At 47.2% G+C, this 71,703-nt stretch overlaps 1 protein-coding gene across 2 annotated transcripts; it reads left to right on the top strand.

Moving 5' to 3' along the window:
• The first annotated feature begins 28,860 nt into the window (after positions 1-28,860).
• Positions 28,861-67,250, top strand: VIPR2 (vasoactive intestinal peptide receptor 2). 2 transcript variants are annotated; one of them, XM_066236651.1, is made up of 13 exons: positions 28,861-29,002; positions 31,829-31,928; positions 41,410-41,526; positions 42,330-42,427; positions 55,829-55,926; positions 59,808-59,949; positions 60,621-60,771; positions 61,441-61,501; positions 61,943-62,012; positions 62,572-62,618; positions 63,557-63,686; positions 63,774-63,815; positions 65,102-67,250. In XM_066236651.1, exons 1-13 carry the CDS (start codon positions 28,940-28,942, stop codon positions 65,273-65,275), a joined length of 1,293 nt encoding a protein of 430 aa, XP_066092748.1. In that variant the 5' UTR covers positions 28,861-28,939; the 3' UTR covers positions 65,276-67,250. The 2 variants fall into 2 exon arrangements, with proteins under 2 accessions (XP_066092748.1, XP_066092747.1); XM_066236650.1 differs by having other exon boundaries at positions 62,527-62,618.
• The last annotated feature ends 4,453 nt before the right edge of the window (positions 67,251-71,703 follow it).

Below are 71,703 nucleotides of genomic sequence, written 5' to 3'. Positions count from 1 at the left end.
CTTTTCTGGGCCTGGAGCTGAACTGCAGCTGAAGCCTAGACATCATCCCCAGGGAGGTGACCTTCAGTATTTAGCTATAAACTGACTGATACTTTGTTCAGCTCTGTCTCAGCTTCCCCATTTTACTTGCCAAGGAATTTCCTTGCTTCCTACTACCCTGCCTTATGGTACCCGAGGGATGTGGCACTTGAATAGGAAGGGCCATGGCACATTTTAAGTAGAAATTCACCCTAAAAAAGAACAAATTCATGCCTCACCAATGGTGGTGCAGTAGATAGAATGTCAGCCTGGGTCACTTAGAACCAAGGTTAGGAACCCAAGGTTGCTGGCTTGAACAAGGGGTTACTCATTCTGCTGTTGCCCCCCCCCCATCAAGGCACATATGAGAAACAATCAATGAACAACTAAAGTACCCAGCTACGAGTTGATGCTTCTCATCTCTCTCCTTTTCTGTCTTACTCTCTTACTCTCTCGCAAGTAAAAAATAAATTAAAATTTAAAAATTGTGTATCTCTTAAACATATGGCCTAGTGTTTCTAAAACATGTATGCAGGGGCAGAAGAAGCCCATGGCCAGCCTCGAGAGTATAGAGAACTTTGAAATCAGTTTGGAGCTTTGAAATAGCCTCTTGATAAAAAGAAATAACCTAGTTGCTGGTATGAGATAGTGGAGGTTTTGCAAATGTTAAATATCAGGAGTTGATTATTTGAACATAATATAAAGATTTTTGTTTCTTTTTACATGAGACATGGAATATCTGCTTCTTTAGAGCAATTCACAATATTTTAGAGTCAGAGTGACCTAGGGCCATCTGGTATCTGACCTTTCTCTATCTAGCTGCAAATTTGCAGGGAGGTCAAGATCCTCTTCATGTTTCAATCACAGGAGAATGAAAGCACTTTGGTAAGCCAGGAGAAAAAGCAAAGTGACAAGGGTCTCTGATCATAGATGATTTTCATTTTCTTTGGTCCGCAGTGTGAGGTCATTAAGTTTTGAAGACAGACAGACTTAGGTCCCAGTTCCTTCACTATCAATTAATTTTATACAAGTCTCTCCTCTTTAAACCTCATTTTTTTAGCTGTAAACTAGAAAACTAATAATGCCATCGACTTCATAAAGTTGTGAGGATTAAAGTAAATGAATTAATTAATATGCATAAAGTGACCAGAATGTTGAGCACCTAATAAATTCTTTATAAATATTTCCTGTGGTTGCTGCCACCATCACCACCATCACCATCATCACAACCACCATTACCATCATCACCACCACCATCACCATCATCACCACCACCATCATTACCATCATCACCACCATCATCACCATCACCACCATCACCACCACCATCATCACCACTATCACCACTATCACCACCATCATCACCATCACCACCCGACCATCACCACCACCATCACCATCACCACCATCATCATCACCACCATCACCATCACCACCACCACCACCATCACCATCACCATCACCACCATCACCATCATCACAACCACCATTACCATCATCACCACCACCATCACCATCACCACCATCATCATCACCACCATCACCACCATCACCACCATCACCACCATCACCACCATCACCATCTCCACTATCACCACTATCACCACCATCATCACCACCAGCGCCATCACCAGCACCCTCACAGCAGGTAGATGTGGAGTGTTCAGACACCAGCAGAGGAAACAATACTTTCTTCTACAATATCATTTTTATAGGTGTGTAGAATTACTTAAACTAAATTTACTCAATTGTTTCTTTAGGATACATGTCTAGATATCATAATTCTGGGTCAAAGACTCTGCAATTTCTTTCCAGAGTTTTTGCTCTGTCCTAATTGCTTGTTTTACAGGAAGATTTGCACCTACATGTTACAGTGCTCACTCAAACTCTGGCCAATGCAGAATATTACCTTATTTCCCCATGTATAAGATGCACCTTAATTTTGGGACTCAATATTTGAAAAAAAAAATGTATTACATAAAGTTATTGAACTCAAGTTTTATTCTTCATAAAATTCATACAACTCCTCATCACTGTCAAAATTCCCATTCATTAGCTTGTCCTCATCTGTGTCTGATGACGAATCACTGTCTTCATATATTGCCTCGTCCTCAGCTCCATCTATGGCATTTGAAATGCTACACTTCTTAAATAACTTGACAACGATCTCAATCTTGATATTATCCCAGGATCTTTTTTTTTTTTTTTTTTTTTTTTTGATGCTTCTTTTCTATAGATATATATTTTTTTATTTTATTTATTCATTCTTAGAGAGGAGAGAGAGAGGGAGAGAAACAGAGAGAGAGAAGGGGGGAGGAGCTGGAAGCATCAACTCCCATATGTGCCTTGACCAGGCAAGCCCAGGGTTTCGAACCGGCGACCTCAGCATTTCCAGGTCGACGCTTTATCCACTGCACCACCACAGGTCAGGCCTATCCCAGGATCTTTTTACTCAGGTACAAACTTCTCCTAGAGTTGGTTTCTTCACTCTTCCTGCTGGTGTCAAATTGTCTACAACAATGAGCTAAAAAATAAGTGCGAAAAAATGGCAAATGCAAGTAAAAAAATCTACAACCACTGACTGTATAAGATGCACCCAGGTTGTTTTTTCTTTTTGTTTGTTTGTTTTTGTTTGTTTGTTTTTTTACAGAGACTGAGAGTAAGCCAGAGAGAGGGATAGACAGGGACAGACAGACAGGAATGGGAGAGATGAGAAGCATCAAACATTAGTTTTTCATTGCATGTTGCAACACCTTAGTTGTTCATTGATTGCTTTCTCATATGTGTCTTGACTGCGGGCCTACAGCAGACCAAGTGACTCCTTGCTGGAGTCAGTAACCTTGGGTTTAAGCTGGTGGGCTTTTGCTCAAACCAGATGAGCCTGCGCTCAAGCTGGCGACCTCCGGGTCTCAAACCTGGGTCCTCTGCATCCCAGTCCGATGCTCTATCCACTGTGCCACCACCTGGTCAGGCAAGATGCACCCAGTTTTTAGACCTCAAAATTTTTGGAAAAGTGTGCGTCTTATATATGGGGAAATACGGTACTTTATTCCCAAATATTTTCTACTTTCATTGCCAAAAACACAGAACCATTACTTCTAACACTTCCAATAGCTTTACTTTAAACTATGAAGGAGAAAGAACATATAAGTAAGTAAAAACAACTTAAGGTAAACAGCAAGAATTCAGACATTTGGAAATGGGTTTTAAGACTAGTCTCTAGCTCATCACTACAATGACAAGGAAAAATGATTCGTGTTAATTTAAGAACTTTCAATGCATTATCACTATTTTTATTTAGATAAACATTTCAAATACCAAGCTGGGCTCAATGCTTTTAAGTCTTAAAAATGTTTTTCTGACTCAAGGAGGTAGCAATTTTACCCACTTTATCTGGTCCCATTTCAAAACATTGCACATTACTGCTCTCCTACTTTATAAGCAATACTGACTATGTCTTTTTCAATTTTTACTCTGAGTGCCTTTCAGGGCTTTGTTTTTAATCATTTAATTTAGCTAAGGAAGACATACACATATAAAGTGGTTCTAAAAGCATTTCTGTCTTAAGAAATGCAATGGTTATCTGTGATTTGGAAGTATAATTACTGGATGCCTGAGCAGAAATCAAGGTAACTCTTAGAACCTATAAACTCCAAACAACTGGAGGTGAACGTATGAATATATGTGTTCACAACCATTTAAAAACCTTTACAATATATTTTATATACCCTTTTCCCTCTCATCATTTAATTGGTTCAAACCCAAAGCACAGAATTACTCTTTTAGAATTCTCATTCCTGAGCTTTCAAGAAACTTGGGAACAATCTTGCCTTGACAAATTTAAAATATGGTTTCCCATCCTGCAACATTTTCTCAGCCCAGACCCCAACAGTGACCTGCGTTGTCCTTTTCTCCTGGGCCTTTCAAGTGCTTATGAAACAGACATCTGCCTGACCTGTGGTGGTGCAGTGGATAAAGTGTCAACCTGGAAATGCTGAGGTCGCCAGTTTGAAACCCTGGGCTTGCCTGGTCAAGGCACATATGGGAGTTGATGCTTCCAGCTCCCCCCCCCTTCTCTCTCTGTCTCTCCTCTCTCTCTGTCTCTCCCTCTCCTCTCTAAAAAAATGAATAAATAAAAAATAATTTAGAAACAGACATCACGTGCCCACCTGGGTGTTCACTTGAGGAAGACGCCAGAGAGATCTGGGACACAGCTCATTCCTCGGGGAATACACTGATGAGGAGGCCCAGGGGCCTCGATGAGGTGATAGCCATCAGGGTTGGCATGCTGAGGCCACAGCCAGAGTCCGTCCGGACACCTGACCTGAATGAGGACTGAGTGGGATGGTTACCCCACCATGCATTGTCATCTGTGCTGCTTCACCCTGTGGCAGCAAAGATGGAGGTGGCAGAGGCCATCTGCCGTCCGATGTCCAAAATGTTACCATCTGGCCAATCCCAGAAAAGCACACTGAGCATGCATGGTCTCGGTCATTGACCCCCTACCTGTTGAAGACAAGCAGAGAAGCAGGACTGATTGACATATTTGGTATCTGTCATGCATATGATATATCCAAGCTTGACGGCTTCAGAATGTATATGATGGTGAAGTTCCCTGAAAACATGGAAATCAAGAGAAGTGACTGGGCACTGGAGCCTCTCGTCTCCTGGGACAGCTTCAGGATTGGCCTGAGCAATGGGCAGCCTCCCGGGCTGGGGTTGTTGGGTCTGGGGCCATGCAGGGGCCGCTGAGAAACCTTTTTTCAGGAAAAGGCCAATATTGTTTTTCTATAGTTCATTTTCATATTTGAAAGACTTTGTTTGAATCAAGTGAAAACACATTTACACAATCCTTGCTTGTACCTCCTCCACCCATGGGCACTGAGCCGTTAGCACAGATGCATGTGGTCTGGGTGTGCGCTGAAACAGAACATCAGACACTATTAGCTTTGAACATGGCAGGTTACATTTTGAGTAATCACACAACGATGCAAACATTTTCTGGTGTCCCGAGGAGGGGTGTTCATATACTTTCTCAGCATCTATTTCTGAGGGTCAGACGGCTCGAGAATTTGTATCATAGTCCCTCTCTTGTTGCAGACAAGATTTTTCTCACATTATTTCAAACAGGCAGCTATAATATTATGGAAAAACTTTTAAAAAGTGCTTTTGGTGGACATGAAAACTATTTATATCAGAAATGCCATAAAAAATTGACAAAGGAATAAATCATAATCACTTGATGTAGATGAGCATGTCACAAGGTCTGTCAGTGAATACTGGCATGCTGTATTTATTTCTCCCGAAATTCCCACATCGTGTATTCAATAGACCAATCATCCATCAAATCACAGAATGAAAACGAACTCTGGAAGTGGGTCTGTATGCTAACTACCCAGAACCACCTAGGGAGGTTTGCAAACTACGGCTTCTTGGACTGGAGCCAGGACCCCCTGGTCCCGACTTTCTGTGGCACAGACATAGGGACTTTCAGAATTCCCAACATCATTCTGTTCTGAGGACAGGTTTATGAACCAGGAATCTAGTCTAATTTTCACAATTTGAGGTGGAGGAACTGAGGTAGGGTCAAGAGATTTCAGTCTGTTGTTCTCTCCGCTGTTGGGGAACTGCCTTTGCCCACATCTGATGTACCAGGCAGACCTCACGCCCCTCAGCCCCACCTTGGAGGCAGCAGTCCTCACTGGAGCTGCCGTCTCCTTGTTGATGAGTGTGCCTTACCTGCAGGGGCTGCAGTCTCTGCTCTGACTCACATGCCTGCATAGAATTCTGGGAGCTTGTTCTCAGGAGGATTCCGTCAACAGAGGGTGGGGAGAGACTGGGAGCCAAGGCTTCTGAAAAGCATCTGTAAGCTCTGCAAATGGTCCCACTGATCAAAGGGCAGTGGCTTCTGTGTCAACTTCCATGTCTTCCTGTTTTACTTCCCCAGGTCTTTCGTTTTCATTCTGGAATGTCTTCCAAGGCAAATGATGTGCATGTAAGCCCCTGCCTTGGGTTCTGCTCTTGCAAGAGTCCAGGCTGAAACAAGCCCCTAGAATGGTATTTTGGATCCAGATTGGGTGGCAATGAGCATCCACTGCTGGGGGAGCCATGCACAAGCGTGAAGTGACCACGGCTCTTCCCTGGAATCTGCAGTGGCCACAGCATGAACGCAGGCTTGTGTGAGCTCCATCAGTGAATGATTAGGGATAATGTAAGTATACTGTATACATGAAGCAGTTGCAATGATCATGAGGTTAGGTGGGTTTTATTAACAGTCTGGGAACCTGGAAAAAAAAGGAACTGGTCAGTTTAGGATTTAGCACCCAGACAAGAACACCTGAGGCTGGTCCTCACACCTGGCTGGGGTTGCTTCCAGGACACAGCGATGTCCCCGCAAATGAGACAGAGATTGCAGAACCAGCGATAGAGTGCTGCAGAAAGGCTGGAAACTCCAGAAGGGTGGGGATGGTGACGCAGATGTATCACGCAATACCAATATTCTCTGTCACGAGAGCTTGGGGAACATTCTCTTCAGTGATCTGTCAACAAGTCTCCTGACGAGGACACTATTATCACTGAAGATGGGGGTAGCCGACCCCTAAAATCTGTGGTTGACAGTATGAGATGGGCTGTGATTATCAGTGGCAGGATGGTGGTTCCAAACTGCTGGGAGCAAGGTGGCCACCACTGCCAGAGAGAGCATGAGTGCCTGGGGGAACGGTGGTGACATACATGGGCATCGGAAGCGGCAGGAAGAGAGGAAGCTGCCCAGACAACGTCTTGGGTTCCGTGGCTTTGAGGGAGAGAGGTTCAGCCAGGTAGGGCTTAGCATGTTTGTTAGTAAGAAGGATAATTTCAACTTTGGAACACCTTGATTCACTTTTGTTTTTACTATTTAATTTTTTAAAAAGAAAGTAAAAATTACAAAAATATGCCAGTAATAAAGATTTATATTTGTGTTGACAAAACCCACGTCCACAGATCACGTATTACACAATGACCAGTTCAGCCTCCAAGCCTGAGCCCAGGTACGGGCAACACCATGAAGCACTTCCATAAATTACAGTCACTGCAGCTACTGTCATGGAGAGATGACACAGTTGGATGAGGATCCAACTTTCTAACCCCGAAAACATGGAGAGAACATAAATCAAACATGGTCAGTGAAGTTCTAGCTGATTTATTTGGAGAAATTTTTGGTCCCACTGCCATTATAATGTTTTCTAGGGCAAGCCATGCGGTCACAACCTGATCTTATAGCCATGAACACTTAGAGGCTAAGGGACGCCTTGGGCACCCTGGGACTTGCGTCCATGCTGTTTAAGCAGAAATGGAGTTGATGTTTTGGAAGACTAAGACCATAGCACTAGGTAATGGTGCTCTAGATAACTCCATAGAATGACAGCACAGGATTGGGCTGTCTGGGTCTCACTGAACGTGCCCGGGACTCTGGTGTCAGGCCCGAAGCCCCCTGCAGAATGGACGGTGCTGCAGGAGGACCATTACTTTTCCAGAGCATGTCCAGCTCCATTTCTGGTCTGAGCTACAGTTGGTGTCTCTGAACCATAACTTCAAACCCACAGAAGAGAATGCTGTATTGGCTAGTTGTGCGGAACAGCAAACATGGTGCCGAGTTCACAGGAGAAAGAGTCCACATCTAATTTTAATTATCTCACCGTTTTGCTGGAGCACTTTCCTCTCCTTGATTGTCAATCAAAATGTACATCAAAAATTCATGTCTACAGCAGGAAGCTAAAGCTAGAAAATTAATCATTGTTGACTTTTATTGCCAAACCCAATCATCTGTTTAACTAAAAATCTGTTAACTAAAATTCATATAATTTGAATTTCCCAAATATGGTTTTTATACCAGAACTGAGGCTCAGCTCACATATAAGTGCTAATTCTTCTACTTTAAATTCAATTAGCTTGTTCAAGATTTGGTGTAAAGCGTCAGGTGTGACATCATGCACCTTCGTGATAACCCAAAGGGTAGGTCCACTCGCCTCACCAGGTTGCAGTGGGGAAACTAGTTAGTTGTACACAAATCTGGGGTGGGAGTCTAGTGATTCTTCTCCTTTAAATTCAATTAGCTTGTTCAAGATTTGGTGTAAAGCGGCAAAGGAAAAGACTTTCTCAAAGGAAAAGACTACAATAGAAATATTTGTAAAGTGATCATTAAAAAAAGCTTTTCCATGGTTCTTTTCTGCTGTAAACATGACCTGACCTAACCTTTTTTAAAAAATGTAAATGTATATATCAAGCCACCTATTCCAGTTTTTCTTCAGATTTGCTATAAAGATAATCTGTGAATACGCCAGACATCATTTTATTCTGTAGAACATACACATGACATGAGTAGATATTGAATCTCTTGGGGAAAATGGGGTCTTGTTTCAAGTTCACAGGGAAAGCAGGCTGAAACTCTGTGGGAACTGTGTTTGTGTGGGCCAACTGCTCTCTCATGTGACAGGAACAGAGAACAGCCAAGGATTTGGGATCCAGCAGCCAGCATCTCAGAACCTTGGGGTTGGCTGACCAAAACTTTTCCATTTCTGTTCTCTGAGAAGTTGACTGAATTATAGGATTATGTGCAACTTTCCAATTTGTCTCTGTCTGGCAGCCAGGAAGTCTGTGATTCCTGGAATTTCTTGAACAAAATGCTCTCAGGCCCCCAAATGTCTGTTTGTCTACTTTAAGGCAAGTTCAGAATCGACCGTTCCCTTGGGAAGGAAGCACCATGCTGCACCGACCACCCTGCTGCATAGACCGCACTGAGTGAGGCGTGCAGTCCGCACCACACGGAGGCTCAGGATAAGAACCCAAGTCTACTTTCTGTGCTTCTGATCCACCTGCACCACAGTTGTCTGAATTGGTTCCCTGAAAGACAGTACATGCTTTGAGAAATGTTAGATTGAAATCACTAGACTCCCCACCCCAGATTTGTGACAACTAACTAGTTTCCCCACTGCAACCTGGTGAGGCGAGTGGACCTACCCTTTGGGTTATCACGAAGGTGCATGATGTCACGCCTGCTGCTTTACACCAAATCTTGAACAAGCTAATTGAATTGAAAGAAGATAAAAGGCAGATACACATATCTGAATTTATGATTTAAATAACTTGACCATCTTGGAAAAAAATCAGTGATCGGTTGCTGTTTTCACTTGAATAAAAATGCTTTAAGATTTAATAAATTCATGCCCTGGCTGGATAGCTTGGTTAGTTACAGTGTCATCCCAAAGCACAGAGGATGCTAGTTCGATCCTTGGTTAGGGCACGTACAGGAACATATCTATGTTTCTGTCTCTCTCACTCTTTCTCCCTTCCTCTAGCTATAAAATCAATAAAATAAAAAGAAAGATTTAATAAATTCTAGTGAAACTAAGAACAATGAGTGGAGTTTTCAGAGATCTTGGTAATTATAGAATAACTAGGTATTTTTAAAGAATTGTTTCCTATTTATTTTTCTTTCTGACTTACTAGTCTTTTTTTAATGTTGAAATAACTATAGATTTATAACAAATTGCAAATACAGTAAAGACAGCTACTGTGTACTATAGTAAATACCAAAACCAGAAAGACCTCAGTACATGTGTGTGACTCCAAGTCATTCCATCATGAGTGCAGATTCCTATAACCGTCACCTCAGAGTGAGGTCCTTCTCTCAGCAGGGGAGTGGCACCTGTGGTGCCCATCACACACTACAGTTCTAAGACCACAAGGACCATGCAGTTTGACATCAGAAACCTGCAGTTCTAATTTAGCTTGTCATTTGTGAGCTTGTTAGCCATGTCCATCACTACCTGTTCAGTTTTCTCATTTTTCATGGTTGGTTGTAACACGTTAAATGAATTGTCTTGAACGTCCTTGGTGGAGGCAAACAGCATAAAAATGCCAGATGTTGTGATGCGCTGGTGACCAGAGGCCAGGAATAAAGCCCCAAATCCCCAGAGCCTCACAGAACTCCATTCCCTTCTTCCGGTGGAGGAGAATCCAAGATAGTGGAGGCCGTGGTCTTTACAGAATGGAAGAATTGAAAAAATACTGTCAGTTTAATATATTTTAGAATATTAATGTGTAATGTGGTGGTGTTTTATAAATATAAAGCCTGTAAAAATATAAGGAGGCATAATATGATTAATAATTAGGCCCTGGTCATTTGGCTCAGCGGTAGAGCGTCGGCCCTGTGTGTGGAAGTCCCAGATTCAATTCCTAGCCAGGGCACACAGGAGAAGCGCCCATCTGCTTCTCAACCCCTCCCCCTCTCCTTTCTCTCTATCTCTTTCTTCCCCTCCCGCAGCCAAAGCTCCATTGGAGCAAAGTTGGCCTGGGTGCTGAGGACAGCTCCGGGGCCTCCGCCTCAGGCACTAGAATGGCTCCAGTTGCAATGGAGCAATGCCCCAGATGGACACAGCATTGGCCCCTGGTGGGCATGCCGGGTGGATCCCAGTTGGGCACATGCAGGAATCTGTTTCTCTGCCTCCCCGCTTCTCACTTAGGAAAAATACCAAAAAAAAAATTTTATTTGGAGAAATTAAAAGTGCAGAGAAGAAACTGAAGATGCTATGTCTTTACCCAAGTCAGACAAGCTGTGCTCTGGGCTCCACCAGGACAACAGATGATTCTTAAGGAGAACCCTATTCCTCACCCACTGAGCTGCGGTGTTCCTAAGCATGACCTCATGCCACAGGGAGGCAGAGGCAGCAAACCTTTGTGACTGACTGTCAACACTTTTCATCACCTCTAAGGAAAGGGCTCAATGTTTAAGTCCAGACTCAAGAGTCAGAATGAACCTTTTTATTTATATTTATTTATTTATTTATTTATTTATTTTTTCTGAAGCTGGAAACGGGGAGAGACAGTCAGACAGACTCCCACATGCACCCGACCGGGATCCACCCAGCACGCCCACCAGGGGCGATACTCTGCCCACCAGGGGGCAATGCTCTGCTCCTCCAGGGCGTCGCTCTGCGGCGACCAGAGCCACTCTAGCGCCTGGGGCAGAGGCCAAGGAGCCATCCCCAGCGCCCGGGCCATCTTTGCTCCAATGGAGCCTTGGCTGCAGGAGGGGAAGAGAGAGATAGAGAGGAAGGAGGGGAGGGGTGGAGAAGCAAATGGGTGCTTCTCCTATGTGCCCTGGCCAGGAATCGAACCCGGGTCCCCCGCACGCCAGGCCAACGCTCTACTGCTGAGCCAACCGGCCAGGGCCAGAATGAACCTTTTTATACCTTGTTTATCACTAAAGAAATTCCACTTACTCCTGGAATTTCTATTGAATGGAGACGAGGAGCATGAGGTGCCTTATTTTGGGGGAGCTGGAAGTTTGTGCCCAAGTCAAGGTGTTTTTGGTGTTGGCTAGGTAGCTCTGTCAGTTCGTCTCAATAAGCCAAAGATGCAGGTTCAATCCCTGGTCAGGACACATACAAGATCAACCAATGAATGCATGAATAAGTGGAACAACAAATTGGTATTTCTCTCTCTCCCTTATTCTCTTCCTTGCTCTCTCAAATCAACAAATTAAAAAATATATCAATCAATAAATAAAAGCAAGCAGTTGTTCCTGTTATACAGGGACATTCTGTTGAGACTGCATTCAGATGTGTCCCCAGAACTCAGTTCTCAGCCCAAAAGCACCAGAGCCAGAAACCCTGATGCCTGAGCAAAACAGAGCAGGGCCAAGGGCCTCTGCAGCCAAAGCTCAAGTTTCTGAAGAAGAAGATTTATTTCACTAAAATTAGCATCTTTCTAAATTAGATTATAATCTGTAAAGCATTTACTGTCACCATTGGAGAAACAGAGCCAGCTGGATTTGGGCAGCTTTGCGAGAGGTGGTCAGCGCTTCTAAAAAACTTACCAAAGTTTTGTGGGGTCACTGGATTTGGACAAATTTTCCTCCCATAACAGACTCCTAAAAAGGAACCTCAGAAAGCACATTCTTAACTAGCACTCTAGCGTGGCAGCCACTGGATCATCCAGCCGTCCTTTCACTCACGCCTTTGCTGAGTTTGGGAGGGCGCCAGGCAGTGGGGTGGGGATGAAATGAGAAGATGGGGCTCTTCCTCCTCAGCTTCCAGCCTGATGGCAGCAGAGAAGCTACTGGAAGTACTCACAGCGAGAGGTACAGGGCAAGTTCAGGGCCTTCTGCATACGCTGCTACAGAGCCCTGAAGGCTGAACCTTGACTTGGACACAAACTCCCAGCTCCCCCAAAATAAGGCACCTCATGCTCCTCGTCTCCATTCAATAGAAATTCCAGGAGTAAGTGGTGTCCATCTGATATTCAGCAGTTGGTTTATTTGGTATTTTGTCTGAGTGGACGTTCCTCTATTTTTGAAACACATGGACACATTTTGGAAACATTTTGGTTGGTCAAACAGATCATGTTCAGGAGCCAAATTCAGAAGCTGATATGGGGCCCGAGGAGACAGCACAGTTCAGCCGAGCCCCCCTAGCCCACGGAGCTCATAAGCACCCCTGGGTGGTTGTCAGACAGCCTTACTGCCGCCTTGAGCTCAGTTCTCACTCAGCTCCACCTTTAGGACCAGCTCCACTCGGGGTGACTGCTGAGGAACCACTCTCATGTCATTTCTGTCATCTCCATGATCACAATTCACATGCCCTGGGCCTGTCACATCCTGAGCTGGAGGTTTCCATCCTTGGCAAGTTGACATCCTCAGCCATGATGGAGAAAGTCACTGCAGTGTCGTCTGAGTTCCAGCCCTGGGCTGTGCTGTGCACAAGCTGTTTTGGAACCGGCCACCATCAAATTGAGTCAGGGTGTCATATCACACACACACACACACACACACACACACACACACACACACACCCCGGCCACCATCAGATTGAGTCAGGGTGTCATATCACTCACATACACACACACACACACACACACACACATACACCGGGTGGCAGGTATCTGATAAGGGAGTAGGGATTCGCCTGACCTGTGGTGGCGCAGTGGATGAAGCGTCGATTTGGAAATGCTGAGGTCGCCAGTTCGAAACCCTGGGCTTGCCTGGTCAAGGCACATAGGGGAGTTGATGCTTCCAGCTCCTCCCCACCTTCTCTCTCTGTCTCTCTATGTTCTCTCTCTCTCTGTCTGTCTCTCTCCCTTTCTCTCTCCTCTCTAAAATGAATAAATAAAAAAAAAATTTAAAAAAAAAAAAAAAAAAAGGGAGTAGGGATTCTGTGACTGTGACTGTATTAACCATTGTCCTCCCCACAGCCTGGGACCTGACCTCTACTTGTGGATCTGCTCCTCTTGACAGACCCGTTGTAGGAAGTTAAGAAGGAGCTGGAGGGCTCAGACTCAGTGGGTTGGGGACTAAGAACGTTAATCTCTTGCGTGGTTCCAAGTGACACTGGTGATGCTCCTGCCTGGGACCAGCCTGGGGAACTGCGCAGTGTGGAGAGAGAGCTGAGACAGGCTGCCAAGTGCAGAGGACGCAGCTGTAGGCAGAGACCAACGTGGGTGCCAGCTAAGCAAGCAGCCTCCCAGACAGGCCATCAGAGCTCAGCAGCTGGTATAGAAGGCTGTATATCGAGTTATTCCAGCACTGTTTCCTGAGAAGACTTTCTTTACTTGTTAAATTTCCTAGGAGCTTTCTTGAAAATAATTTGACCATATATGTGGATCTTATTCTGGACTTTCCATTGTGTCCCATTGACTACTGTCCCCCCCCCCCCCAAGCCAATACTACTTGGCCGTGGCCTCCCTGCGGGCTGGTGCTCCCTTCTCTGCCCCCTCTTAGAGTAAAAACATGTCCCACGCTTTTATTCCCAGGCACCACTAACTAAATACTTCTGTGTGTGACTGACCACTTCTGCAGACTTTGAATACTCTAGGAACCCCATATAAGAGGAACCCTACATTTATTGTTCTTTTGTGACTGTTTTCTTATTAATTCTATAATACATCCCCTGTATATTGTATTGTTTTAGTTCATTTTTATATTGTGTACAGAACAGATCTAACTTCAGTTTTTTGCATGTGGGTTTCAACTCTTCCCAACACCATTTATTGGAAATATTGCCCTTTACCAACTGAACGAATGGTCTTGATGCCCTGGTTGAGCAGCTCATGTTTTAAAAATAATAATTTCATCACCTTTTTGTATTGATATGGCACACAAGTTTTAGATTTACTACTGCTAATTACCTTAGTATTGAGCTATAATTTGGGTATTGAGTGTTGTCAGGTTCACTGTGGGAAGTTTAAGGAATAATATTATATCTATACATCTACATGGTATATTTGTGTCTTCGCTTCCTGTATTGTTGCGTTCTTCTGAATTCTCTCATTATGCTGTATATAGTCATCAACTTCAAGTTCAAAATAAAACTTCCTGCCTTCAAACTTGGTCTATCTTGTTGGGTTAAAAGTTCAACTATAAAAGGTAAATGGAGAATGACAATAAAGTTCCCACTCCACAATATTTTAGTCTTTTGTTATCAGAAACCTCCTTGCAAAAAGAAGTCAGATTAGGCACAATCTTTTGTTTATAAACAAAGCATCTGGTGGAATACAGCTATAGCAGGAAGTTGAGCTGTTAACAATTGTGTAATGTCAATTTATTTTGTTCATTCAATATATAGCTATCGAATATGTGTTACATGTGGGAAATGTTCTGAGCACAGAATAATGAAACAAAACAGGCAAAAATTCTTGTTTGCAGGGAGGTTATGTTTCTAGGAGGGAGCCAATGTTTAATAAAAGAAAAATCCCGTGCGTCTGCAAGAGGATAAACTCAATGCTTCAATAAAACAGGCACTTGATTATGGTCAGACTTGCCAAGCATTTCAGTTTGTGCTAATTTATTTCAGTGGACTGCCCCTACAGCAAGCCCTTCTAATTAGTGTGGTTTGCCCACAGTTTCTTTTCCTTCCCCACCCCCTCATCCAGCACATTTGCACTTTGTTTGGTAGTCAAGGAGATGTAGTCACCACTGGTGCATTCTAGGTCTGAGAGGCAGGTGTGGCATGGACACCTGTGCTTCGGCCTCACTGACTCCAGGAAGTGCTGGAGTGCCGGATGTGGTGTGTCGACGGGAGACAGGCTGCCCCTCACATTCCCACTGCTGGGTGACAGGCCTATGACGAGAGGCCTCGAGGGCACTGCCATATCAGCTCAGAGTCGTGCAACACGATGGTTACACTGCAGGTTTTGGCAACATCATGGAGAAAATGCCCAGGGTGGTCAGGCTGAGAGTCCCAGCTTGGGCCAGTGGGTTACGATGCTCTAAATTCAGTTGTTTCCTCTATAAAATGGAGATTACTTTCAGGCCCAAGTACACAGTCTGGCTGACACTCAGAGTTGACCGTGATCCCAGCAGGCTCCTTGCCACCTCTCCCTGCTTCTCTCTGTGAAACTATGGCCACACTGCCTTGCTGCTTACCACATGGCACTGCCAGCCCTCTTCTCAATTTCCCTCTCATGATTGCTGCTGTCCTTGACAACAACCTTAAGCATGGAGTTCTCCCTCCTCCTGTTCCAAGTGAAGTCCTGCTTCTCCAAGAACTGCAGACTTCCTCCACGTTACGCCTTCATCCTCCCTGGAAGAACCCCTGCACATGCACCACGGCAGAGGGGCACCTGATGTACAGTGGGTGCTGAGACGGGAGAGGTGAGAGCCCGGATCCAGCTTGCTTGCCCTCCCAGCATGGAGTCTCTGCCCAACAGTGACCTGGGGGCAGGAATCCCAGCGTGGTCAGGCGCTGTGCTGAGGCAGAGCTCTCCTTGTGCAGATCGGGATGACCAGAAAGGAGGGACCTAGTCTTCTTGGTCACAACAGGCTGGGAGGAGAATGACAAACACAGCTGCTTGCCTTCCTCGGGTGAACCAGCAGGCACAGGAGGAGCTGGGGAGATGGAGCTCCACTGTTTCTGTCTGCACGCCCCAGGATGGAGCTGCAGCCACAGGGGCCACTGGGCCATGTGGCTTAAATGCCTTAGACTCACCATTCTCAAGATTTAACAGATTTTCTTGAATGCATAATTCTCCATTTCTTTTATAGCCTTAGGACAATTTACAGATTATTTTAAATGGTCTGTTTTTATAATTTTCACCAGTGAAATTGTTGTTTTACTTGGGAGAACACTCCTTACTCTCTCTTTCCACAATTCCTATATGTTGTTTGAGAATCTGCCTTCTCCTATTTCAATACATGTGCGAACATGCATGTCTCACATCGGATCTGTCTCTGCCAGCTGCCTGGAGAACTGTGACAGTTAACAAGCAAGCAATGGAATAAACTCTATTTGGAACCATGCCTATGAACTGATGTATTGATTATGAGCCAAGTCTTTTGAAAAATATAAAACAAATTTGGTCACATTGCTTTCATCAAATTTATTGGATGAGAGCAAAGTATTTTTACACTGTTTATAAAGTGACATAAAATTATTTTTAAAGTGCTTATTTCTAGCCTGACCAGGTGGTGGCGCAGTGGATAGAGTGTCGAACTGGGATGCAGAGGACCCAGGTTCGAGACCCTAATGTCGCCAGCTTGAGCGCGGGCTCATCTGGCTTGAGCAAAAAGCTCACCAGCAAAAAAATAAATAAATAAATAAAAGTTCACCAGCTTGGACCCAAGGTCGCTGGCTCAAGCAAGGGGTTACTCGGTCTGCTGTAGCCCCACGGTCAAGGCACATATAATAAAGCAATCAATGAACAACTAAGGTGTCGCAACAAAAAACTAATGATTGATGCTTCTCATCTCTCTCCGTTCCTGTCTGTCCCTATCTATCCCTCTCTCTGACTCTCTCTCTCTGTCCCTGTAAAAAAATTTAAAAAATTTTAAAAGTGCTTATTTCTATTTTATCACTATTAAAAATGTATTTCATGCCTCAAATGGACATATTTATTTGTACAACAGTATATAAAAGTTAAGTAAAAAAGTCACAATAAACAAACTGGTGGATATAGGAAGTCTTCTGTGCATGACTCCCATGTGCACAGACTCCAGCTACTAGAGTTTGTTCCCAGTTCTCCAACGAGTGGCTCAGGGTCCAGTTCCTTAGTGCGTCCACCATGAGTGGCTAAGCACAGAGTGTGCTGTGAGGGCCTCAGCCCACACAGCGTTGTGTGTGACAGACGTTGTGGCTGCTGCGTGTATGGTTAGTAGAGTTATTATCCAGAGATACTGGGAACAGCTCTACAGTAAGTTTTCCTGAATTTTAAGGACATTTGCTTTATGGTTCCTTTCAGAGGCTGGTGTGTCCTGTGCTCTAGGAATCCATGACTCCCTGAGAATGAACAGATGGGCTCTCTCCCAGGAAATGAAAAACTTTACTAAGCGGGTAAGTTCAAGGATAACTTGGGCTTGTGCTGCAGTTACCTTTTGCTGAGTAACAAACTACCCCACACGTAGTCATGTGTTGCTTAGTTAGCTGTGGCTCTGGACTGTGGGCTCAGCGGGGAAACTCAAACAACCTGGCCCATGTGACTATCTGGGGGGCAAAACCACCTGCTGCCCTCTTCACTCACAGGCTGAGGCTCTGGAGAGGCCATTTCCATGTGGCGAGGGCATCTCACAGCTCGGCAGCGGGGCCCCCAGAGTGAGAGCCAGGCAGGAGTGTGTGGCATTTTATGACCCAGCCTCAGAAGTCTAACGTCACTGCCACAAAATCCTACTGGGCAACAGTCACAAGCCTGCTCAGAAAAAAGAGGAGGGGCCAGAGATCCCAATTTCTAATGGGGGAAGATGGAAAAGAATGCGTGGTCATGTTATAAGAATGGCCACAGCTTATTTAATACTAATTTCCCCTGGAAAATCATATTTGTGACTTTTGCCTTCATGTTGACTTAGTGCAAAAAAGAAGGAATTTTTAAATGATTTTAGCCAATGCTCATTGAGGCTCAACCAGAAATTTAATATTAATTTGGCAGGTGATGGCAGAGGTTTAGCAAGCCAGTCACAATTTCCTAAGGAAGTGCGACACAGGGCCCACGGGCTTCAAGAGGACACCCAGAGAAGGGAGCGGAACTGTAGGAGGGCCGTTGGCAGCCAGGCATGGACCAGGTCCTGGAAGGAGCAAGGAAGGGAACCCAGAAGCCACAATACACTACTTCCAAATTGTGTCCATAGCCAACTCTGCGGTACAGCATTCTTGAACAAAAATTCTGCAAATGTTAAAAAACTAGAAATTCTTTTGTCTGGAAAATAACATCGTAAATCCTGGCCCCGCATGTTAGCTCACCTACAAGAAGCTCAGAGGCATGTCTGCGGCTTGGTGTGGAAGAGATTCTGGCTGAGATGTGGGTTTCAGAGAGCTATCGCTTTTCAGGGACTCCCAAGAGGAAGAAGAAGAGCAAGACCCAGGCCCCTGGTTTTAATAATGGGCCCAGAGAGGCAAAGTGATGTGCTGACGCTCCCCAAGTGTCAGGGGCCAGGTCCAGCCCCTGTCCGGTCCCTCTACCTGTGAAACTGGAGATGGCACCCAAGTAGGAGATGCTGTGTGGTCACTGGGCTGACAGTGAGGGCATCAGCTGTTGAGCAGAGGCTGTTTGAACAAGGTGGGCTGTTTACTGACAGAGTTTTACCAAGACCAAGGTGAGCATTCTAAGGTTTACCACATTAGCAAGGTAAGCATCTCCTGTCCCCAAGTACTTTCCTGGAATAGCTTTATTTTTTCCTTTTTTAGTTACTCTTTTGGGTTAAATCCCTGGAAGCTGATATAAAAAGGCAAAAGAAGAAGGTTACCCAAGTGGCTCCTCACATTAAATCATAACCACACACTAATAGCTTAATGCTTAACTGTGCTGGACTGAAACTTGCCCTTCAGAGCAGGGCTGGGGACAGAAACAGGGAGAGGTCAAACACTCTGGGGGCAGGGGATTAGGAAAGACTCCGAGTAGGAAAACACATAGAGGACCTTGAGCAGGTAGTGAGAAAGCAGGTGGGACATGGAGACTTTAGGGGAGACAGAGCCCTTAGCAGGAGCAACACCCCGTCCAGGAGCAGCCAGCAGCCACTCCGTGCTTGCCCTGTGCCTGGAGCTGGTCTCTGACCTGTGCTTTGGCTCATTCAGTCTGCACTACAGCCTGTGTCCATGACATTGTCATCTTCACTGTGTGCACATTCTTCTGCCTATAAAGGTTAAGAAACTTATGCAATGTGGCATGCAGGGACCAAACGCTATTGGGATAAACCTGAGATTATGCTCCACGGCCCAAGCTATACAAACACAATGATGTCCCTATTGCCAGCTTGATGTTACCTTCCCCCAGAGAAAATTCTTTATAAATCACACAGTGACCTCTTGAGTCACAGCCAATGCCACCAGAAGGGCAAGGTGACGAGTGCAAGCCCCTCTGCACTCCTAGAGAGATACACATAAGGTCCAGGCTTAGCATTGGATCCTTGGTTTCATTCAGCAGATGGAATACAGCTTATATGTTCCCTTATGTTTATCCCAGGATGTGACAATGTCAGTTTGGGACTCAGTAGCACAAATCGCTCAGGGCCGACACCCACAGTCCAGTCACTCAAACATCTTCTGGATATTGGCCTGAAAGATGAAACAGTCAGAACAGTCAGTACTTCTTGGTCTTTGGCCACATGTACAGCAAAGAAGGCCTGTCTGCATGCACTTGTAAGCTGACCTGACTTTTGGCTGCAAAAACAAATAGAAAAAGAAATCTAAATTTTCAAAGACCTCTCTAGACTTCAGCACCCATTTCATCCTTCTGCGCAGAGACCCAGATCTGCACAGTGGGTGTGGTGGTCACTCACTTCCCCGTGGCTCCGAATATCCGGGCGGTGCTTAGAAAACGCCTGCTGCTCATGTCCCCTGGAATTCCTGGGGGAAACCTGGGACAGGTGACAACATGAGTGGCCAATCTCATGTCATCCAAATACAGCCACACACACACTGGGACAAATTATCTTTCCAAAAATCTGCCTTCTGTGGACAACACGGGAAGATCGGCATGAGGTGATTTAATTATTCTGTGTTTTGCTTTTTCAGTTTTATCTTCCAATTTCCCCACATTCCATTTTTAATTTTTTTTTAATATATAGATTTTAGAGAGAGAGAGGAAGTGAGGATGGAGAGGGAAAGGAGGGGGGAGGGAGGAAGAGAGAAAGAGAGAGAGAGAGAGAAGCATCGATTTATTGATCCACTTAGCTGTGCATTCATTGGTTAATTCTTGTATCTGCCCTGACTGGGATTGAACCTGCAACCTTGGTGTATCAGGACGATGCTTTAACAAAGCTACCTGGCCAGGGCCAGCCCACATTCCACTTTTAATCTTCATTCAAAAACATATTTTACAAGCTGGAAGGAGAAAGCACTGCATAAAGAAAATTAAAACAGGATGTGACCTGTTTGAGGAATGAAATGTTTTAGAGCAATCAACTAAAGTACTCTCAATCATAATAAAGAACATTCGTTAGGAGAAATGTGGTTTAGAGGAATCTTCGTTTTCTGCAGTTACAATGTGTCCAAGCTGATGTCTTTTGCATTTGAGTTAAAGTTCACTGTTTATTTCATTCATGATCAATCTATCTGAACTCTGCACAATTGACAAGTTGAGGACACAAAAAGGAAGTACTGAGACATTAATTATGGACGTCTGTCCTCTGTGGACCACAAGCTCTGTGCTACCTGAAGCAAGTCTCTGGTTTTCCATGATGTTTCCTCTCAGAGGACAAAGTGCTTTGCACATACTGGGTGCTAATACATACTTGCTGCTTGGTGAATAATCTGTTGGACAGTAGGTATTCTATCTGCATGATCATCTGGGGAAAGGCTGGCGAGTGGCGGGAGGTGGCAAATGAACATGCAGCGAACACTGTGTGGTATTGAAGGCTGAGCCCCGACATCCGAGGAGATGTGGGTCCCAGACTTGACGAGTTTGTAATTCGGCTGAGAGGTGAGACATAAAACAATCAGACAGCTACGCAGACCAGCATGTGATTAAATGAAGAAATGAGTAGCACAGGCTGTAGCCATCGTCTCCGCACTGGGTGTTTTCTCAGAGAAGGTCCTGACAGTGTCCTCCTCTTGCTCCTTGTAGCTTTCACATGGCTCTCCTGGGCAGTGGGATGAGAAACCAATGGGGATGGGGTCCAAAGAGCCCATACATAAAACTCTCCTGCCAGACATTGACAAATTGTGTCATTTGCTCTGTGTAACTTATGCCTCAATTTTTAAAAGCTAAATGAAAAAAGTTTTTTAAAAAATACAGCCATGAGCACGGTTTTGTTGAACCTGGAAACAGATATTTCTTCACACAACAGCTTCATCTGAGACCCAGCAGGGTCACCATGAGCTGGAGAAGACAGGTGGACAGAGATGATTCTTGAAAATGCACCTTCTGACTTGCGAAGCTTGTACTGTTTCCTTCTTGTGAAGGAAATTTTCTACCTGGTATTTTAAACTCAAAGCTTGTCATTAATGGAGTAATTAATATTTGTGTTTTTTTGTGTGTTTTTTTATTCAGTGAGAGGAGGGGAGGCAGAGACAGATTCCCACATGCACCCCGACTGGGATCCATCCAGCAAGCCCACTAGGGGGCAATGCTCTGCCCACCTGGGGCGTTGCTCCATTGCTCTACAATTGAGCTCTTCTTAGCACATGAGGTAGAGACCATGGAGCCATACTCAGCACCCAGGGCCAACTCGCTCTAATCGAGCCATGGCTGCAAGAGGGGATACGAGAGAGAAAGAGAGAGAGAGATACAGAGAACTGAGAGGGGGTGGGGTGGAGAAGCAGATGGGTGCTTCTCCTGTGTGCCCTGACTGGGAATTGAACCTGGGACATCCACACACTGGACCAATGAGCCAGGGCCAATAATTAAATATTTGTAAAATGAGTTTTGCTTCTGATGCTTTTTGAACTCTTCTTTGACCCTCCTCCTGGGTAAGCATTCAAGTCCCTGTCATTTCCAGAGTATGTGTCTGCTGGGAACAGATGTTTCAAAGTCTTATGAGAATCTCAGCATAAAAATAGGGCCTAAACTTGTCCATCTTCTCAATGAAAAGTGTGTGTGTGTGTGTGTGTGTGTGTGAACACAGTCTACTGATACCTAAGGGAGGGAGAAGTTATTTATATCTCCTACTATCTGTTTGGTAGATGTAGTAACAAATGTATATATATTTGTTAAACTAAATATAAGTAGAAAATACAGGAAAAAGTTAAACTCAAGACTATGCATTTCTATAAGTATACATTGTTCCATTAAGCACTTGAAAAATAACTCTTATTTTTTTATATAACATAATTGATTATAAACTTAGGGAAAATATAGATAAACAGAAGAAAATTGTAAAAGACCAGATTAGAACTTTCTGCAGTTTAGTGTACAAAACTGACTATCACAAAATCAAACTCAATTCAGAGTACAGTCGCAACAACATTCTGAGGTTGACAAATCTATCCTCAGAGTCTGCATCCCCGGGTCTCCCGGCCCTTCCAGCTTGGAGAGCATGTGACTTCCTGAATGCTGGTCACATCTGCCCCACTCGCTCCACATGGCCTGCAGCCCGTGGGGCCCATGCAGGCTGTGCCTTCTTTCCCGCAAAGAGCAAACCTCTCCAGGCTCCTCGCTCTGTAAGGCTCCCTACCCCACGCTCTGCAGTCCTGGCCTGCACTTTTCTCATCTCTAGACATAAATGATCCCAAGATGGAGCAGCTATTGCTCCAGAGCAACTGCCTGCTGCTCACTGGTGACCCCGAGGCTGCTCTTATCTCCAGGTAAGCACAGGGTACAGACAATCCCCAGCCAGACTCTCCCTTCCCTGCCCCTGCCTCTCTCCTGGGTGACTTTCGCATGATGCAGCCTTCTCCATGCTGAGCTGAAATCTCCCAGGGCTCCAACTCTTCCCAGCTTTTCTTTAAAAACCCTTTCAAATGGCACTCAGTGTGTTAGATGCCTGAGTCTCGTGTATTTCTCTACAACAGCCAACAAGAATTTAGAGCTATTTCTCTTTTTTTCTTTTTTCTTTTTAAGGTGAGAGGAAAGGAGATAGTGAGGCAGATTCCTGCATGAAGGAATTCCTGCCCCAACACAGATCCCCCAGCAACCCTATCTTGGGCCAATGCTCGAGTACCAAGCCATTTTTAGCACCTAAGGCAGATGCACTCAGACCAACCAAGCTATCCTTAGTGCCCAGGGCCACATTCAAACCAATTGAGCTATTAGCTGCGGGAGGGGGAGAAAGAATGGGGAGAGGGTGGGGAAGAGAAGCAGATGGGCGCTTCTCTTCTGTGCCCTGACCAGGGATTGAATCCAGGATGTCCATACACCAGGCTGATGCTCTATCCCACTGAGCCACCAGCCAGGACCTTTAGTGCTATTTCTACCTAGAATGTTGAGTACAGGGGCAGGACAAGCCTCTCAGATGCATGATACCCTCACAGGTAATACCTGCCCGATGCCCTCCCTCCGCCAACACTCCCTTCCTCATCCCCACCATCTGGCAGGGTGGAGCTCTTCATGCTGGAGAGCTGTTTCCTAGTGTCATGTCAGAAATCCTGAGCTGTAATTGGTGAACTGATGGAAGCTCATGATGGACAAATTTGGGACTTAAAAACTCCATAGGGACCCAGTGCTGGGAGAGCCTCACACTCATGAGTTTTATCTCCAGGACAGGTCCTTACAGTGAATGTTGTAGCCCTATAAACACAAAAACTAATGCTAAAGGCCCATTAACCTCAATTCCTTTTATCCAATATATCATGTCAACTCTCAACAAAAAATTACAAGGCATACTAAAAAACAAAATCACAGTTTGAAGAGGCATAGCAAGCATCAGAAACAGACTCAGCTATGGCAGAGATGTGGGTATTAACAGACCAGATAATAAAGCAACTATGATTAATATGCTAAGGACTCTAAGGAGGAAAGAGGACAAAATGAAAGAACACATCGTTAACCTAAACAGAGACAGGAAATTCTAGGAAGGAATCAAAAGTAAATGCTAGGGAAGGAAACACTATTAACAGGGTGAATGTCTTTGAGGGGCTCATCACTAAACTCAACAAGCTGAGAAAAGAGTCATTGAGCTTAAAGAAATATTCATAGAAACTTCAAAAAGTGAAATGAAACAAGAAAAAATATATATATAACAGAATATTCAAGAATAATATACAGTACTTATACTAGATACTTAGTGGTGAGAAATTACAATGTTTTTTGTCTAGGATCAGGAACAAGGCAAGATGTCCCATCTCACAGCTTCTATCCAATATTACCCTGGAAGTCCTCACCAAGGCAAGAAGACAAGAAAAGGAAATAAAAGATACACAAAATGGGAACAAAAAAACAATATTTTGTTCACGTGACATCATTGTCTATGTAGAAATTCCCAAAGAATCAACAGCCACAAAATCTTTTTAAAAAATTCATAAAACTCAATAACAAGAAAAATAAACAATACAATTTTTTAAAATTTGTAAGGGATCTGAATGGACACCTCGCCAAAGAAGAAATATGGATGGTGAACAAACATATGACAAGATGCTCCTCACCATACATCGTCAGAGAAATGCAAATTAAAACAATGAGATCCCACCACACACATCTGAATGGTCAGAACAAGACAGCAAATACTGGTGAGGACGTGGAGCAACAGGACTCCCACTCACTGCCTGGGGGAGTACAAAGAGTGCAGCCACTGTGAAACACAGGGTTTTTTTTGGGGGGGGGTGTTGTAACAAAACAAAGCATACTCTTACCATATGACACAGCAATTGCACTCCTCGGCATTTACCCAAATGAGTTTAAAACTTCCATCACACAAAGCCTGCTCAGGAACATTTAGAGCAGCTTCCTTCATAATTGGTAAGAGATGTGGAAGCAACCAGCATGTCCTTCAGTAGGCAGTGGATAAATAAACTGTGATTAAGCCAGACAATGAAATGTTACTCAGCACTAAAAAGAAACGAGGCCATTAAAAGATACGGAGGAACCTTAACTGCATATGATTAAGTGACAGAAGCCAATTTGAAAAGGCCACTTGCTGTGTGTTTCCACCTCTAGGAAGTTGTAGAAAAGGCAAAACTATGCAGATAGTAAACTGTGGCCATTAGTTAGTTATAATACTAGCTCATCTGTTTTAATCAGTCATGCAAAATATGAATAAGGGGCAGCTATGTGTTGAGGGGGGCAGGAACTCCACTTTCCACTCAGTTTCACGGTGAACACGTAACTGCTGTAATAATATAATATACTTACAAAGCCATGGCTTCCCAATGCACCTTACCCACCACCTCCGTCCTCCGAGGAACAAGCCTGCCTGCAGTTTCTGAAGGCCTCTGAGCCAGGCGCCGCTGAGCTCACCTAACACAACATTGAGGACCAGTTATGTCAGCATTTACTCCCCAAAGGCCAACACAGTTCTGACCAAGTTCCTCACATTTCAAAGTTAGGTGCTAGCCGACCCACAGAGCATGTACCAAGGACAGTGATCCCAAGGGTCTGCAGGGGTCAGCCCAGAACCTACCTCTGGGGAGCCTCAGAGCGGGCCAGCAGGGGAGGGCCGGGGTGGGGGTGCTCACTGTGCTGTCTCCTTTCTTACACCAGGGCAGCATCTCCATGGTTTGGGGGGCTTGGCCTCTGTGCCCTAGGGAGGCAGGACAGGCCTGCAGTGGACCCGAAGCTGGCTGGCTGCCTGAACTGCCGCCGGGAGAGGAGCTGAATGCCCAGCTGCAGCGGGCTGGCTGGGGAAGCAGAGGGAACAGTTCATTCTCATCATGCAGGCATCCACTCGGGCTGGCAAAGCTTTCTCTCAAGAGGACTGTCTGGACAGGGCAGGTGATCCCAACAGGAGGGAACTTGTGGGAGCTGCAGGCACCCTGAGAGGCAGTCCTTGAATGAGTGGGGCTACAGCTGAGGGTCCCAGCCACACTTCATATCTGCACACTTCAGACAATGCCTGTGAAAGCTTTGCATGCTGGCACTCAGTTTTATCTTCAGGATCATTGTGAGCAGCAGACCAAGCATGTGCTAAGAATTCCACAGCCTGGGGAACCAACGTGGTCAAGAGGACATGCATACACTGGCCATTGGCTCTGTGCCACAGGACATGCCCAGCGTAGGGGGTGCCGAGGGGCAGAGTGTTGTGTGCCTGTGGAAACTGGGAATACACAGAAGACATGTTCCAAGTTCCCTTCTAGGAACCCACAGGGCACAGGGCAGGGTGTCAGGCTGCAAGGGGTGTTCCCTTGACCACCTGCTGAGCACCCCCCCCTGCCACATCACAGCTATGAGGGGGCAACCATCCGCTCCAACACTCCAGGCTTTCCATGGGGAGGAGGAAGTATGAATTGAAGTCTAACATCCAGCCTTAGAAAACACTAACAGAAGCACATAGGCAGATGGAGAGTCTCTTCATAGGTGCAAGTTTTAAATGGTTTCATGGGGTGTGGGCACTTCCTCTCCACCCAGACAGACGTGGTCCCCAGAATTATTCATCTAGATGTGGCAGAGGGACCAGAAGGACCTCAAAGAGTCACGTGTATGTTAAACTTATGTTTGGGAAGGACAAAGTACCAGCGTTTCTTCCTGACACAACCTCCTGTCTTCTCACCACGAGCCCCAAGGCTTTTCTCTGCTCACTGTGTCCATAGGTTCCCAAGCTTTCAGTTTGTGAGGACAGCACAGGACCGCTGCTCACTTCCACCATTAGAGATGTGATTCTCTCCACTCAGAGCTCAGCTTCAGGTGTAGGAGTGCCAGGAAACAGGTGCTGTGCAGTCAACCCCACCTGGTGCCTCTACAAAGATACAGGTGTTGAGAGTAGGTGTAGTCAGAATAGGCTGAGGAGCTGGTGATCTGGGGTGGGGCGAGGGGGGGGGCTTGTAATCAGAACCTGGCCATGGACCAAACTTCTTCAGGGTCCCAGCACAGCATAGACAGAGCTGCCGCACCTTAGCAGGGGCCAGGACCACATCAGCATCCTCTGAGGAGCCCCTCTTCCCCCAGCCCTGATCACACAGGCTCTACCTGCCAGAGGAAGTGAGGAAACTCCTGGAAGAATGGGCATTTACCCCGAAGAGGAAGAGTAACCTTTAACTGACAAATGTAGCCATGGCCGGGAACCTCACTTGGGTAGAGCATTGCTCCCGATACACCAAGGTTTTGGGTCCAGGGTACATATAAGAATCAACCAATGAATGCATAATTAGGCGGAACAACAAATCAATGTTTCTCTGTCTCTCCCTTCTTCTCTCTCTAGAATAAATCAATTTTTTTAAATGCAAGCACCACCCATCCCAAAATCAGTGGGACTTCTGAGGAAGACAAGGACAGCCAGACTTGCAAGAACTGGTGTACACACTGACCTGTGGTGTGTGAACTGCTGACTCATGTGCAATGCTGTTGGCTCTCTGCTAGGTCAAGATTATCCTCTGTTCTCAGGCCTCTGGGACCAGCCACATGTCCTAATTTCTCTGGTGTCTCAGCACTTCCCTTGTTTATTGGACTCCTGTCCAGTGGTCCCTCCAAAGGATGCTTCCCCGCCAATCTTGCTCTCTCCCTCTTCACCATTCTTCAGGCATTCCACAAGCTCCTCCTCTCCCATTGCCTGTATCTTGTTATGGTCACACTAGTCTCTCCATGTCCTGTACCCATCTGCAGGACTACAAACTCCTATAGTGGAGGGAACCTTGTGCCTAGTGATGTTCAGTCAGACCATCACCAAAGCACTCATGTTAATCACCATTAATCTTACAGTACCCTCTGAAGTAGGAGGATGGGAATTGTTACCTCATGTACAAATGGACAGATAGCTTAGAGAAGTTCGCAAGCTTGTCTAGGGTGTGATAGTACATATAGGAAATGTTTGTCTAACTCAGAATCAATAAGCTTCCAGGTCCCAAGCTGCATAACAGGAGTCCAGATCTTGGTCCCAAACACTGTTCTCCACCAGACAGACAGACATATAGACAGGTAGATAGACAGATGACAGAGAAGATGACAGAAAGATATTGATAGGTATTTGGAAGGTAAGGGTGGTTGGTCAACAGAGAACACAAACGATAAAGCAACAAGGTCAACTAACAGCTGAATCTAAATAAGGGTATAAGAGTGTTCTTTGTACTCTTCTTATTCTATTGAATAACTTTTGTGTAAGTCTGAAATTATCTTCAGAAAATATCGATAAATTAAAACCACCACAAAATTTACATGTTTTTTCATTTCTAGTGCTTTCCCACTTGCTGGTTAACAACCAACTCTTAAACTACACTAATCCTTCGGGAAATTCAAAGGTGCCAGAGCCTCCGGAGGAAGGTGGGCACGGCCAGGGTGTCCCCCCAGCTCCACCTGCGCGGCTGGGGTCTGCGGGAGAGAATGACCTTGCCAGTTTCACACCGGCAGGACTGAAGACCTGCCACCATGTTCAGTCTGCTCCTGACCAAACTCATCCAATTTTCTTAATTTTCAGTTTCCTCAACACAAAGCCCCACTGGCTTTGAAGGCAGCCCACCCACCCACTCTAACTGGGTTTCTTGCCACTTTCTTGGCCGTTTTTAGATTATTATTTAACTAGGAAGGCACAAGTAGGTGCACATCTGTCGCGGTTCACGGCTGGAGCCCTGGCACCCTGTCCCAGACTGTGTGTGTGTGTGGGGGGGGGGGGAGCGGGGGCACTCCCAGTCGCCCTCTCGCCTCCGACCTCTCCACTTGGAGTGGGGCAGGCACTGCGCGCCCTCGCCCACCTATGCGCATCCTTCACCTGCTACTCCGGTTGCTGTAGGTGGTGCGGGGGTTGGAGGAGCTCAGGAGAGGGAGAGCGGGACGGGGGCGGGGGCCGCGGGGCGGAGCGCGGGCGCGGGGTGCAGCGAGACTGACAGGCGGGCGGGCGGGGACCAAGCGGGGCGGGAGCTGCTGAGCGCACGGGCCCCGGAGGCTGGTGTGCGGTCCCGGGAGCCGCGAGCTGCGCGCCCCATGTCGGAGCCGCGGAGCCGGGATGAGGGCGCCCGCGCTGCTGCCGCCCGCGCTGCTGACCTGCTGTGGCTGGCTGCTTGCACCGGTGAGTGCGCGGGACCCCTCCAGCACACACCCCCCCCCCGGCCCAGCCCCTGTCTCCTGCCCCAGGGAGGACGCTCCCCGCGTCCCTGAGCCCCCTCGCGAGTCCAGGAGCGCGGGACCCTCCCCAGGGCCGCGAAGATCCGAGCCCCTGACCCGGGCTGGGAAGTTGCGTTTGCCCTCCTCCGTGCCGCCCTCCTGGACTTAATGGAAACGGGACCCCGTGTCTCCGCGACGCGCTTCCAAGAGGCGCTGGCTCTCCCGAGGTGCGTTCCTCCGGACCCTGCGTGGGGACAGTGCCGCGGCCGCCTGCGCCGGCTTCGCGTCTCAGAGGGTCATTGGGGTTTGTCTCCAGCGACGTCTCCTTCCGCCTCCGGTACCTGCGACTGGTTTTGTTTGTTTTAGTCTCAGAGCGAGACCCAACGTGGCCAAGGAAACTTTCCTTTTGGAAACATTCTTTGATTTTTTTTTAAATCATTATGTAAAATGGAATGATACGCTGGGCAGAAGTTTGTTAAAGTAGTACATTCAGTTACATCTCAATAATTCTTTTCCTTTGAAGACCACACACACACACACACACACACACACACACACACACACGTGAACCGCCTTGTTCGGTGTGTGGCGCAGCGGGTCGTGTCTGCAATGACTCACGTCCCTTCTAAGGCTGTGAGGCCAAGGACAGAGCAGTTGGGGGAGCTGTGCTGGCTGAGAGCATTAAGAGTTCTAGGGGGCGCGACCCCGCTACCCTTGCTTGCCTGTGAAGGCAAACCTGGCCCTTCCTCCTCCCTCCATCCCACCCCCAATTCTGTGAGAGGAGAACCTTGCTGCCCATTTCAATGCTTTGAAAAAGCTAGTTGGTTGTTCCAGAATAAGGGATTGCTCTGCATATCCCAAGAAGGTCAGGCATTGTAGTGACTATTAGTACCCTAACAAAAACTTATCTTTCTTTTTAAGTCAGTAGAATTTCCTTAATCCTGACATTTAAACCATTGACTGTTCATATATGAAACATGCAGCCTGCTGGAAGCAAGGAGCTTCAGCAGTTAGTGGCTGTCCAGTAATGAGCTAGGGGAAAAACAAGTTTCAGGTATTTTTTTTTAATGAGGATAAATGTGGCAAAAGTATCCAGCATTAAGTTTCTTTTCTTAATTCTCTTAGGAAATTTTATTTCTTGTTATAATAATAACTGACCTCTTTCAATAGTATCATCAGTAGTAGGATAATCAAACGTAGGTGACTAGAACATGCCCAAGTATGATTTTCTTTAGTTAACGTAGACTTTTGTTCAGATGTGGGAGGGGCCCAGCTCCAGCTAACACTGTGAGTACTTGTTTGGGTGGGGGATAGTAATAAAAAAGAGGCCTGACCTGTGGTGGCGCAGAGGATAGTGTCGACCTGGAAATGCTGAGGTCGCCGGTTCGAAACCCTGGGCTTGCCTGGTCAAGGCACATATGGGAGTTGATGCTTCCAGCTCCTTCCCCCTGTCTCTCTCTCTTCTCTCTCTGTCTCTCTCTCTCCCTCTCTCTCCTCTCTAAAATGAATAAATAAAATTTAAAAAAAAAGAAGAAAAAAAAAGAGAATGTTGATCCTTTGTGAAAACAGAGCAGAATGTTATCTTTCAGGACGGAGACACGTGGGTCTGTCTTCTGCACACGTGAATAATGGCATAGTCATTATCTAAGTCACACCTTTAGCTCCCGTGATAGCTCTTTAGTGGCAGTGATTTGACTGTCCCCACACTCCTTCCTACCTCCCTTCTAATCTTTTTGAAAAGCTCCTTCATTCCAAATCCTAAAGTTGAGTTTCGACTGTGACCTGCAGCCTCTGAGAATAAAATTATCCTACTGGGGCTCTTACCAGAGAGTGTGGAGGCATCTTTAGGTGAAGCATTCTGGCATCTAGAGATACTGTGCACTCCTCAAGGATGGTCTTACAAGTAAACATGTTTTTACTGTAATTAAATCAAAGGCTATGAAATGGAGGACTCAAATATTGAGAGATTATTTAGGTTAAAGATGTCTACTGCTGCCAAATGCAATGTATTCTATTTGAAAGCTTGTTTCCTGCTCAGAAAAAAATTTTTATTAAGTTGTATGTTTAACATTCCTTCACAAAGTAAACAGTGATGCTTAAAAAAATAAATAAGCCTGACCAGGCGGTGGCGCAGTGGATAGAGCATCAGACTGGGATGCGGAAGGACCCAGGTTCGAGACCTCAAGGTCGCCAGCTTGAGTGCGGGCTCATCTGGTTTGAGCAAGGCTCACCAGCTTGGACCCAAGGTCGCTGGCTTCAGCAAGGGGTTGCTCAGTCTGCTGAAGGCCTGCGGTCAAGGCACATGTGAGAAAGCTATCAATGAACAACTACGGTGTTGCAACGCACAATGAAAAACTAATGTTTGATGCTTCTCATCTCTCTCCATTCCTGTCTGTCTGTCCCTGTCTATCCCTCTCTCTGACTCTCTCTCTCTCTGTCTCTGTAAAATAAATAAATAAATAAATAAAATTTAAAAATTTAAAAATAAATAAGATGGTGATTGCTTTTAAGTGAGTGTTAGTTTCAAAGCAGTTTAAAACTGTTGGTTAGTGCTTCATTCTGAAGTGCACAGGTTGTTGCCATTTTAACCCTCAGGCAGGGCACACACAGGAACAGCTCGAGGTTCCTCTCTCTCTCCTTTCCTCTCTCTCTCTCAAATCAATAAATAAAAAAGAATTTTTTAATTAAAATTAAAACTCTGTGGTTTGGAATTTTCTTGTAGAACTTTTGCTTGACTGTCCTCTTAGGATGGGATTTTTAGTTATTTCTATGTTTTTTAAACCTTGGCCAGGTGACCAGCATTCACCCAGAATGCCGCATTCATCTGGAAATACAGGAGGAAGAGATGAAGTGTGCAGAGCTTCTCAGGGCTCAGACAGAGACATACAAAGGTAAGCCTGGCTCAGTGAGTGAGACTCCCCAGCGGTGGATAGCCTGGCAAGCAGACAGCTCACGCCTCACTCTGCAAACAGGTGTGTTAAGGTCACCTGCATTAAAAAAAAAAAGGGAAAAGAAAGGAAAGAAAGAAAAAAGGTCTGTTTCCATTGTTGCTGTTTTTTAAGAGAGAAGAAGAAAGGGGAGAAAGAGAAGCATCAACTTGTTGTTCCATTCAGTTGTGCACTCATTGGTTGTTTGTCAAATGTGTCCTAACTGGATGTCGAGCCTGCGACCTCTGGCGTGCCGGAATGACGCTTTATCCGCTGAGATACCCGGCCAGGTCCTCCACTGTTTGTTTGTTTGTTTTTTATTAAACTTCTGGTAAAACTCATATGGAGGGGAAAGTTCTTTGTATAAAACTTTAGGAAGAAAGTTTTAATCTTTAAGAGAGCAGTTTCCATGGTTTGAGACAATAGCAACTGTTACTAAAATAATTTTATGAGTGTTGCTCTACTTTGCAAAAGCAACTTCATTTTGCTTGATTACTTATCTGATTTCTTGCATTTTGAATTCTTAGTAACACCAAAAAGAATTTTTGGTCCAGTTAAGAACAGTAGAAATGTATCAGAAAACAAACAGGAAAATGAGATTTTTGTTTTCCTGAAGACACGCCTATTGTGAATACAGTGAACTTGCTGGTTTTATTTCCTTCAGGTCAAAGCAGAAATGCTGGGACAATGTGCCCTCAACCTGAGCACATTCACATTTTGTAAACTCAGAAGGTTCTTCTGGGGTAACAGTCAGATTACAAACAGTAGCAAAGACCTTTTCCTATCAGCTTTCTTTTTCTCTGTGCTAGATCATTATTTTATCCTCTTCAAGGAAAAAATTAAAATCAAAGTAAGAGTATGTGTTAAAACAGTCTGGTGTACTTGGAGGACCTCAGACCAGAGTCGTAGATGCGGGCTTTGTTGGGGACCAGTGCTGCCCAGTAGACATAGAATGGGAGCCGCCTATGTAACTTTGAATTTTCTGGGAGCCACATTAAAACAAGCAAAAAGAAAAATGTGAGATTAGTTTTAACAATACATTCTAAGTATCCAAATATATCTGAGTCATTATCATTTAAACTTGTAATGAGTACTAACACGTTGATGAGATGTTTTGTGTGCTAAGTCATAGAAACCTAGTGCATCACAGTATGGACCTGCCACACGGCTCCCACGCTGGCCAGACAGCACTGCTCTAGACTGAGTGTCCCTCCTGTCCACTCCTGAGCTGACTGGGAGGCCACTGGCTCCTCCTTTCCTTCCAGCCATAAAGAGCTGGGGTTCTGTATCATATGTGGTCATGGCGACCACATCTCCCTCATAGTCCCGTTGAACTGTATCCAGAGAAAGGCTGATGAAGTAGCTCTGCTCTGCAACAAATGGTGACCGAGTGTCTGTTCTGGGCAAAGCCAGGTGCTACCCATTGGCCAGTTGCAAGGATAGATAAGACATGAGTCCTGCCACTAAGGGCCTCCCTATAAAACAATTATCACGGCCACTAGGGTCCATTCCCTTCCATGAAAACTAAGAGATTTAGGAAAAGTAAGGACTGGGAGGAGACAGAGTAAAGCCATTAGAATCGAGTTCCCTGCCCACACGTCCCAGCAGCAGGTGGGTAGCATTGGGTCCCACAACCATCTCAGTAGGTGACCCGGTATTCCCCCCACACACACCACTGCTGCACAGTCAAGCTGTTGAGGAGCCTGGGGCTGCCCACAAACAGCATTAATTTACCCCCAGCACAGCCCTGAAAGAACTTCACATGAGTGTGTCTTTCAACCTCCAAAGAGGGTTTACAGATTCTTCCTTCTCTTCCATGGGCCTGGCACTTCTCATGCCTGCAGCCTCTTCAGGACTCACCCCAGGTCCTGCCACAGCTCTGGACACAGTCACTCCCAAAACAGGGAGGGAAGAGAAGTTTACCTGTGGCATTGCTGGCCCACAGTGGTCAGTTTTATTGCTGATGAATTCTTAGCACAAACACAGTGCACCTCTGCCTGCTCCTCTTTATAACTGGCATGTCAGGGAGAAGCTCCTGGAATACTCTTGATTTACCTACATCCATCGAGAGTGTTTTGTTCACAACAGAAAGCAGCACTGTCCCAGGGGCAGAAGGAGCATGGCCATGACCTTGCTTGAGGACAGCCCCTTGCAGTGGGTCAGGGTGGACTAGACCGCGGAAGGAGGACCTGGAAGGCCCATCTGTTAACTTGTGCCAGTGATGTTCCCGGATAGATGCTGCTGGAGGAGCCACTGACTGGTTCAGGATGTTGGGTTCTCTGCTGTCTCCTAGGGCTGTCCTGACCTACCATCAGGATTTCATGTTAAAGACCCTTTATTTCTGGTTGGCTTGTGTAGATGGTGTGTGCCATTCATTGTGTTCAAAACAGTGTTTTTTTAGTGTGACTCTGTCAGGAAGGCACAGGTGCGGGGCCTGGTCCCTGGCCACTCACCCGTTCATGGGTGTGAGCTGTGGGCCATGCGGTGAGGTGAGCATTATGGGGGTGTGACCAAGGGAAGGGGCAGCTGCACCTCACGGCCCTGACTTGTTACTCTGCGAAAATGCGGCAGAGACTGACTGCCCAGCTTTCTGTTTTCACTGAAAATTAGGAATGCAAATGTTATGTGGCATTTAAAAAGCTCTGCAGGAGGCAGGCAGAACTCCCATGTGGCAGACATGGCCAGGAGCTGGCAGGCCGCTATCTGCGTGGTAGACCCAGCCCGCCCGCTGGAGCGGAGATGGCTCAGCATGCTCTCAGACCTCACTGGGTTCCAGACATTCTCAGAGGTGGTCTGTGTGTGACCCACAGCAGGTGTGCTACTTGGCAGTATCCAGGGCAGAGTCCATGAACTTCACCAAGTTCACCTGGGCCTCAGCTTGAGCAGAGACCATGGAACCTTTAGATAAAGGCCGTGAAACAGCCCTGCGTTTGGAGTGGTGGAGGAAGATGCCACCCAGTTTTCTTGCAGTGACAAGTATCAGCCCTGTGGGCGGGGCAGATGCAAGACAGTAGGGAGTCGATGGCAGAGCAGGTCCCCATGGTGAACATCGGGGTGAGCTTCTCTTCCAGAATGCACAGAGGAGGGAGCCTGTACCGCACAGGAGGAAAGGGCTATTAGGGAGGCCACCTCATTGTTGGCAGAAGGTCTTGGAGGCAGGAAGAATGACCAAGGGCAGACTTGAAGGTTTGGCCCTGGAAGGAGGAGGAGAGGATGGGAGGCAGGGGTGCTGGGCACGGGGCCCCGGGGAGGAACCACACTGGGTGGGTGGGGGCTGCTAAAGTCACTAGAACTGTGTCCAGCACACCAGCCCTCTGGTCCTGCAGAGGGGGGCACTGCTGGTCGTCCACGGGAGGTGGGTCTCAGGTGCCTATGTCGAGAGCAGCAGGGCCAGGCGTCTCTGCACCAGGCTGTCCTACACGAGGGGTCCCATGTGGCTGTGCTCTGCTGTGCGGGCAGTGTGACACTCCTATCATAACACTGGTAGATAGATGTCCTGAACCGATCCTGGGAAGTTGCCCAAGTCTTGAGCATAAATCTACAGAAGATTATCTTGGGAATAACATGGAGGACCCTGTGCTCCGTGTCCCAGCTGGTTGGCCCCCATCAGGCCTCTGACAAAACATCCCCAGCACTGCCCTCCTGAGTTCATGGAGCAGCAGCAACATCTCAAGTCAGCACAAACATTGGAGAGAAGGTTTTGAGAACCACTGATTTATTGTTAGGCAGCAGTGATGGTGATAACAGGTAACAACAGCAGACATCTCAGTGGGGGACACAGCGTCTTGTGTATAGGTCAACACGTTCCTGTGAACAGAGGCCAGTCTGGCCACACACAGGACTCTGAGAGTGCCTGTCGTGCGGCTGTTGGAGGCGAGAGAGGCGTGAACATGCTCCCTTGCCTTCGCTGTGTCTGCCCCGTCCATGGGTGCAGTGCTGGCCGGGGTCCCCACCACAGGACAGCATCCGCTCAGCTCAGACGTTTTGATGTTTGGGGTTCATTGCATTCAGCATATTTCTCAAACATACTGGTTCAGACTGGGTTTCTATATATTTCTCTGAAAAATCCTTTTGTTCAGAAAACAGCTTTGGTAAGTTCTGGGTTTTGAATCTTGGTTTAATGTTAGGTCAAGTCCTAGACTATGTTCCTCACTGAGGAAATCCACCTAAACCATTGCCCCTAAAATAAAGTCTTGTTACCTCCAGATTGAAAATCCTGAAGTGATCTAATTCCAAAGTGCCACCCAGCAGCAAAGTCCCAGCAAATAGTATTCCATCCTTACTTTGTATCATGTCTGGGCGAGTGAGGGTGGGGTTATCACAATGCCCTAACTGGACAGAGTACTGGGGAGTCCTGGGGCCATGGTCCAGCCTGTGCCTCTAGTTCTTTGGTGGCTGAACGCTCACCCTGCGTGCTGGCTGACATGCAGGGGAGTGTTGAAGAGCTGTCTCAGCTTGATGCCCTGGGGGAGCTGTGCTTCTGATCAGGATCCAGGCCCTTGTGGTTGGCCTGGGGCCACTGTGATGCTCAATAACATTTGTTGAGAAATGAATAGTTGTCACCTCAGATGTTAGGAGGGGCAGCGGCTGCTTATCTCAGAGCTGTGTGAAATCAAGAACATGGAGTTTACTGGTTGGACCATGTTGTGTCTCCTTTCTGTCCCCAGGGACACTGAGGTTATTGTCACACCCAGAGCTGTTCTATTAAATTGTCAACTGCCAATTGCAACGACTCCTTCCCTCCCCTGGTCCCGTTCACCGACAGGGCTATCTCTGGGGAGAGACATTCCACAGCAGAGGCCTCATTCGTCCTGACAGCTATGACTCTAGTGTTTCCCCTCCAAATGCTGCCTTGCACTCTGCGTCTGCTGGGAGCAGCACGGTCACCTGACGGCAGCCTTTCTAAAACAGCACCAGCGCATGCCCAGCTTAGCGCATGCGTGGATGTGCTGTCCTCTCCCCACTGGCCAATATCTTAAGGACAGGTGATGCGAAGTGCATCCTCAGAACAACAGGAAGAAGGGATCCTTCAGTTTGGGGAACTGGATCCCCACTGTGAGTGTTCTGATCCACTGGGATTCTATGGGACTAAGAGTCACAGAGCATTTGACATCTGCCACCTGAGCAGGCAGCAAAGACATCCAGCAAGGAAGTCCGCCCTCGGGGAGTGCAGAGCTCACAGGCACACTGTCCACCATCCGTAGGACAGGGCGCTGGACCTGCTTGGCACCCCTCCGCCCCTGCAAGGCTTTGTCGCTTCTGCGGAGCCTTGTTTCCATACAGGCTAACACATGCCTGGAATGCAGCTGCTGGAACTGTGGGGTGGTCCATGTGGCACCGCTCCCAGCAGCCAGTTGGGGTGACCCCTCTCTCAGCCCTGTGCATCCTGAGCTCAGAAAACAGGGACCCTGGGGTCTTTCCTGAGGACTGACGGCCTGAGTGTCCAGGAATGGCTGAGTGTAGGGTGGTCTCTGAGCAAAGTGTCCACAAGCTGGTGATGGCAGCCACCTTCTGAGGCCCCCAGAGCAGAGTGGGGCCAAGGAAGGGAATCACACGTAGCCTGGTTCTGGCTGTAGGACACAAGGTGAGTGTCATGAGGTGGGGTGGCTGCTTGGGCCTGCTCACTGCCTCGGGGCAGGGAGAGCTCAGGGGGTGGGGCTGTGACATCTGTGATGTTTGCACACCTGGGTGTCCACGGTCCTGGGCCATCTAAAGTCAGGAAAGCATGCTGGTCCCAGAGGCTTCCCAGGTCCAGGGGCCCTAGAGGACAGGCCTGTGTGCTTACCTGCAGCGAGCACCTTGCAGAAATGACTGCGGCAGCAACGACAGCACCCTCCTCAGGAGGTCTGCTGGCAGCACGGCCCTGGGACCAGCTCTGTGAGGCCGGTGGTGGGAGTCTGCTTGGCTCTGATTCATGTCCCAGCAAATGGCTGGGTTCACAGGAAAGAGCAAAGCAATTTTTAAAAACGATTTTTTTCCAACTCTATTGATGAGTCACTGCATTTGGCTTTTAGTCCTTTGAATTGGTGATAGACCAGAGAAGGCTGGGACTAGGTCAAAGGCTTTGATGACCAACATGAGCACAATCCATTTTTCAAGACTGTTGGGCTGGAATTTTCAAGCTCAGAGGACTGGTTGGCGTCCCCTCAGTCGGCACAGCCTCCTGACCACAGCTGAGCCTGGACTCGGTTCCCAGATCCCATCATGACAGGCGGGACTCAGCACAGCCAGTCCTACAGACCTGCCCAGTGTCAGAAAGCGCAGCGAGTACGTCCATGTGTCCTGCCTCTGGTCAGTTTTTATCTGGTGCAGTTTCTTCTTCAGGATGCACAGTGAGAGGCAGCATCCTTGTCTCCAGGGATGAAAGGACGTACACTCCCAAAGCGAAACAAGGGGCTTCTTTTGGAGGCTTTTCCAGGGCCTCTGAGCTTGGTCTGCGGAGCCCCCGGTCCCATGCCATCTCCTTCAGGAACAACCTCGCCCTTTTCTGTGCCCTGTGCTTGTGACCCCCGTGGCTAGCTCACAAGCCCTGAACCAGGCAGGTGTCCCTCCTGGGGGACTTTGGGGCCACCTCTCTGTAATTTGGATGTAACTCCTTACAAAGAAATATGTCCTCACTGTCAGTTCCATCACACACACAGTGCTGGTAGCCTGTTATGTCCCCCAGTGTCCCCCTTGTACTCTTTGATTCCTTAGTTAAAAATGTTCTCCAGGATATTGCCTATAAAGTTCTTTTATTCCCTTTTCAAATTAGCAGGGAGTCTGTGGGGCTGCTGGCAACGTGTAAATTCTAGTTCAGCATTTTACTGTCTACTAATGGATCATGCCTGGATTTTACTTTCCTGATTCTAACCATTCTTTGCACATTTATTAATTAGCATTCTGCATTAGAAAGAGCCTTCCCCATCATTTGAAAAATAAAAAGATTAAAGGACAGGATAACAGTCCAAGCATTTTGGGGGCACCTGTTAAATACTTAATAACTAGATTTCCAGCCTGACCAGGCGGTGGTGCAGTGGATAGAGCGTCGGACTGGGATGCAGAGGACCCAGGTTCGAGACTCCGAGGTCGCCAGCTTGAGCACGGGCTCATCTATCTGGTTTGAGCAAAAAGCCCACCAGCTTGAACCCAAGGTCGCTGGCTCTAGCAAGGGGCTACTCGGTCTGCTGAAAGCCCGCGGTCAAGGCACGTATGAGAAAGCAATCAGTGAACAACTAAGGTGTTGCAATGCGCAATGAAAAACTAATGATTGATGCTTCTCATCTCTCTTCGTTCCTGTCTGTCTGTCCCTATTTATCCCTCTCTCTGACTCTGTCTCTGTAAAAAATAAAAAAAAATTTTTAAAAATAACTAAATTTCGCGGAGGACCCGGGTTCGATTCCCGGCCAGGGCACACAGGAGAAGTGCCCATTTGCTTCTCCACCCCTCCGCCGCGCTTTCCTCTCTGTCTCTCTCTTCCCCTCCCGCAGCCAAGGCTCCATTGGAGCGGAGATGGCCCGGGCGCTGGGGATGGCTCTGTGGCCTCTGCCTCAGGCGCTAGAGTGGCTCTGGTCGCAACATGGCGACGCCCAGGATGGGCAGAGCATCGCCCCCTGGTGGGCAGAGCGTCGCCCCTGGTGGGCGTGCCGGGTGGATCCCGGTCGGGCGCATGCGGGAGTCTGTCTGACTGTCTCTCCCCGTTTCCAGCTTCAGAAAAATGAAAAAAAAAAAAAAAAAAAAAACACAACTAAATTTCCAGTAAAACAATTAATTCATCACTGTTTATGTCATGAATATAGTGGATATTGAAGGTTTAGAAATGGGATTTAATTGTGCTGTATGCATACTATGTAATACACATTGAAAATGTTGCCTTTTAAAATGATGGTGTAAGACAAGAACGGTGTGAGCGTTTATTATTAAACTGGAAAGCAAGGAAGATGTCAATATATACAATGTCCCATTTTTGTAAAAAGAAGACATGTTGGCCCTGGTCAGGTAGCTAATTTGGTTGGAGTGTCATCCTGACATACTGAGGTTGCAGGTTCAATCCCTGGTCGAGGCACAAACAAGAATCAACCAATGATGGCATGAATGAATTTAGCAACAAATCGATGTTTCTCTCTCTTAGTCTCCCTTCCTTTCTCTCTAAAAATAAAAAAATTTTTAAAAAGTCATGTCACTTTCTAGGGTCCCTGGCATATAAGCATGTCTGAGGATGTCCTTAAAGCCCTAAAGGCAGACCCCCTCCCAGAGCTGGGAACCTGGCCCTCTACTGGACCAGAGTGGGGAGGAGGTCATTTCCCCAACAGCCTCCGCACAGGAGGTGAGGGTTGTTTGGGGAGAGTGTTTCTTTGGAGAGAGAGCTCTTGGAATGCTGTGTGTGATTTATTACAACTGAGCTACTGGAGTTCCTCTTAGGGGGACTGTGCCCCTGGCTTTCTTCAGGATTCTGGTCATTGTCACCTGGGCAGAGGTACTTGAGTTGCAGGGTAGTTAACTACCCACCTGTGAGTGACTGGGACAAGGTCCTGCACAGGATGAGGAAGGCTCTTTGTCTGCCCTGCTGTTTGTGAGCTGGGGAACCCAGCAGGGGTGGCTCTAGTCATAGAGTTCCAAGCACCTGCTAGCGTCCCTGCAAGAGCTTTGCTGCTTGTGGCTTTAAATGAAAGCTTTTGGGCTCTGGCCAGTGTTTCAGTGGATAGAGTGTTGGTCTGGCATATGGCATATGGATGTCCTAGTCAGGGCACACAGGAGAAGTGACCATCTGCTTCTCTCGCCCCTGGCTTGATTGGTTTGAGTGTGGCCTTGGGCGCTGAGGATAGCTTGGTTGGTCTAAGTGTGCTAAATATAGCTCAGTATTTGAGCATTGGCCCTAGATGAAGTTGCCAGGTGGATTCTAGTCAGGGCACATGCAGGAGTCTGTCTCTCTGTCTCCCCTCTTCTCACCAACCCCCCCCCCAAAAAAAACCAAAACAACAACAACAAAAACAACAGTAAGCTTTTGAATGGAAGGAGACTGGTGATATCTGCTCTTAAATGGAGAGGGAGGAACACAGCTGACCTCAGTGCCAGAGATGGTCCAGGGCACCTCGGCCCCAAGCCTCAGACACCAAGGTGCCAGTTTATCACAGCAGGACAAACTTAATAATTCTACTAAAACTCAGAGGGGCACTGTGCACGTTGGGTGACTCAAATACTTTCTACCACAGATCTGGTTATTTTTCAAAGCTGATAGAAATGAACACACAGTGAAGTACATTCTCAGTAATATTGTTGGTGCATACTTGTTTCACAGAAAAATAATTCTCAGGATAATTATCTAATAAACAGGCTTTCTGTTTGCAAAGTGTTTTTTTTTGTTTGTTTGTTTGCAAAGTGTTTAAACAACCCTGACCCTGTCACCCTGGGCCTCCCCAGGCGATTGGGCCTCTATCGTTCCTGCCTTCATTTTGTCCCCTTCCAGCCTGCAGTGGCGTCTGGGACAACCTCACATGCTGGCGCCCTGCGGATGTCGGTGAGACTGTCACGGTGCCCTGCCCAACGGTGTTCAAGGTGTTCAGCAACCTTTACAGCAAACCAGGTACTTGGTCTGTGTTCTGAGCTCCTGAGGCGGGTCTACGTCTGGGGTCAGCTTCCCCGTGGAGGCAGCAGGAGCAGGGGTCCCTCATCGAGGACAGCTGCCTCATGTGAGGGCTGGTTTGAAGAAGCAGGAGGATGAAGAGATTCCTGCCCACCTCAGACCAACAGCAGGGGCAGAGCAGGCCACGGGAGAGTTTGCTGAGGGAGAGCACTGTGTGTGAACCACGTGCACAGATACGGGGACCTGAGCACTGAAGTGCGTGTGGGGTGGGGAGGGGGCAGTACAGATGAACCACGGGCTTGGATCAGAGGCCAAGAGAAATGCAGCCCCACGAACACTCAGTGAGGGACTTCCAGAGGTTTGAGAGAAGTGACATCTCTGGGGCCGTGAGGCTGGGGACAAGGACCATGGCATGGCCAGCCTCCCCCCCCGCCCCCCCGCTGTCTTCACTGCCTCAGTCCCCAGTCCCACCTTTTGAACAAGCTCCTCTGACCGGAACCCCTGCTGTCTCTCTGAGCTTCTGGAAAGCTAAAGGGGCTGATGGGGACTGGGTGCCTCTTCCCAGGGCCACTCACTGCAAAGTCTCTGGGCTGAGGCACACACCTGACATCAGGAGGGATGTGGAGAGCTTGTGTTCATCCTGGGCAGTTGTTACAGGGTTGGAGCTTGGAGCATGGGAGCTTTAGAAATCCTTTAGAGTCTTGTGGCCGATATGGGGGCAGAGAAAATGGAGATTCAGAAGAGAAAGACTTTGTTGTATCCTTGGACCAGCAAGTTTAGACACCTGAACTGTTATCTTCCAGGAAACATAAGCAAGAACTGCACAAGTGATGGGTGGTCAGAGATCTTCCCAGATTTCATAGATGCGTGTGGCTACAATGACCCCGAGGACGAGAGCAAGGTAAGGGCCCTCGTGGTTCTCACGGTTCCAGTCTATTCTCCAGAAGGAAGCATGCTTGAAACAGTCCTTTTCCCATGAGAAGTGTTTGGATCACCTCAGAGTAGCAGCGCTGCGTCTTATTGATCAGATCTAGCAAAGTCGCGGTGTGCCTACTGTGGCCGGGAGTTGCCTACTGGTTTGCGACTTTGGAGGCCTGAGAGGCCGATTCTCCCCCATGCAGCCAGAGCGTCTGAATGCTTGTCCATCCAGTGAGAAGAGCTATTTTTCTTCTTAAACATTTCACAGATTCTGTACATTTCATGCATAAATAGTCCCTGCTCATGGATTAGAAAGTCAAAATATTTTAATGTATGAAAGCGAGGAAAATGATGGCACAAAACCAAAATGATTAATTTTCCTTCCCAAATGCAGTTTCCATGAATACTTTGAATACTTGCTTGTTTAGGGAATTATTTCAAAGATGAAACCTATACAACGCAGATGTGTCCTGGGGCCAGGAGAGGTCCCAGGGCAGGAGAGGTACCCATCACCGTAGGGCAGGGGTCTGGTGATAAGACCGGCCCTCCTGCCCCTCAGTGAACTCACGCCCCCAATGTCGGTCCTCATCTCATCACCGCTCCCTTTCCGCTGGGTCCCGTGGTTTTAATTGGATTTCCTGCTCTCACACAGCCAGACTCTGCCCTGGGTGTTGTGTGCAAACTTCATTGGTGTCCAAAATAATTACATTCAAGGGAAACCACAATAGCCTCCACAACAGCCGCAGGGTAGCCTACATGTGGACAGAGACTCGGAAGAGTAAGTCTCAGGGTGGGGTGGGGGGGGCGGGTCCCGGAAGAACAAAGGACTTTGTTCCTTGAGGCCACAGGACTTGCAGGCAACAGCTGAGGCTGCTGTTGTGAGGCTGCTTCTGGGCTTGGACCCAGGGGGCCCAGGAAGTCGTCAGGGCCAGTGTGGCTTGGGCTGGACTTCCTGGTGCAGAGACACCCCAACGTGGCAGGCGTGGTTCAGGAGCACCCTGTCCCTGCCTTCCACGTGCCAGGTCTTCCTCCCCCTGTACCTCTCACAACCTCGAGGCATGTACCTGTGTAAGGGGCATTTTCATCTTATCATGAAATAAAGGGTTTAGTCCTATCAAGAGGCTGAAAGCCCCAGCCCCCGGGTCCCCTGGGTGCCACGTCAGAGGAGACCACGAGACCCTCTCAGGACCCCACCCCTGTCATTGGAGCTGAGCTCCTGCACCGGGAGGTCGTCCTGCCCTGCGATCTCAGCCCAGGTCCTCCGACTGCTTCCAAAGACCTGGTCACCTGCCCTCAACCCACCCTGCCCAACCCTGGGCCCCCTGACCTTAGGCTGTCTTGCGCTGCCTTGATTCCCACCTGCCGGCCAGTGTCCCCACGTCTGCGGTCTTCCAGGAACGCTGAGAGTTGGTGGAAATGGGAACAACTAGAAATTCATAGTCTCTGCGGGCCTCAGGGTATAATTCTTCCTCCTGAGTATCAGGAATCTTCCAAATGAATCTAGAAGGACCAGGGCTGTACATGCCCTCTTGGCTACACTTGGGCTCCACACGTGACTCTACCCTAGCCGCTGTCCCTAGCCCGTTGCCCGGCTGGCTCACTGAGGGACGGCAGCCCCTGGCACAGGGGCACCTGTCCGGGGTCCGTGCCAGGCAGCATGGCCCGGGAGCCTCCTGTATTATGTATTAGCTGACATAGCACCTAAAGAACACTTCTGCTAAATTTAGCCAAGAGAACTGTTTGGCATCTCAGCCACCCCATGCATCAAGTGGACACATTTCTTCCACATTATGCCATATTCCTAAAAATATGTCTGTTCTTGCCTCTCAGCTCTCAGCCCGCTGCTGGGACACTAATGTCAGCTCTGCAGGGCCCCGTCCCTGATGGCAGAGAGCACGCCACCCTTGGTACTGTGCGTTCTGTGTTGTTGTGCTTAGGCCTCCGTCCACACAGGCCCTTCAGGAACGCGTCCAGCCCATGCTAAACACCCTGCCCCCAGGAGGTGGGGACAGGGCCCTGAAGGTGGCAAGGGGCTTGTTTCCAGGGAACAGACATGCGTGTCCTCAGACCCCATGTTCCTTCTGCTATAGCCGCTAATCTAGTTCAGCTTTGGAACAAGCTCCATGGGCAGTGTCTCTGCTTTGCTTCATGCTGAATGGCAGGAGGACCTGCCCATCGTGGATTTTAAGGACATGTGAGTGTCATCCTTGCTGCATAGCTCGGTGAGCTGGGTGACCTGGGGAGTAGAGTCAGTGAGGCAGACAGGACAAGATCAGGCCTGGTGACTAGGAGGGGACGGAGGAGCTGGCCTCAGTGGGAGGATCAGCCAGCAGAACCAGAGGTTCATACTGACCACATTGCCCGGGGCCACATGGCCTGACCTCACATGAAGACAGCCACTCGGGTCCTGGCTGAAATCTGACCACCACACACAGAAAAGCGGTTCAGAAGGTTCACGAGACAGATGCAGTTGTGAACTACTTCAATCTGATTTTAACTAAACCTGTAACAAGGATGCTCAATTCCTGCCCAGTGAAGGCATGAGTCTTTCTGAGGATAAAGGAGAAACAAGTGAGGGAGAGGAGGTTCAGAAGGAAACTTCACGGACTCACTGCAGCCCCAGGACACATGATCAGTGGGACAGTGCCCACATGAAAGGGAGGTGTAGGCACAGAAACCGGTAGTCAGTGTGGTTGGCAGGAGGCACACAGGCGTGCATCCTGGGATGACAGAGCAAGACACGCTGCACGTGAAGCAGAGTAGATGTGAAGCAAGGCCTGTTCAGAAAGGAGCCCCAGGGCATGCGTGGTGGGGGAGACCACAGTCTCGCAATGGGGGGAGACCACAGTCTCACAGGGGTGGGAGCCCAGACACGAGCTGCCCCACTTAAGGCCTCTGTGTCCTAGAAAGAGACGATGGGGACCAGGCATGTCCACAGGGCTGTGGCTGCCACCCTGCAAAGGGCTGACTGGCCCCTGGCTGGGGTCAGTCCCAAACTGAGCTCTGGGGGAGTCCGATCTCCTGATGACCCCGTTCTCAATGGGGTTTGGCTCAGCCTCTGGCCATCTGTGATGCTAGAATGCTGGCCTCTCCGCTGGTCCTCTAGATGCAGACCAGGGGATAGCTCACCTGGACTTCTGAGGGAAAGAGGGGCTGTTAATGATCACTCCAGGACAGCAGACAGAGCCAGGCCTGGCCTGCTGGGGCGTCCACCTCAAGGCTCTTGGGCGTCACGACGCTGTTGTCTGTTCCATTAAGGGTAAAGGACCGAACTCAGCCCCAGACCTCAGTCTCTCTGAGGCTGTGAAGCTTGGTCCCATGCCTCTGGGTCAGGACCCTCAACCCAGCCTTCTTAGCTCCCTGAGTTTGAAGAGCACAGGACTTGGGATGACAGGTTTGACAATGTGCGGCTCAGAGGGGAGCAGGTGCAAGTCGCAGGAGGACCGTGTGCAGATGGAGTGCTGGAGGACACAGTGCGTGTGGCTGAACACATGTGGCAGCAGGTACACACGACCGATGGGGCCTCAGGGAGGTGTAGACCGGGCCTCCCGCGGCCCCATTCAGTGTGGTTTCCATCTTGACATCCGTTAGCCGGTGTGTTGTTCGTGTTTTCTTTGCCGTGCTTTTGAAAGGATTGAGGGGGTGACGTCACGGAAATGGCGCCGTGAGCAGCGCGTCCGACAGATCTCCCCTAAATCACAACAAATTTATCAACTAGAAACAGAAAAATTTATCCTCGGAGCATTCCGGAATTCCACACAAACTGAAAGCGAAAGGACTGTTATCACTTGAATCTGAGAGACGAGGGTGTGGAGGAAGCTACCGCAGCGACGTTCATTCAAGCCTTGAGGGAGTGCGCCTGTGGTGAGTCAGCCCACACTCGGGAGCCGCGAGCAGCCGCGGGCACGCACCCGGTACGGTTGCAGAGCGAGCACCGCCCACACTCCGGAGCGGCGAGCAGCCGCTGGCGCGCACCCGGTACGGTTGCAGAGCGAGCACCGCCCACACTCGGGAGCAGCGAGCAGCCGCCGGCGCGCACCCGGTCCAATTGCAGAGCGAGCACTGCTAACGTTCCCAGCGGCCTGCGCACTGCGAGTGAGAGTCGCCAGCCACTGGTGCCCGGAGCACCCCATTCGCATGCGTGCCCTGGGCATTCCACACGCCCAGAGCGCCCTACTGGCCCGCACACCCAGGGTGCCCCATTATCCTGCGCCTGGTGCGATCCAGCCGCCAGTGGCAGGGCGAGCGGGAGAGGCACAAGGGTGGTCTTCTACTTGGGAGATTCTCTCCGTGGGCGGGGCACCTCACCCAGCCATTCAAGCTAACAATCAAGCGTTGGGGGAGGGGCGCGCGCAGGCAGCCTAAAATACCTTCGGGAGCACAGCTGCGACCCAATCACTGAAATTAGCTTAACCCATGAAATCTGCGCACCCTCGGTTCTAATTGATAAGATCTCTCTCAGTTCAGCGACCCAAGACAAGAGGCGTGATATTTTTTAGTGCCTCTCGCTAAAGGGGCGGGGGCAACTTCTGATTGATAGAGCCTCCATATTCAGGGATAAACGCTAACAAGAGGGACTTGGCAGATAATAAGATCTATACTACACTAGTCGCAAGCAGAGACTAGTGCCTCTTCTTCCCAGCCAAAACAGGCTACAAAGTGTGGAAAGCCTGGGTTGAGAGGTCCAACTGAATGCTAGGCGCTGAACAGTCACCTTGACAACAATTGACTCCCACCCCCGCCTGATTACACTGGAGGCCCTGACTGCCAGAGCCTTTCCCAAAGCCTTGCACTGAGTGGGGATAGAGTGGGGATTTCCCAGCTCTTTGAGCCTCTTACTCCCCAGGCAGAAGCAGTTGCAGCCTTATAGCTGGATCACCAGGCTGCTAATTCAGGAAGGGGGGACTAGGAGAGAGAATCCAGGAAAGCAAACTCTCTCATCGTTGGACCCTGCAAACGCCAACAAGCCTTGACTACCAGCAAGACTAAAGCCAATTATATGACATTGCCATAGAATCCCATCAACTGCAAATCCCTACCTAAGTGTGACACAGGGGCAGAACCTGGGGTACAGAGTCACCGACCAGGAAGAGGGAGAGAAAAGAAAAAGGAAGAAGTTAACCTCTCAAAATCAAGAAAAATCCACAGACTTTACAACTTGTTCCACTAATTTTTTTGTTGTTGTTGTTTGTTTCTTCTATCTCATTGCCTTTATTTCCTCCACCTCGGTCCTTCTATTCTCTGTCCATCTTATGCTTCCCTTTTCTTGAACTACACTACCCATAACTGTTACATTTTATTTCTCTTCTTCATCCTCACCCTCCTTTAAGGTTATACTCCAAAACACTTAACTCTCACTCTCTCCTCTTTTGTTTTTTTTTTTTGATTTGCTTTATTTTGTTTTTTTCTCTTCCTTTTTTATTTCTTCCTTTGTTTTTCTCTTATTTCTTATTTTTTCCTTTCTATTCGTTTTTTCTTTTCTCGTTTTACTTTCCTCCCATTTAATCCTCAATCACGAACAAATTAGTTAATTTGGGACTCAAGGCTTTTTTAGGCTTTATTTTTCTTTTTTGCTTTTGTTTTTGTTTTTTTCTTGTTTGTTTATTTTTGTGGCATTTTGGGTCCTCCCAACCCAAGGTCTCCATTGTATTTAGTCTTCGCTCCACTTAATACAACAGATTTTTACTTATTATTTTTATTTTTTTCTTCTTTATTATTCTTTTTTTGGTCCTTTTTTCTGGTTCCCTCTTATCCCTCTCATTATATCTCTTAATTGACCATCACTTACAAGCAAATCATCTTATGCTTGTCTAAAATTTTCTTCCTTTTTTTTTTTTTTTTTTTTTTGCATTTAGTAGGTCCCTACTCCCTTTTTTTGCCCCTTGAACTCTTCACCCCAAATCAGGCCCTCCATTATAGGCATGATATTTCCCTGAGGAGGGGAGAGGAGGGAAAGAGAAGAAAGAAAAAAAGGGGGAAATAATAAATTATTACTGTTTTTTTTTTGTGGGGTGTTTTACCTTTTTTTTTTTTTTTTTTTTTTTTTACTTTTTACTCTTTATTAATTCTAATTAGTGCTATCAACAAGACCACCCTCAGATGCCAATAAGAAAGAGGAAATCGAATATTATGGATACAAAAGAAAGAGAGGTAACACAAATAGATGTGGAAAAATCTATGGAGAAAAGACTTAACATATTGGAAGCCTTGGAGCTAAATGACAGAGAATTTAAAATAGAAATCTTAAAAATACTCAGAGATATACAAGAAAACACAGAAAGGCAATATAGGGAGATCAGAAAACAACTCAATGAACACAAAAAATATATTACCAAGGAAATTGAAACTATTAAAACAAATCAAACAGAAATGAAAAACTCAATTCACGAGCTGAAAAACGAGGTAACAAGCTTAGCTAACAGAACAGCCCAGATTGAGGATACGATTAGTGAAATAGAAGACAAACAACTTGAGGCACAACAGAGAGAAGAAGAAAGAGACTCAAAAATAATAAAAAACGAGAAAGCCCTACAGGAATTGTCTGACTCCATCAGAAAGAATAACATAAGAATAATAGGTATATCAGAGGGAGAAGAGAAAGAAAATGGAATGGAGAATATACTTAAACAAATAATAGACGAGAACTTCCCAAGCCTGTGGAAAGAACTAAAGCCTCAAATTCAAGAAGCAAACAGAACACCGAGTTTTCTTAACCCCAACAAACCCACTCCAAGGCACATCATAATAAAGATGACACAAACCAATGACAAAGAAAAAATTCTCAAGGCAGCCAGGGAAAAGAAGAGTACAACATATAAAGGAAGGCCTATTAGATTATCATCAGATTTCTCAGCAGAAACTCTACAAGCTAGAAGAGAGTGGACCCCAATATTTAAAGCCCTGAAAGAGAGGAACTTTCAGCCAAGAATACTATACCCATCAAAGCTATCCTTCAAGTATGAAGGAGATATAAAAACATTCACAAATACAGAAAAGATGAGAGAATTTATCAACAGAAAGCCCCACTCCAGGAAATACTAAAGGGGGTTTTCCAACCAGATTCAAAGAACAAAAGAAAACAACACCACAAGTAACAGCTCCACCAAGAACACAATAAAACCAAACTTAAACTGTGACAACAAAGGAAAAAAAGGGGGGGAGAGGATGGAGATTAACAGTAGCAAAGGACGATGAAGTGCAGAAATACTTATAAGATAGGGTACTACAATGAATATGGTAGGTACCCTTTTCATTACTTAATGGTAACCACCCTTAAAAAAACCACCACAAAAACACTTGACTTAAAAAAGGTAGCAACAGAGGAAAGAAGTATGGAACACAAACAAACAAAAACAAATGATAGAAAAACAAAAGAGAAGAATCAAACTAGATACAAAACTAACAGAAAGCAATTAATAAAATGGCAGTAGGGAACCCACAAGTGTCAATAATTACACTAAATGTAAATGGATTAAACTTACCAATAAAAAGACACAGAGTAGCAGAATGGATTAAAAAAGAAAATCCAACTATATGCTGCCTACAAGAAACACATCTAAGCAAAAAGGATAAAAACAAATTCAAAGTGAAAGGCTGGAAAACAATACTCCAAGCAAACAACACCCAAAAAAAAGCAGGCGTAGCAATACTCATATCTAATAATGCTGACTACAAGACAGAAAAAGTACTCAGAGACAAAAATGGTCATTTCATAATGATTAAGGGGAAGTTGAATCAAGAAGACATAACAATCCTTAATATATATGCACCAAACCAAGGAGCACCAAAATATATAAGACAGCTACTTATTGACCTTAAAACAAAAACTAACAAAAATACAGTCATACTTGGAAACCTCAATACACCGCTGACGGCTCTAGATCGGTCATCCAAACAGAGAATCAATAAAGATATAGTGGCCTTAAACGAAATACTAGAACACCTGGATATGATAGACATCTACAGGACACTTCATCCCAAAGCGACAGAGTATACATTTTTGTCTAGTGTACATGGAACATTCTCAAGAATTGACCATATGTTGGGCCACAAAGACAATATCAGCAAATTTAGAAAAATTGAAATTGTACCAAGCATATTTTCTGATCATAAAGCCTTGAAACTAGAATTCAACTGCAAAAAAGAGGGGGGAAAACCCACAAAAATGTGGAAACTAAACAACATACTTCTAAAAAATGAATGGGTCAAAGAAGAAATAAGCGCAGAGATCAAAAGATATATACAGACAAATGAAAATGAAAATACGACATATCAGAATCTCTGGGATGCAGCAAAAGCAGTAATAAGAGGAAAGTTCATATCACTTCAGGCCTATATGAACAAACAAGAGAGAGCCGAAGTAAACCACTTAACTTCACACCTTAAGGAACTAGAAAAAGAAGAACAAAGACAACCCAAAACCAACCGAAGAAAGGAGATAATAAAAATCAGAGCAGAAATAAATGAAATAGAGAACAGAAAAACTATAGAAAAAATCAATAAAACAAGGAGCTGGTTCTTTGAAAAGATCAACAAAATTGACAAACCCTTGGCAAGACTCACCAAGGAAAAAAGGCACAGGACTCAAATAAATAAAATCCAAAATGAAAGAGGAGAGATCACCACAGACATCATAGATATACAAAGAATTATTGTAGAATACTATGAAAAATTATATGCCACCAAATACAACAATCTAGAAGAAATGGATAAATTCCTAGAACAATACAACCTTCCTAGACTGAGTCATGAAGAAGCAGAAAGCCTAAACAGACCAATCAGCAGGGAGGAAATAGAAAAAACTATTAAAAACCTCCCCAAAAATAAAAGTCCAGGCCCAGACGGTTATACTAGTGAATTCTATCAAACATTCAAAGAAGACTTGGTTCCTATTCTACTCAAAGTCTTCCAAAAAATTGAAGAAGAAGCAATACTTCCAAACACATTTTATGAGGCCAACATAACCCTCATACCAAAACCTGGCAAGGATGGCACAAAGAAAGAAAACTACAGACCAATATCTCTAATGAATACAGATGCTAAAATACTAAACAAAATACTGGCAAACCGAATACAACAACATATTAAAAAAATAATACATCATGATCAAGTGGGATTCATCCCAGAATCTCAAGGATGGTTCAACATACGCAAAACGGTTAACGTAATACACCATATCAACAAAACAAAGAACAAAAACCACATGATCTTATCAATAGATGCAGAAAAGGCTTTTGATAAAATACAACACAATTTTATGTTTAAGACTCTCAACAAAATGGGTATAGAAGGAAAATATCTCAACATGATAAAGGCCATATATGATAAACCATCAGCCAACATCATATTAAACGGCATAAAACTGAGGACTTTCTACCTTAAATCAGGAACAAGACAGGGTTGTCCACTCTCTCCACTCTTATTTAACGTGGTGCTAGAAGTTCTGGCCAGAGCAATCAGACAAGACAAAGAAATAAAAGGCATCCATATCGGAAAAGAAGAAGTAAAGGTATCACTTTTTGCTGATGATATGATCCTATACATCGAAAACCCGAAGGACTCCACAAAAAGATTATTAGAAACAATAAACCAATACAGTAAGGTCGCAGGATACAAAATTAACATACAAAAGTCCATAGCCTTTCTATATGCCAACAATGAAATATTAGAAAACGAACTCAAAAAAATAATCCCCTTCACGATTGCAACAAAAAAAATAAAATACCTAGGAATAAACATAACAAAGAATGTAAAGGACCTATATAATGAAAATTACAAAGCATTGTTAAGGGAAATTGAAAAAGATACAATGAGATGGAAAAATATTCCTTGTTCTTGGATAGGAAGAATAAATATAATCAAAATGGCCATATTACCCAAAGCAATATACAAATTTAATGCAATTCCCATCAAAATCCCTATGAGATTTTTTAAAGAAATGGAACAAAAAATCATCAGATTTATATGGAACTATAAAAAACCCCGAATAGCCAAAACAATCCTAAGGAAAAAGAATGAAGCTGGGGGCATTACAATACCTGACTTTAAACTATATTATAGGGCCACGATAATCAAAACAGCATGGTATTGGCAGAAAAATAGACACTCAGACCAATGGAACAGAATAGAAAGCCCAGAAATAAAACCACATATATATGGTCAAATAATCTTTGATAAAGGGGCCAACAACATACAATGGAGAAAAGAAAGCCTCTTCAACAAATGGTGTTGGGAAAACTGGAAAGCCACATGCAAAAGAATGAAACTCGACTATAGCCTGTCCCCGTGTACTAAAATTAATTCAAAATGGATCAAAGGCCTAAATATAAGACCTGAAACAATAAAGTACATAGAAGAAGACATAGGTACTAAAATCATGGACCTGGGTTTTAAAGAACATTTTATGAACTTGACTCCAATGGCAAGAGAAGTGAAGGCAAAGATAAATGAATGGGACTACATCAGAATAAAAAGTTTTTGCTCAGCAAGAGAAACCGATACCAAAATAAACAGACAGCCAACTAAATGGGAAATGATATTTTCAAACAACAGCTCAGATAAGGGCCTAATATCCAAAATTTACAAAGAACTCATAAAACTCAACAACAAACAAACAAACAATCCCATAAAAAAAATGGGAAGAGTATATGAACAGACACTTCTCCCAGGAAGAGATACAAATGGCCAACAGATATATGAAAAGATGCTCAGCTTCATTAGTTATTAGAGAAATGCAAATCAAAACTACAATGAGATACCACCTCACCCCTGTTAGATTAGCTATTATCAACAAGACGGGTAATAGCAAATGTTGGAGAGGCTGTGGAGAAAAAGGAACTCTCATTCACTGTTGGTGGGACTGTAAAGTAGTACAACCATTATGGAGGAAAGTATGGTGGTTCCTCAAAAAACTGCAAATAGAACTACCTTATGACCCAGCAATCCCTCTACTGGGTATATACCCCAAAACCTCAGAAACATTGATACGTGAAGACACATGTAGCCCCATGTTCATTGCAGCACTGTTCACAGTGGCCAAGACATGGAAACAACCAAAAAGCCCTTCAATAGAAGACTGGATAAAGAAGATGTGGCACATATACAGTATGGAATACTACTCAGCAATAAGAAATGATGACATCAGATCATTTACAGCAAAATGGTGGGATCTTGATAACATTATAAGGAGTGAAATAAGTAAATCAGAAAAAAACAAGAACTACATGATTCCATACATTGGTGGAACATAAAAATGAGACTAAGAGACATGGACAAGAGTGTGGTGGTTACCAGGGGTGGGGGGAGGGAGGACATGGGAGGGAGAGAGGGAGAGAGTTAGAGGGAGGGGGAGGGGCACAGAGAACTAGATAGAGGGTGACGGAGGACAATCTGACTTTGGGCGAGGGGTACGCAACATAATTTAATGACAAAATAACCTAGACATGTTTTCTTTGAATATATGTACCCTGATTTATTAATGTCATCCCATTACCATTAATGAAAATTTATTTAAAAAAAAAAAAAAAGACAAGAAAGGACACAGAAAAACTTAAATTCCTATTGCTAAGTGACAGCAGCCAGTCTGAAAAGTTTACTATTGGATGATTTCAATTATATGACATTCTGGAAAAGGCAAACCCTCAGAGATAGTAGAAAGATCCGTGATTGCCAAGGGTTGGGAGGAGGGAGAGAAGGATGACAGACGAAACACAGGGGATTTTTCAAAACTCATAGGATGTAAAATACAAACAGTGAACTCTAATGTAAACTGTGGACTTTGGTTTATAACAATACGTTAATTTTGGCTTCTCAAATGTAACAAATGTAGCACTACACTAATGCAACATATTAATATAGGGGAAACTACCCGGGCAGCATGAGGGGATATATGGGAACTCTCTGTATTCTCTGTTCAATTTCTATGTAAACCTAAAGCTGCTCAAAAACAGTCTATTAACTCAGATATCATTACATTTACAAAATATGGAATATTTATATTTGTACCTAAGAAAAGATGTGCAAAACTTGTCCGCTGAGAACTAAATAAATAGATCAGTGATCTAAATAAAAAAAGAAAAAAAAAGAAAAAAAAAAAAGAAAGAATTGAGGTATTTCATTTCCAGCTGAATTCTTATCACCAGATGAAAAGATAAAGAGCTGCTCCTAGTTGTGACCCCTCAATTGGAAAAGGAAACAGGAAATGGGCAAAAACCTAAAATTACAGTGTGTAAGGACATTTTCTGAACCGTTGCCCATCACCTGCTTTTTTCTGGAGACAGAGCTGTAGAGCTGCAGCCTTGAAGCCACAAAGGGACGGAATTGCCCGCTTCCACTGCTGGCCTTAGAGGGGGCCCCTCAGGGGTGGGGTTCTGTAGCCCTTTCTTCACCCGTGAGACCCGAGCCACGCCAAGAGCTAAAGGACGTGCACACACAGGGCAGAACACAGTCATCTTGCACAGGAGCTTCCTTCCCGCAGTGTTCTGTTTGTTTCTAATTGCAAATTGGGACTGGGTTGTTGCTGCTGGCCAAGTGGTCTTGGGAAGAACTTGGGGTTAGAGTGTCCTTGCCCCCACTGTTTACTGCAGGACTTCTCTCTTCCTTTGGTGTTAACCATGACGTTTTCTGATTTTGTGGTCATCAGAGTGCTTGTACATTCTTGAGATTTAACATGATCGCATGGAGCTGAGCATTTTCTCGTTGACAGAAACGTTGAAAGAGTGGCAGGTACTGCTCCAGAGTTCAGACCCTGTGGGGACAAGAGGCCAGCTGCTGATCCCTGGGGTGGGGGTCTCCTGGGAGGCTGCTGGCCACGTTCTTTCCAGACAGACCTGCTTTATAGAAACCATCTGAAGTCACAGGCAGCGAATGTAAAGGAAAGCTGGGTGGCCTGACCAGGAGGTGGCGTAGAGCATAGAGCATTGACCTGGGACGCTGAGGACCCAGGTTTGAAACCCCGAGGTCACCGGTTTGAGCATGAGGATCATAGACATGAACCCATGTCTCTGGGTTGCTGGCTTGAGCCCAAGGTCACTGCCTTGAGCAAGGGATCACTGGCTCAACTGTAGCCCCACCAGTTAAGGCACATATAAGAAAGGAATCAATGAACAACAAAAGTACCACAACTATGAGTTGATGCTTCTTATCTTTCTGCTTTCCTGCCTGCCTGTCTGTCTCTTCTCTCTCTCGCTAAAAAAAAAGGGGGGGGGGAAGCTGGGTGTTTAAAGAAGAAATGTAACTTTGAGGTTTAGAAAGGAGGTAGAAGGACCTATCTTGGGGTTGCTAGATCATCAGCAGCCAAGAGCAGGGCATCCTTGTACCTGGGCACTGCTCTTTGGTCCCACACTGGCTGCCAGCAGCTCACAGACGGGTTTGTCTTTCTTTGCAGGTCACGTTTTATGTTGTGGTGAAGGCCATCTACACCCTGGGCTACAGCGTCTCTCTGATTTCCCTCACAACCGGAAGCATAATTCTTTGCCTCTTCAGGTAGGTAGTGCAAATGTCTGATCCTGCAAAGGATTCAAGGTGGGGGAATTGCCTGTTGCACGGCATAAGCCCATCGGAGAGGGAGACACCATGGCCTCCAGCCCTCTCTGCACTGAGCAGGCACAGAACCCCGGGGATGCCAGTGTGAAATGTGATGTCAGTATTTACATTACTTAGTGTGCAATTCTTCTGTAAAGAGATAGTAGTGACCCTGGATAATAATTCAGTCTGACTACTACTTACCAAATACAGCCAATATGCAAGTGCTGTGAAAATGCAGGAGCAACTCAGGCTGTCTGGGCTATCGGAGCTCTACCGAGGGTGTCAAACTACCTGGTTCAAATCCTGGGCCAGTCTCTGAGCGCTGTGTGACCTTAGACACATTATTTAACCTTTGTGTGCATCTGTAAAGTGTGGATGCCAGTGGAACCCACACAGCAGGGGGTAGGCACTCTGAATTTTGCCTGTTTTTCCTATAGTAGTGAGGTTTGAGTCTCTACCGCCCACCCGAATCTTAAGCAGGTGGCTTTAGTAACTAATGACATACACCATTTGTCAGGGTTGGAGGTTAGAAGCTTTGCTCTTGAAACAGAAGCTTCTGTCTGGTAAGGGCTGATATTCAGGATTAAACCTATGTCTTCATGTCTTCAGCATTGGTTGCCCTAAGTAAAATGGATGACATTTAACAGGGCTTTGATTACCACATATCTTATTTCCATTTGCTAAAATATTATTTTAATGATGATCAATATTGAGAGGAAAACAATGACATAACTGGTGAAATGTCTTTAGAACCAAAGACCCCTGAGCAGGTCCATACTTGGAAAGTAAAATAAATGAGTGAAGAACAGAGCTGATTAAATGTGAATAAATTGTACTATCATTTTTCAGGCATCTCATCTGTATCAGGTGGCTGCTAATTCTCAGAATGAGTAAGTCAGCACCTTTAACCCAGACGTACATGTACTTTGAAAAATGTGGGCCACATCTGTCACATTCCAGTTCTTTAAAAACAAACAAAACCACCACTGTTGCCATATTAATATTTGTTGTACTATCTCTCATGTATCATTGTATATTTTTAAATCTTCAAGTTTTACCAGGCAAAAAAGAAAGGAAAATTCAGAAGGGTAAGGTGGCACAGGGTAATGAATGGGAAACATTTCAGCTTAATTTAAAAGAGCTGAACCATCCATGTTCTTGTCATGGGCTGACCCCCTGGATCTGTCCTGTGTGACTTAACTAACTAGCCAGCCTCAAAGCATTCTGGAATTACTGAAAATTTGGATGTGATTCAGAGAATCTTGAATTGTTTTATGAGAATCAAACACAATCTTTTTTACATGGGCATCATTAGTCACCTGCTGGTGAGACTTCATAGTTGAAACAGACAAGTCTGCCATGGTGGCATTCTGCTGCTGGTTTGATGTGTCACGACTGCTGGAAACAGCTCCTGGAGCTGGTGAATGGTTCTCACCTCTATCTTCGTCTCAGCCCCAGAAACACAGTTTCCTTCCTCCTCCAGCTGTCAGGTGTGCTTGTGTACCTGTCACCACTTCCCTGGACATCTCTGAGAATGGTGGATTCTAAAATCTTTTTTATAAAAGTAACATGCTCCATTGTCCCGTGATAATACCCCAGGAAGAGAATTCTTTGCAGTCTCCCAACATTTATTCTCCACCAGAGCCCCATACACTACAAAAGCATTAAGCAATCATGTCCTTATTTTATGCACAAAGGGGGCAATTTATCAAAGTCTGTGAGTGCAACATGGGCTTGGACGGCAGGCACATAGCCCAAGTGTTGCTGCATGGCCGTGGCAGCTGCCATCACATGCCCAGGATGAGACATAGGACACTGTTTGCACCAGAAGTGGTCCTCATGAACCCTTTTTTCATAACCACCTGTCCCCAAGAAGGCAGCCATTAGTTGGATTTCTGTCACTGTAGATGACTTTTGCCTCTTTCTGAATGGACTTAGAATCATACAAAGGGAACTCCTCTCTCTCTGGGTTCTTTCATTCAGCATTTTGCAGGGAAATCTACCCGTGTTGTTGCATGTGGCTATCCTGTTCTCACTGCTGTGTGAATATGACACAATTTGTTTATCTCCTCCACTTCTTGAGGATATGTGCTGACTTTTGGTGTGGAGCAGAGCTGTAACAATGAAGTTATGAATATTCTTATGCACTATCTACACACTACTTTGGATGTGTATGTGTGTTTACACAAATACACATTTATAGCAATGCTTATTTTATATTTATATTAAATTTACTGGTAATAGTCTTTGCATAGGTTGAGTCTTTCTGGATACTGCCAACTTATTTTCCACAGGGGTGGCCTTAGCCATACTCACCAGCTGTGTATAATACTTCTATTTGCTCTGCATTCTTGTCACCATTTATTATTGTCAATTTTTTATTGGTTTTATTTATTTATTTATTTATTTATTTATTTGAGAGACAGAGAGAGTCAGAGAGAGGGAGAGATAGGGACAGACAGGACGGGAGAGAGATGAGAAATATCAATTCTTCGTTGACCGGGGGCTACAGCAGACCAAGTAACCCCTTGCTCGAGCCAGCGACCCTGGGCTCAAGCTGGTGAGCCTTGCTCAAACCAGATGAGCCCGCGCTCAAACTGGTGACCTCGGGGTCTCAAACCTGGGTTCTCCACAACCCAGTCCGACGCTCTACCCACTGCGCCACCGCCTGGTCAGGCTATTGTCAATTTTTAAAACTTAGCCAATCAATTAGTTCTATAATAATAATATAGAATTGTGGCTTTTAATATGTATTTCCATAGTGGATAATGAAACCACATTTAGAAAAAAAAATTTTAAGTACTGTTTCAATTGTTTGCTCATTTTTCTATCCTATTGTCACTCTTTTTTTATAAGTTGATTTTTAGGAGTTATATGGTAGAGTCTTGCCAGAAGTAGGCACTAGAAATTTCATCTCCAGTCCTGTGGTTTGACTTTACAGTCTCTTAATGGGGTTTTTCAATCAATAAATCTTGTTGATTTTAATGAGGTCCATTTATCATTTGTTTTTCATGGTCAACGCTCCCGGAGTCCTGTCGAAGAAATCCTTGGCATGTTCCTCTGTTATCACCTACTTATTTTATTATTTTAACTTTTCAGGTTTAGATGTATGATCCACCTGGCACTGACTTTTGTGTATAGCATTAGGTGGGGGTTAAGGTCCCTTTGTCTTTTTCAGAATGTGTGTTCAGTCTATCCAGGACCACTTGATGAAAAGCCCGTCCTTGACTGCTGTGTGGCAGTGGCACCTTTGTGACCTTATCATAGGAATAGACATTGTTCCCTTTGCCTCTTTGTCACGGTGCCATTTCCATGTTGTTGTAATTTCTGCATCTTTATCCTGAGCCTTGATTTCCACCAACGTGGGTCTGTCGACTCTCATTTTCATTCGGAAGAGTTTGGCCTTTGAATTTGTGTGTGAATTTTTAAAAATCAGCTTGTCAGTCGCCATTTAAAAGAATTCTGCAGGATTTTATTTGGGATTGCATTGAATCTACAGGTCATGTTGGAGAGACTTGTATCTTTATAATTTTGTATCATTCAACCTGTTACAATAATAGGTCCTGTTTGTTTAGATTTTCTTTCATTTCTTTCCATTATGACTTTGGTTTTGAGTAAAGTCTTGCACATCTTTTGATAGTCTTTTCCAGATATTTATTTATACTATTTTGTATATTTTTAAATTTTTTCATTTTTAATTTTTTCTAGAAAGAGTTTATTTCTGTGTATTAGCCTTGTTTCAGCAACCTTGCTAAATCCATTTGGGAGTTCTGTGAGTATTCTACAAATTGTCACAAGATCACTATTTGATTATCTCTCCCTCCCCCTCCCCCACACAGGCGGCTGCACTGCACCCGGAACTACATCCACCTGAATTTGTTCCTTTCCTTCATCCTCCGGGCCGTCTCAGTGTTGGTCAAGGACGATGTCCTGTATTCCAGCTCAGGCACTCTGCACTGCCTTGACCAGCCATCCTCCTGGGTAAGGCTTTCTCCAGGTAAGGGACCCAGGACAGACTTGAGGGTGGCCTTCAGATCTCCTGAGGAAAGAAGTCCTTGACTAGTTTCTCTTGTTTTCCCCTTTAGTTTGTTCTATCTTGTTAAGAGAGGACAGTGAGGAAGAACAGAGAGAGCAGAGAGGGCCTGGGGACAGGATCGATGGGGACAAGGTAGAGAGGAGGGCAGAGGTCAGGCAAGGAGCTAAAACCACACGTTCCTGCACTCACTGTTACAGCGACAAGCCTACTGCTCAAAAACTGCATACAGCATTCCCTGGTCCACCTTCCAGCAAGTTCTGCATGCTGGAGCTGTGGGTGCTGAGGGCCTCACTCTAACACATGCACATCTGCAGTCAATGCCTCTGCATTGGGGGTTCTGGCTCCTTAACAGACCAGGGTGTGCATTGTGTCCCTGAGCAGCTATGCCTGCCCTGAGCTAATTTTTAAAAAGATTTTTCCATTGATTTGAGAGAGACAGAGACAGAGACAGAGAAGCACTGTTGCTACATTTAGTTGTGCCGTCAAGAATTGACACGTGCCCTGACCAGGGGTTGAACTCACAATCTCTGTTGACCACGTTGATGCTCTATCGTCTGGGCCGCCCGGCCAGGGCTACCCTGAATGGGGACATGCTCTCTTGCTCTGTGTGCTCCAGGTGGGCTGCAAGCTGAGCCTGGTGTTCTTCCAGTACTGCATCATGGCCAACTTCTACTGGCTACTGGTGGAGGGGCTGTACCTGCACACCCTCCTGGTGGCCATCTTCTCCCCCAGTCGCCGCTTCCCGGCGTATCTCCTGATAGGATGGGGTAAGACTCGCTCCCCTGCCTGGCCCGTGTGCCTATGTGTGCCCAGCGCCCCCTCTGCCTCTCCATGAACCCTCCAGTCCCCTCAGAAGACACTTTGCTGCCCCATAGGGTGCACTTCAGGTCATATGAGAAGAGCTTTTCTAGGACAACTGGAGAGTCCCGTAGCCGATACTCCATTTTCCTAGACACCAGGCACCTGGGTTAAAACTGCTCCAGATGCCACAGGAGCGAATCCCGTGTGGGAAAGTGAGACAGAGGGGCCTGGGAGGAGGAGCAGAGGTCCTCATAGCGCACCTGTCATAAAGCCTTGCATCAGCCAGAACTGGAAGGGATGAGGCTGTGGGACCCCCCACGTGCCACAAGGGCACCCCTCCCATGTCAGTGTCCTTATCCCCTTCCACACTTCAACAACAGCACTCACCAGGTGGCAACGCAGGTCAGGCCATGAAGGGTCAGCTGTCAGACTCATGTTCAGTCACTGCCCTTGCTTAACAAGGTGTGAGCGCAAACTTGTGTGCAGTGAAAAAGAGTTTGCACTTCACCTTCTTATGAGAAAGTGCGCGTCCTTGGTCCTTGACCGTCCTGGTTTACGAAGGCACGCACGTGCGTCCCTATGGTGGCTCTGAGTGGACAGCGTGGGGCTGTGGGTGACCAGGTGTGTCTCTGCAGGCATCCCCACCATGTGCACAAGTGCATGGACTGCGGCCAGGCTCTCGTTAGAAGACACAGGGTAAGTGCTGGGCTGGCGCGATACAGACTGTGCCTGGTACCATGCTGGCTCTCTTCTTCATGATGCTGGACCAGTGTGAGCTGCACCAACCCCAAGTTAGACACATATGCAATGGGGTTTTCATGGGACTTGACCTGCCCCCTCTCCCAGCTTCTGGGTCGCACTTTGGTGTCACCTGCCCATTAGCAGACCGCCATGTCTGCTAATAAAACAAAACAGAATCACTGAACAGGAATGGGTCTCCTCAAGGCCTCTTAATGCCCAGTTGTGGTGCCTCATGCCTGGGCGCACGGACACCAGGAGGGCCCACACAACAGACAGGGGCAAGGGCAGCGAGTCCTGCAGGCACAGGGGAGGAAGAGTCCACGGGCAGCGTGCTTGTCCTCGTTTTAGTCTGTCGACAGATCCGTGGTGACGTGATTTCCCTTCTCTCTCTTGCAGTTGCTGGGATACCAATGAACACAGCGGTCCCTGGTGGGTTATACGAACACCAATTTTAATTTCTATTATAGTAAGTAATGTCTGCATTGAAACATAAGTTACCTGCCAGGTTGCACCTGTAGGCAGAGAGCAAGCCCGCGTCCTGTCATCAGTGTGAATGGATGGTCCATTCCACTCGGTCTCTGAGAGCAGAGCTCTCGGGAGGGCGAGCCCCTGGAGTCGTGGTCTCAGTGGACCCTGAGGTCATGGGCAAGGATGGGCAGAGAGAGCTCCTGCAACCTCCCAGTGGGAGGGGCACCGGGAGTCAGGGTTAGTCTGACCCAGTAGGACATGTGAGGGAGGGGCTGGATTTCTGTTTGTCCTTTTTTGTTCTCAGAATTAACTTGTGCATGCTGCTGCAGCTGGGGTCATGATTGGCGATGCCACTGACAATGTCCAGCTGGACCTGGGGGCCGGTCCAGGCTAGGCAGGACTCTGATCCTTTGTAAATGCAGAGCCTACGGCCCTGTCCTAGCAAGAAGGACCAGCTCAACTGCCTCCCTTGCAGGGAGATCCGGAACAAACTTTTGTCTCTTTTTGTGCAGGTCAATTTTATCTTTTTTGTTAATATCATACGAATTTTACTGCAGAAGCTGACGTCCCCAGATGTCAGAGGCAGCGACCAGTCACAGTATAAGTGAGTATGGTTTCCATCCACCGAGCTGCCGCGCTGGCCTCGCAGCCAGCACTCTGAGGGCACAAGGCCAGAGTGGGCGAAGCAAAGAGAACTGTGCCCGGGGACAGGAGTCCGGGGTCTGGCACCCAGCAGAGGCCTGAGTTATTCTTGGAGTAGCTGCTTACAGGAATGGCGTGCACAGGGCCTGGCCAGAGGCCGGGTGGCCGGGGTGCCCATGGAGCTCCTCCTCCTCCAGGGAGCCCACACAGGGAGGGGCTTTGCCCACTCTCCTGTTTTGTCAACTGACTTTGCTCCTTGATCATGTTTTGTTTGTATTTTATGCCTAATTTTTCCTCCCCCCTCAGACCACAGTTCATGCTGGCACTAATGCCGGGCTTATACTTACTAATGAAGATGATTCTATAAATTCCCATCAAGAATGTGTGAGGGAAGTTCAAGCCCCAACCTGAGTGTGAAGTAACTGCTAGAGTAGCACGCAGTGGTTGGTCCATCCTCTCAGAGCTACGGGTTCAGACAGACCCAGGGTGGAATTGTAGCGGATGAGAGCTGTGTGACTCTGGGCAGGTACCCATCTGCCCCTGAGGGTGGGCCTCACTCACCTGTCTCCCTGGGGTCAGGAGCGCAATGTGGGGCGCATACTAGCTGGACGCTGTGGGGAGTGGCCTCATTCATCTGTAAAGTGGAAATAATCATACTTGTCACTAAACTTATGAGGACTCACTAATTTAATCTTTGAAAGACGTTCAGGACTGGGCACTGGGCACTGTTGTGTGAAACTGGTATACAGATGCACGTGACTGTGCCCAGCTGGGTAAAACCCAAGGGGTTCTCTTCTCTGCCCACTCACCTGGCACAGGGCTTTCAGGTAAGAGGTGAGGGGGAAGCTGCAGTCACCATTATCACAACGCTGCCGGCTCAGGGTTTTTCTCTCTGTGCAGGAGGCTGACCAAGTCCACCTTGCTGCTCATCCCTCTGTTTGGGGTCCACTACATGGTGTTTGCCGTGTTTCCTATTGGAATCTCTTCCAAATACCAGATCCTGTTTGAGTTGTGTGTAGGATCCTTCCAGGTGCGTCTGGTAGGGGCTGGTTCGTCCCCATGGCTGTCCCTCCCACCCGAATGTCCAGAGCTGCTGATGACACTTTCTTGCCTGCAGGGCATGGTGGTGGCCGTTCTCTACTGCTTTCTCAACAGTGAGGTAAGTCCTTGTCATGCCCTGGGAGCCAAGTACAGACATGAAGATTAGGAGGGTTTTCTTAAGGTGCCCCCCAACCTGAACCGAGAGCCTGCCTTCTGTCAGACCTGACCCACAGCCAGGCATCTGTGGTCTCTTAGCCCAACAGCCAAGGCCACATTCACTCTTCCACACCATCTGGGCCCCTCCTATGACCTGCCAGCGAGGACCACAGAGCCTGTCTCCATACCAAGCAATGTGATGGCCCAGACCCAGCCCTGGGAAGGTCCCACTCTGGGTGGTCAGGAGGGACTCTGCCTTTCTGCCCCCCCCCCACCCTGACGTGAGCCCAGTACAGCAAGGGGTTAGACACACCCATGGGAACCCTGCTCCCTAAGTGCCTGCCTGGGGCGTGTCAGGAAGTATGTGTGAGCGTGTGGCTCTGCAGCACAGCCCTTTGAATGCCACTCCTTCCTGATGCGATGCACCATCATGACATCTGAGTTGCGGTCACCCTGGCAGCTCTGCATGGCTCTGCCTCACTGACTGTTCCTTTCACGCACCTGCTGACGGATTCCTTCCCGCCCATCAGTACCAACGCTGCCCCGCCTCTTTCTGCAGACTCTCAAGTTCTGAGTCACCACCCTGCCTCAGCAATAGGAGTGACAGGGAGATTCAAGTCAGGGAGTCACCAGCTCTTGAATCTCCTCTTCCCCTGTAGCTTGCTGCTGCTGAGGCCCTTCTGGGCTCCTGGGTTCTGCAGATAGCAGAGCCGGCAGCCTGCAGAGACCTCGGTGTTGAGACCATGGCAGAGGGCTGTGGCTGTGGGGTGGGTGAGGACACAACTCCTGCTATGCACGCAGCTAAGTCCTCACCAGCCTGTCCCAGCACAGCGCCTTCCACGGCCAACGTGTCTGTTGCCTCTTCTGCTCCTGTCCTCATGCTGGTCACAGCCACTCCTTCCCTGAAACACCCTCGTGGGGGCTGTCCACACACAGCGATGCCTCCAGTTCCCCTGGGGACCTTTCCAAGAATCTGGATTGTATGTCTCGGGCTCCGGGTGTGTCCACTGCTGTCATATTGACTGATGGTGCCTGGAACCAGCCCCCAGCCTCAGGGCACGGTCAGGACACTGCTGGACCTTCGTCTGCGTCCCAGTCCTGGTCCTCCCTCTTCCCACGCCTGTTCCTGTCTGTCTGATGGGACATAGAGGGATGACACCAGGAAGGGCAAAAGGGAGGAATGTGTTCTGCCAAGACCCAAGTGCGTCCCCTCCTGACCTCTCTCCCCTTATTGTGCCCTGACCCCAGGTGCAGAGTGAGCTGAGAAGAAAGTGGCGAAGCATGTGCCTGAGCCCACCCTCCGGCCGGGGTGACAGGCTACACAGCCTGTCCATCTCCAGGAATGGCTCAGAGAGCACCCTGCATTTCCCCCGTGGCTGCCGCACCCCATCCTTCCTGCAGACAGAGACCTCGGTCATCTAGTGTGCCCGCCCAGCCCGCCCTCAGAGTGACAGAGCCAGCCATGGGGCCCTGGGGTGCCCCGGGTAGATCAAAGCCAGTGCAGCCGACCTGGTTCACTTATCCAACCCGTGGATGGTTGAGCTCATGACTTGACGGGGACTTAAATCTAATTATTGTTACACTTGTGCATTTAGGTGACTCTGTTCATGTTTGGCCCTGTCGACGGACTAATTTTTGAAGAGAATGGGGAGACCAAGTGACACCTGAAACAAGATGCGGTGGCTCAGATTTGGGTCCAGCTATGGTGGAAGGAAGATGGGTTTCTGACCTTGATATGGGTCTTTGGTGGGGAGCTGGGCCCCCTTGAGGGGGAGAGGGTTACCCTCCCTCGGCATGATTCCTGTCTCCGTCCCACCCAGGTCCCATAGGCTGCCCGTGTGTCTGCAGGACACAGAAGCCCGCTCAGGACTTCCCTGAAATTGCTCCTGCGAGCCGCGGTGGACCCTCACCCCCACCCCAGCGCCCCCTCTCCTGGAATAGAGGCCATGGCAGCAGGGAGCAGCAGTTCTTGGTGGTCATGCTTTGTGAGGCCCCTGTGCACAGACGCCCCAAGGAGTCACTGCAGACCCCTGCTCATCAACACCAGAAACAGGGCATTTATCTGGTGGGAACAAACCTATTTTCTTTTTAATGAAAATAATCTTAAAGTCATTTCTGTTTAAATGGAGAATTATTTTAGCACAATGTAAAAATGTACAGAGCACTTCTGTCCAATGTTGGCAGACAGCATTCCCAGTGGTCAGTACCGGGACGTTTACAGACTTGGAGCAAGTCTGGGGTGGCCGCGGGCCACAGCGGGGTGACTGCAGGGGGCAGAGTGCAGTGCACCCAGCGCACCCAGAGACCCGGCAGCACTGACAGGCACACTGCCCACACCCGGCCCGGGCGCCTGACTGCGGCAGTTCTTCACCCTGTTCACCATGCTGGTCCCCCTTAAAACTGAGGTTCTAAAGTGAGCTGCCTACGGCCTCGTAGACCCTGGGAACCATGCCAGTGCCTGGGAAGATAGCAGGAGCATGGGGTCTGGGCTGTCCTGTCTGAGCAAACGGGGTTGTGGGACCTCGCTGCTTCCAGACAACCCTGAGCGGGGGCTGCACTCAGCGGTCTGACAAGCAGCTGGGCAGCCATTCCTCTGTCACCTGCGCCATGGCTGTGCTCCAGGCACGCTGGGGACACTGACATTTCCCGCAGTAGGCAGGCACTGATGCCCAGAGAGCAGGGGCTGGGCGTCTTGGCCCGGGGGAGTCAGAGAGGGACTGTTTCCTGAGAGCAAGGGTGGTGACCAGAGTCACTGTGTTGTTTCAAAATGTTGTAAATGGCCTGACCTGTGGTGGCGCAGTGGATAAAGCATCAACCTGGAAACACTGAGGTTGCCGGTTCAAACCCCTAGCTTGCCTGGTCAAGGCACAATATGGGAGTTGATGCTTCCTGCTCCTCCCACTTCTTTCTCTCTCTCTCTTTCTCTCTCTCTCCCCCTCCCCTCTAAAATGAATAAATAAATAAAATCAATAAATCTTAAAAAAATACCACCCTGGCCGGTTGGTTCAGCGGTAGAGCGTCAGCCTGGCATGCGGGGGGACCCGGCTTCGATTCCCGGCCAGGGCACACAGGAGAAGCGCCCATTTGCTTCTCCACCCCCCCTCCTTCCTCTCTGTCTCTCTCTTCCCCTCCTGCAGCCAAGGCTCCATTGGAGCAAAGATGGCCCGGGCGCTGGGGATGGCTCCTTGGCCTCTGCCCCAGGCGCTAGAGTGGCTCTGGTCGCGGCAGAGTGACGCCCCGGAGGGGCAGAGCATCGCCCCCTGGTGGGCAGAGCGTCGCCCCTGGTGGGCGTGCCGGGTGGATCCCGGTCGGGCGCATGCGGGAGTCTGTCTGACTGTCTCTCCCCATTTCCAGCTTCAGAAAAGGAAAAAAAAATAATAAGTTAATTAATTAATTTTTTTTTTTTTTTTTTTTTTTTCATTTTTCTGAAGCTGGAAACAGGGAGAGACAGTCAGACAGACTCCCGCATGCGCCCGACCGGGATCCACCCGGCACGCCCACCAGGGGCGACGCTCTGCCCACCAGGGGGCGATGCTCTGCCCCTCCGGGGCGTCGCCATGTTGCGACCCTCCTGGGTGTCGCCATATTGCGACCAGAGCCACTCTAGCGCCTGAGGCAGAGGCCACAGAGCCATCCCCAGCGCCCGGGCCATCTTTTGCTCCAATGGAGCCTTGGCTGCGGGAGGGGAAGAGAGAGACAGAGAGGAAGGCGCGGCGGAGGGGTGGAGAAGCAAATGGGCGCTTCTCCTATGTGCCCTGGCCGGGAATCGAACCCGGGTCCTCCGCACGCTAGGCTGACGCTCTACCGCTGAGCCAACCGGCCAGGGCAATTAATTAATTTAAAAAAAAAAACAAACACAAAAACCCAAAATGTTGTAAATGTGTGTGCCGCCATATGTAAACACGTCAATAAACCTGACTTCATACCCGTATGCGGAGTCAGCAGTCATTCTGAGGGCCTAGATTGCAAACTGAGAAAGGACTCACACTTTTCAGGTGAGTCTGTCACGTTCAGAGAAAACCGCCTCCACGTCTGAAGCAGTACTTGGAGGAGGAGGAAGGGGAGGAGTGGGCATGCAGCATCTCTGTGGCCATTGGAAACAGCCACCCCTCCCCAAGGAACTTGTGTACCTGACAGGACATCCTTAGCAGAGCAGCTGGTCAGCGGTAGCCCACAGGCCCCCAGCAGTCCCAGGGTGGGGTCTGCATGCAGCCACCCTAGCCCCACAGAACCTGAGAACCTGTTAACTGGGGTGGGGGAGGGTAGGAGAACAGTCGTGTGCACATCTGTGTGTGTATGTATGTATGTCCACGTGCACACAAGTATACGTACCTGTATCTGCACGTCAACATGTGTGTGTGTGCATGCCTGTGTGTGCACCTCTGCATGTGTGTGCACGTCCGTGTGCATGCCTTTGAGTAACTTCTAACCTCATTTAAGCCACAAGCAGATAAAATCTATTTCTAACAAAGTCCATGCTCAACCACAACACTTCAGTTTCAGAATAGAGCCCACAACTAAAATTCAAGTTGTTAAGTTTACGAACGCATAAGTGAACACAAACCTCTGCTGCGTTTCTAGGAGCTGAGTGAGCGGGAAGGAAGCAGAGAAGGCTGCACCCAGCCGCCTCCTGGCTCCCGGTGATCAGTGCTGTGTCAGCTGGGCCGTGGAGGAACGTGTTCTGGACACGTTGATGGGAAATGCGCCTTTGGCGGGAGGGCAGTGGTGTGCGTGAGTGAGTGCAGGCACCGCCTCCTGCTGCTGAAAGAGCTGCGCAGTCCCATCTCATCGAGAATGGCAGGTTCTTCAGTGGCTTTGTTTTCAGGTTACAAAAATTGTAAAGAGGAGTTCCAAACCTCAAATGTTATAGAAAAATGTGACCTAGAAAGTGCAAAGGCTCTGGACACCATCCTCCGTCCGCCCATCTTCCCTCTGGAAGTACAGACTCTGGGTGACCAATATTGTTCCCAATGTCTTCCCCGGTGTCTGTGCAAACCTCTCCCACCATCCCTCCCTTTGTCCTTCATCTTTATGGAAATTAGGTCATGTTGTATAGAAGTTTCTGCAACTTGCTTTCTTGGTTTAGACAGGTGGTATGGGTCCTGCCTGTACACAGGTTGCTCTCTTTGTAACCCTATGTGCTACTCCACAGGGATTTAGTCTTGTCCCTACCCCTCACTCCCTGTCAATGAACATTTGAGTTGTTTCATAAGTGCTTTGTGTTGGCCCAGGTGTTCCCACAGAGCAAATGCGCACAAGTGGACACATCAGTCCCAGCACTGGCGTCGAGCTCTGGGCAGGTACGGGCCACCCTGAAGGCTGCAGTGGCTACTCATCCTGCGAGGCCAGCGTCCCCTCCTCACATGTCGGCCTGTCTGCAGTCCCGAGGGACGGTGAATGATCCCTCCCCACGGGGGCTTTCTCCTTAGTTCTGGTTTGAAGCTGAGCCCACCTGAATGCAGGTTCCGCTGCAATTTTACAAATTAGCTTCTCTGTTCCTGGGAAACGGAGCACAGCTCAGCAGAGGCGTGTCGTTGGGCGTCTTTGCCTACTGCCCAGCTGTTCAGAGGCCCTGCTTCGCTTATGGGTGTTACAAAGGATTTAGGGCACCTTTTATTCTGAAAAGCGTCCTCTGGAAGATGGAAAGAAAAGGACTCTGCTTCCTTTGTCTTCTCTAAAGGTTTGATAAGGACAGTGCGCAGGCAGAGGGAGTCGTGGGTGGTCGCCCTGCCCATGTAAACAGACCCAGCTTGGCACCAGGGACACAGAGCCGGGACAGCAGGCTGCAGTGTGAACACTGACACCCCAGCAATTACTGGGATCTTTTCTGAACTTAGAGTCAACACCCAGACTGGAGAAACAACAGGGAAAATGAACTGTTACAATGTAGTCAGAAATTATGAGAGCAACTAGGCCAATCTCTCTCTGAGACTTAGGATTTCACATGTATGCTAAGGCTGTAGGTGGTAAATCTAAGAAAGTAGCACATGCACTCAAGGTTTCATGGTTTAAATGATTACAATTATGAATCTAGAATAGCAAGGCTGTGATTTTCAAATAACAAATAATTACAATCCTCTCAGATACATAAAAAGTTCACAAAAACCCCATTACAAAGTGACTCATAGTTCTCCGATTTTTGTATAGCCTCTTCTTCCAACAAGCTATCAGTCTGCTGTAAAAACCAATGGATTCCTACGTCCTCAGCTCTGTAGAAGCTGGAGACATGTGAGGCATAATCTCTGTGCATGTGTGTACGATGCACACACAAGAGACCTGGCTTGAAGGAATTATGTGGGAGCTCCCGGGGCTGCCCGCTTCCCCTGTGAAGGGTTTGGGCTGGTTCCTAGTCTTTCTCTTCCCTCCATCCAGAGTCCTCCTTCCACTCTAGGGGACAGGAAGGCCTTTCTTGTGGGGACAGTGACACAAAAGTTAACACTCAGCATGGAGACAGTGAGTTACCCATGGCCACCAGTCACCCACGTGTGTACAAAACTTAGAATTGATGTGTGGACTTTGCTCTTTGGGCCACAAGTAACACGGCTTGTGAATGAAACTGTGGATCACGAGGCTCTGAGAGGGTCAAGATTTTCATTTAAATTTTTGCTAACAACAAGCTAGATCACAGAGCAGCCCCAGGAGGGCCCAAGGGACAGCTATGGGGCTCGGAACGAGGGAAGGACCACAATGAATTGACCTACAGTCTAGTCTGTAAGCCAGGACTGTTAAACCTTGGGTTTATTTTCTCAAAAATATCTTTGATAGCCCTGGCAGGTTGGCTCAGTGGTAGAGTGTCAGCTGGACGTGTGGATGTCCCAGGTTCAAATCTCAGTCAGGGCACACAGGTGAAGCGCCCATCTGCTTCTCCACACCTCCCCCTCTTGCTTCTCTCTATTTCCCCCTCCTGCAGCCATGGCTCAACTGGAACGAATTGGCCCTGGGTGCTGATGATGGCTCCATAGCCTCCACCTCAGGGACTAAGAAGAGCTCAGCTGCTGAGCAACAGAGCAACACCCCAGATGGGCAAAGCATTGCTCCCTAGTGGGCTTGCCCGGTGGATCCTGGTCGGGCACATTTGGGAGTCTGTCTCTGCCTCCCCTAGTCTCAATGAATAATGAAAAAGAAAAAGAAAATATCTTTGAAATCATTTAATGCTATGAAAAGAACACAACCTAATTTTTTTTTTTAAAGAGACTAATTTTTTCAAGCAGATCACTTTGGCTGCTTCTCCTGCCTTTACACAAGTTACGATTACTATGGTAATAAGTCGATAAGTCAAAAAGAGAAACAACTGTCCCAGAAATTTCAGAATTCCTCTTCAGAGAAAAACTTCTGGTTTTGTTTACATGGGATCTTTTCATTAAGCTGATTTTGTTCTCAAATGGCAGACGGGTCTGGTTTGGCACTGATGTCAAAGGAAGCAAACACTTCCAAGCTACACCGTCCACTCCAGTGTTTCCCCTCAGGAATCAGCTACCCATGGGTGAGACTGTTTGCTGCTCCCTGGGTCAGAGTGGCCTGGACTGGGGACCCCTAGGTGGAAGTGTGGCTGGAGTCGGCAGCCCAGTCCCAGCAGGTCAGACCTGTCCCTCACTCGGGCTTGTCACCATAAATTTCAACTCCAGGTCCCACCAGACACCTGGGGAGACTGAGCTCCAAGTGTGAGGAGGGAGCTGCCCTGCTTCTGGGATCCTAGGGCGTCCGGGTGGCTCCTCACCAGCCCACACAAGGTCCCACCCACATTTCCAGGTGTGCATGATGCCTCACACAACCAGTGGGGTTTGCAGGCTCCTTTTGGGGGGGAGGGATAAAAATTCAATTTTTAGCCTGACCAGGCATGGCACAGTGGA

This window comes from Saccopteryx bilineata, chromosome 6 (genome assembly GCF_036850765.1).
Source record: "Saccopteryx bilineata isolate mSacBil1 chromosome 6, mSacBil1_pri_phased_curated, whole genome shotgun sequence".
Taxonomy (NCBI): domain Eukaryota; kingdom Metazoa; phylum Chordata; class Mammalia; order Chiroptera; family Emballonuridae; genus Saccopteryx; species Saccopteryx bilineata.
Note: the sequence above shows the minus strand (reverse complement) of the source record. Positions and strands in the feature narration are given on the sequence as shown.

Excerpts from the sequence above, each read along its gene's own strand:
- VIPR2 (XM_066236650.1), top strand. The coding sequence starts at position 28,940 with ATGAGGGCGCCCGCGCTGCTGCCGCCCGCGCTGCTGACCTGCTGTGGC. Across the intron at positions 29,003-31,828 it reads GTGGCTGGCTGCTTGCACCG|GTGACCAGCATTCACCCAGA; the intron begins GTGAGTGCGCGG and ends AACCTTGGCCAG. Across the intron at positions 55,927-59,807 it reads ATAATTCTTTGCCTCTTCAG|GCGGCTGCACTGCACCCGGA; the intron begins GTAGGTAGTGCA and ends TCCCCCACACAG.